Genomic DNA, 51,535 nt, shown 5'->3' with positions numbered 1-51,535 from the left:
TCCACCCAGGGACGCCATAAATGTTGGAAAAATTATTAAAAATTACTAATTGCTAATTAAATAACAACAATTAATGTTGCATAATTATGAATTTTTGCCAACTGTACTCTGCCCACCCAGGGACGCCATTAATGTTGTGCCATAATGCATCAAACGTGATACCATAAAACGGTGTGCCTTTTGGCATTCAATAAATTTGGTTATCAAGATAAAATATTAAATATTCATATTTTATTATTAATATTAAATAATAACTTTAATTGATTAAAGTTACCTCGGGGCACCACCCTTCAAAGGAAGGGAAAAGATAGCCAATTTATTGATTAAGTCTCATAAAGGTTCTAACTACAAATTTGGAACTCTGATTAACAATTAAATTAATAACTATAACCAAAATTACCATATAGATAGTTAGCTAAGTTGAAGGATATGGGGTTCTTGACAGTGTAGAGGTTGGCGAAATTCACTTATGCAACATTAATGAAAAAACATTTGTGAAAGAAAAACATTTATTATGAATATAATAAAGTATAAAAACACAAATTACTAACGGTCTAATTGCTAAACAAAGATAGGTATGTGCGTGTGTCTGTGTGAGTCAGCGTGCTTTCAAGATGGTCACTGGCCAAAGAGATAACACCCGTCCCCCACCTATTGGAATGTTTACGACCTGTAGAGATAATGAGGTGAAGAGTTATGCGTGTGTCTGTGTGTGTGCCAAATTAGAGGAAGTTACTAGATTGGATGCAACGAAAGACTGTGAAGAGCATAACAGACTAACATTACTTTCTCAATAACTTGTACCCAAAATATCACAACACCACAAATCAAACTTATAAACCTCACACAGAATCGAATAAACAGTCTTGCTTAGCCTAGTATAATTATTAAGCCCAGTTGTGTTACCAGTCCGTGGAAAGGGGAAAAAGGAAGTTGCTGTGCAGTTCGCAGTTTTGTGTCGTCTTGCTGGTTTCGGTTGAGCGGTGTAGCTCAGTTGTTGGCTGAAGTTTGCAAGCAGGACATCGAGTCGCTGCTAGGACGTTGGTAGAGCTTGGAGGGCGAGGAGGTTTCCTTGGTGAGATGAGCTGGAAGCTGCACCTTTGTGCTCCTCTCGAAGAGTTGGATGGGAAGAGAAGATGTGAGCTGGAGAAGAGGCTCCACAGCCTTCCCTCCTGTGGAAGGATCGTAGGAAGAGGCAGGGCTCGACCGCCTTCTCTCCTTGGAGAGAGTGTAGAAAGAGAGATCGAAGCTGGAGAACCTAGCTTATATTGGCCCGGTGACCTCACAGGTCATGGGGTCCAGAGTGACCAATGGGAGTTGAAACCTGTGTCCCTGGGGGGGGTTTCCACCCCTCTGTGTGAAGTTGATGCCCTCTGGGACATTGAGTTCCTTGCTCTGGTTTTTAATGGCCCCTGGGAGACGGAGTCCTGGAGGGACATGCTGCTTCAGGCTTTGATGGCACATGTAGGCCGAAGTGTGGTTTCACACAAAACCATGGCCCAACACTACGCAGATGTTAATTCTGTGTGCACAACCAATCACTTATTTGATGCTATAAAAACGGGGGAAACATCAAGATAGACAACTTGAGACTCTCAACTGAGCATTACTGCACAGACTACAGGCCCCAAATGACATCACCAGGGCAGGATGGTAGCACCCCTGTCTAGTATATTTTGGCCTCAGTTTTGTAAAGTGAGAGGACAAGGGGCACATCAAAACCCCTATTAACTCACAAAACATACACGCAACAAATCAAATAGATTAAAATTATTTCTGCCAGTCCTGGATATTTTGTGACTCAACCATGGCCGATTTGTAATCGTCAAACCAAATGGTCGACTGGAAAGTCAACAAAACTACAAACAAGATGGTGGAATCAAAGATGGCTGTGCAGCTGTGTGTCTCTCAGTTAAGGCCACCTCATGTAAATGAAACTGGATATGGGCGGAACAAACAGCAAATACCCTACAAACAGACATAACAATTATATTCAGAAAATACACTCAATCAAATCTAATACACTGACAAAGTCCTATAACCGTGTTGTGCTATTCTATGACAGGCCAAGTTAGGTAACCAAGTCCATGGAGGAGAATACCTTCTGATGTCAGGAGTCCAGTGAGCTAATGTCGTGCTGGCTGTGTAATGAAGGGCGACGCTGTGTGCCCAACAACAAGAAGCAGAAAGACAGTATGGAGACGGGCGCTGGGGATTTATTTGCTAGGTGACATCATCGGGACACACAGTGACCAATGTAGCTGGTGACCTGGTCCAGGGGCAAACTTCACAACCAGATGTGAAAGGCTGTGTGTGGAACAAAGGAGCACTGTGGTCTCATCCTCCATTCTGAGAGGCTGAGGCCACAGCAACAAAAGCAAAACTTTAACACGATAAGACACACTGACTACGATTTCATGGACCCCAACATTCCAATATTAACCCAATCAGGACAATAGGCAGAATAAGACACTGCCATGTGAACAGTATTTTCTGAATACCTTAACCTAAATAAGTTCAAAATCAGAACAAGCAATTAAGACATGTGGAGTATTCTGACCTTACTGTCTTAATTACATTACATTACGCATGTTGTTCAATTGGGATTTTCACTGCATTTTTCGGCATGAATGGCAGCTACAACTGCTTGACGTCATAATCAGACGATGATCTGTAACCATAGACTGTATAATGAAGTCTGTAACATGTAAACAGGATTATAAATGTAATATTCCATTAGCAACTCATGGAAACATCATCCAAATAATGTCTTATTCTCATTAAGGTCAACAGTTTGAATGCGGCTGTCTAGGAAAAGTATTAAATAATGAGGGTGATGTTAGTTGGGCTGAGGTGGTCTCTCACAGTTCACTGCCCCAGTGTACCACCTTAAAGGGAAACTGTGTCCATGTTTATCCTGTTTTACATCAGTATTTGAAGAGGATCAATGTTTGATTTCCCTTAATGTTGCTTGCACCATGAACTACAATTATACAAGTATGAGGCCCAATTTAAGTAAAAAAGAAAAACAAGTTAAGGAGAGTAAGGTTGTAATACTAAGAGAATAAAAGGAATATAAGGAATGGGCAGCAACATGTTATGACATACTTCAGGTTTCACCAAAAATGTAATACTTTTGGCAAATCAGTACCACATCATCATAAGTACATGGGTTCTCCCTGTTGCTTATTTCCTAAAAAAAGTTCTCAAAATATATCATATAATGTTTTCTTATTAAATTGTGAGGTTCTTCTCGCATTATTATAGCTTTTGTTCTAGTTAGATTACATTATTCTGGTAAGTACTTTTTTTGTCAAAAGATGTCAATTGAATTACGACTATATTCTTGTAATATTATAATTCTCTTCTTAATTGTTTTCTTCAACGGGGCCCTAATACTCCTTCCTACTGAACTTCACTCACATGTTAGCTCATTGCTGTCTAAAGCAAATACCTTTAAGCTATGCGTTAGACTTTGCCAGGGCTGAAACAACCAGGGTTACGATTATGAACCAGCACACCTTTTAGAGGAGAAGCCTCTACAGCCCACCAGCAGGGGGCAGAGCTGCGTGACTTCAACCTCACTAAAAGGAACAGGAACAAACAACCGACACCAGCGTGGCGAAGAAGTTACAATAACTTCAAATGCGACAGTGTTTTATTGCTAACACAGCAACGTTACATGATTAAAGTATATAATAACACAATACACGTTATTTTATTATGCCCATTAATGGGTTAAATCAGGTTGGTATATATAATGCAATATCTTAAATATATATGTAGACTATACAGTGTACCGTCTTCTGTACACCGTATCTGTCTGTATTTATATCCATTATACAATTTTTTTATTATACCATGCAATATTATCCTTAACTTGCAATCATTCTGTGCCACTGAACTTTGTTCTCATACTTTCTCTCTCTATAATGTCTGTGTGAAGTTAAAGGTATTAGCCTATATTATATTAATATCTCCATATGTATTATATTGTAATTTATAATTTGTTGGGATACTATATATTTGTACTAATTTTATTGCCTTTTTCATTTTGTACTTTCACTTGCTAATTACACAACTACATTGTGTTATCAGTGTATTTTCTCAGTCTATTGTACTGTTTTGTCCATGACAAGTACATATGAATACTATGTATCAACATGATGCTGTTACTGCAGGGTAACCCACCCACTATAAATAGTCCCATTACCCAAAATAAAACACAGACAAAATACATTCCCACTCATTTTTAAAGACAACAGGTGACAGATTAAATTAAAACTTGGTTGAGAAATAGCTCTTTTGTAGATTAAAGCTGATTGACTATTTTATGCAATCCAGCTGTTGCATTATGTAAAATTTGTTAATTTGACCTGACATACCATAGGTATCTTTATTCCTCACACAGACCATCAGATCTAGGACTTCGCAATTTTTTCTACACTGATATGAAGACTCAATTGTGTGTCAAAGGCACAGTTGTGAGCAGGAAGCGGACAATTTGTTTCGCAGCTGTTATTGAAATTTATGCAACAAAGCAGGAACTGTAATTTCCTTCTGCAACCACTAGATGGTCTCTGTACATAAGTTTTTAAAAGGTCAATAGAGCCTGTGTCAGAACTGAAATGACTGCATGTGGTCCTATTTGCACCAAACACACAACATCCACAATTTGACTCTGCACCTAATGTTTTCTTTATTAAAAAAATACAAAACTTCTAAATGTTTCCACAGGAAAGCTCAATGAAATTGCAATCCCATCTCTTTTGTGTCTATGCCATGTGTGGTTAAACATGTTATTAATATCACAAATAGATTTCTTGCCTTTTAAAAGTTACAAAACATAAAAAGAGAATAATAGGAGAAGAGAAGGGGTGCAGTCTGCTTCTTGAGTCCCTGTGTTTTAAGTGTTAATCTTGAAGATTTGTGTGGCACCCGTTGTGTCCACTAATCAGGAAAAATATGAGGATATGGGGGGCTGAGATGCCAATTAAGTGTAAGTATCTGTATTGTTGCTTGACAAATTGTTTCATTTGCTGCAGCCATTTTAGATCAGTCATACCATATGGTGTTTTTACATACAGAACAGGATTCATGCACATATTTACAGGTATTTCCTGTGAGCATACACATTTAAACTTTGCATTTGAAATGGTTCTGGCGATGAGCAGCAGAGAAAAATTTACGAGACACACATTAAATACTTAATGAAATGTAGAACGACATTAAAATAATATGGTGTTTCTTGATGCGTTAACATCTTAAGGATTAACACTTGTGGAGTTCTGTACAAAAGTGGAGATCATGGAAAAGATAAATATTAACATAGCAGCCATTTAAGGAATTAAATCACCCCTCCAATCACCTCTTTGCGAGTTACTAGCAAGGGATGTGACTTCAGCTGTTAAGCAATTTGCCATTATATTTTAACATTATAAATTAAAAGCACCGGTAACCCTTGAAAAAAGATTTTGTCCAAATGTTGAGACCAATGGTGATGAGGAACCTTCATCAAAGTGGTTTTGTGATATATTTAGCAATCGACTTTCTATTCAGCAGATTCTTCAAGATCTAATTCCCACAGTCATTTCCCCTGACTAGGGCAAGAAGGCTGCACTAACACATTCAAGTGCAGTGTTGCCTTTTTTACACCCATAGAGACACTCAGAGTGTGATTTAGCCTCATTACATTGAGGGTTGATCTCCAGCTTCCATACAGAACAGAGAAATTGTGTACAACAACATGCCCCTCTCATTCTCCTGTCAAGTAACTGGCCTTAAACGTTCACATACATTTGGGGAGAAAGCAGGGGAAAACCCCCCAAAAGAATCTTGTCCAATATTTGAAAACAAAGGATGCTAGATATGTTTAAACAACACGGGCCTGGCAAGGCTTGGTAGGCATCTCCAAGCTGCTCTCTTGGCCACAGCCTGCAGACACCTCGAACAAGCGAGACTCCTCCGCAGGGGCTGGCATGCCCTGCAGACAGATCTGCTGCACGTGTTGCCTGCAGAAGAAAATGCAGATGAAAGTTAGAATTCTATAACACAAGAAGCACTTCAAACTTGTAAATGTTCCTCAAGTAATACAATAACAAACTCATTTGGCTACAGTGACATCACTCACCAAGCAGGACGGGAAATGACATAGTGAAGGTCAGGTCTTTGGAAACCATTGAAGGTGGAGGAGGCAGCCACGGTGTAGGCACCCATGTTTTCGAAGACCAGCCAGTCGCCCACTTGCATGTCAGGCAGGTAACACTGCTCAACAATGCGATCAAGACCATCACAAGTTGGGCCCCAGATGCTGCAGGGGTACATGATCTCATCTGGCTTTGGCTTCTGTTAGTCGTAAGAGGTGGGGAGGAGAAAGAGAGAATACATTTATCATGACAATGCATTTCACCTTTCATGGACCACCATGAATGATGAGTATCTTGTTGGTGTCTTGTGTTACCTTGTGCAGTATTGGCAAACAATGAGCGTGGTCATAGAGTATACAGTTGAAAGATCCGTACACTCCATCGTTGACATAGTACATCAGAGTCCTGTCATTGGTCCCTTCGTCTTCATCTAAAAGAGAAAAAAAATAACTTTACTACTGAGCAACGGAACAAAACTGCTCCCAGAATAAACAGTTTTAGCAAATCATGGTAATTTTTCTAAATTAAGGCTTTTACCATCAGAGACTGAATCCTCATCCATTATGACCTTCTTGGCAATGATGTTGACAACTAGCGTGTAAGCAGAAGCTACATAAAAGCGTCCTGGCTCAGCGATGACCTTAACACCACAGTCAGCAGGGAAATACTTGTCCAGGGCAGAGTTGATTACAGCTGTGATCTAGAAAGAACAAAAATGTCCATATGTAAATAAGACTGGAAGAGAACTTGTCTTATGTTAGTACTACTGATGCTCCAGCTAAATTCATGCTGTACTTTTTTGTCCAATATAATAAACTCAAACAATCAGTTTGACCCTGTTATATAGCAGCCAATTTATATATTTGAAAAAGATTAATTTAATTTTACCTCCTCAAATTTGAGTTCAACATTGTCGGAACCAGGGAACCCACCACCAATGTCCAAGAGATCCATGTTGAAGCCGAGCTCATCCTAGAGGGAACAAGATTCAGTCCTTATTGACTTTGGTGGAAGAAAACCCTCATAAAATCAGCTGTATATGTATTTAAGTCACAACTCACGCCCATATGGAAAACACAGCGAGCATCAGCGATGGCCTGCATGTAGGTCTTGGAATCAGTACAGCCACTGCCAACATGGAAGCTGACACCGATCACGTTCAGTCCCAGTTCTTTAGCCCGCTCCAGAAGACCTCGACAAGATTTGAGCTGGGCCCCAAACTTCACACTCAGACGACACACTGCCTTTGAGTCATCTGTGGCAATACGCAGCACCAGCCTGGGCAAACAACAAAATCAAGTTATTCAAAAGGACAAACATTCAGAGAATATTGCAGACACACAATAATAATAAAAATACCAAAGCCTTTTGTTTCATGGATGATAGTCTTACTTGGCATTGTCATGACAACGGGCCACTTTCATGAGTTCCACTTCGCTATCAAAGGTCATCATCTGGACCCCATGGGCAGACGCATACTTGATCTGCGAAACTTGCTTACAGGGGTTGGCATAGATGATTCTGCTTGGATCCACTCCCAGAGACTGAACCATCGCAATTTCCGTCTAGATAACAACATTCAACAAAGAAAATACTCGTTCAAAAACTAAATTTGCAAAAGTTATCAATTGATCTTTGTATTCTAGTGCTTTGCATTTTGTGCTATGGACACTTTTCCAAAACCCACCTTGCTCGCACAGTCAAATCCAGTTCCCAGGGATGCCAGTGTTGTTACGACTGTCCGACTGTCATTGCATTTGACAGCATAGAAAGGAGTGATGCGAGGCAGGGCCCTCATCCAGCGCAGGTGTTTCTTAAGCACATCCCCCAAGTCACAGACGTAGAAGGCATCTCTCTCATCCTGTAGAAGAAAGGAACATGTGCATTAAATGGAAGCAGTCCTTTCCATCCATCACTTAACAAATGGGGCACTGGGTGTCCCCTGAACAAAACCAGCACCAGACCCTTACCGTCATGGATGATTCATTGATCTTCTGCTCAACAACATCCCGGGCAGTGAAACCCTCCTCCAGGAAAGGGAATTCAAACTCAGTGGGAGTTGCAGTGTTCATGGTAACAACAAGTCCTTTTGTTTACTCACAAGTAAACTAGAAGAGGGAGGGAGAGGCGTATTGAGATTACATTCAACTTTGACAACAGTTTCTTTTGTGTCCTTGATTACACTCTCATGGGAAAGTCTCAAACTTTGTGAGTAACACTCAAAACACTGTAACTGAATGGAAATGGATTTGATTGTATACATAGAAGATAAGAGAATGATTCACTTACTTTAATACAAAAGAGATGGAATTTAGTGCTGCTGTTCCTCAGGTGCAGAGAAGCCAAGGTGGTTCACCAGTGAAGTTAAACCCCTTCAGATAAGACTCAAGGCCAGGGCCTGCTGAGTAGCCAGTGTGTGATCTCCTAGAGTTATGATTCTGTGGACAAGACAAAATGTTAACACAAACAGTTTTTAAAATGCGTCTTCCTCTGGTGGCAAAAAGCAGTTAATAAGTCAGACAACTATTTATAGACCCTACTTTAGTGAGTTCGAGTTGTCGTCATTTTTAGTCACAAGTTACAGATTATTCTATCAAAACCACCACAGCCCACGAAAGTTCATGTATGTTAAGAGACACAAAATTGTTAAGACATTGTTAATTCAGTCCTCAGCAACGCTCCATTTTATAACTGTCAGGACAACTTGACACCATATGCAGAAATTCAATGAGACGACTGGACGTTTAAGCCCCGCCCCATATATCCTCCAATCACAGAGAGGTCCGCCTTTCAACGTAAAAGACCGGCACGAAGGCGGACCAATCAGCGACCTGCAAATGACACCGACGTAGATATGCCGGTTCCGCTTGGAGCGCTTCTTGCCATGAGGCAGTTTGACGTTGGGACATTTCTCTTATCGTGATTCATCCGAAATGAACACGAGCCAATCAAACCCGTAGCAAATGTCACCACATCAAAGTCCGAGGTCCTGGAGACTTACGTGCGCAGTTAACAGAAATAAGATCGTTTATAGCCAACCAGCGGTCCTACAAAACGGCCACGTCGAGACGTTCAGAAACACTCTCTCCAGCTTTGAATGAAACTGACGTTACTGGCCCACTCGTAACCCCCCTTCATTGTTCTTTTTCAGCCGCCATAACTGAACCGGCCCTTTAGCCGACCTCTGCTAATATTACGTGACTAGCAATGAAGCTAAAACGTGCCGCCTTTCGCGTAATGGCGTCGAGAAGAAACGTCCCCTCTTACCTTAAAAAGCATTTACAAAGAGTTTGTCCATTAGACACAACCGCCGGGATTAAAAAGAAGCAGTTGTCCCTCTGAATGAAGTCCGCTGCTGGAGGAGTGGCTTCTCAGACCCGAACTGAAAGATGAGTAAGGGCTGGCGAGGGATCCCGGCAGTATTTATAGAGAACTCGTTACCACGGCAACGCAGCCAGCTGAAACCGGCCCCCCATCCACGTAGGAACCGGTTTAGTCTCGTCACCTCATCCACATGGTGGGAAAGACAGAGGAGGCTTCCACCGCCGTGGATTACTAATGGTAACACAGCTCCTGTCTGTGTCAACGCTAACATGGTCAGGACACCAGACAGAGACTAGTCACATTACTGTTCGGGTTCCATCCAGACTTCACACAAGAACAAACACCGTATCTGTAATGTCTCTTTTCTCCGACTGTTCTCACTTCACGGTGTATTTAATCATTTAAAAATCCAAATCTAAGTTCTTTAAGTTTGATTCTCACCAGATTCGTGAATTGAAATGAACCTGTCCACAGACATGCCCGGAGAGGCACTCCTTGCCAGACTGTGTAGGAAACTAGTAAAACATTCAATAATAATAAAAAAAACTTTATTTATAGACATTAAGAGCTGTTGAATAAACTCATATGGGCCTCAAATGTGAGGATCTGATGCCTTTCTTTTTCACACTGTTTATGAAAGTAAGTTAAAACCCTTTTCTTGGTTTTTCACTGTTTTTTTTGTTTTTTTAAAGATTCATTTTAAGAAATCACAGACAATTCAATTTCATAGACCATTAGCCATTAAGGAAAAAAGAACTGGTTATATTTGATAATGAGGGGAATCATTAGTTGCAGTCCCCATGAGCGTGTTTTGTGCTTTAATCTGACTTCATGATGATGATCAAAACATTTATACAAGGCCAGCTGCGATGGAAGAAGCCTGTGCTGCCTTTGTGTTAATCCCAGAGAGGCTCTGTCACGCTGGCAGACCGCAGACAACACTGTGCTGGCCATGGCACGGCCTGACCTGACATTTTTGACCTGCCTGATGAGATTAAAGAGGATTGCAATGACACGAGAGCGTCAACACGAGCACATATGTCACAATAGCTCAGCAAGATAAATGCAATGAATGTACTCACAAATATTTGTTCAGGAAGTGACACAGTAGCTTAACTTATTAAGTTTCTAAAAACAACTGTTTTCCGTGAATACAAAATCTAAAAGCCTGTCATGGTGTGAATACTTTTAGTCAGAAACTAGTTCTCTCTCCTGTGGTGTGCCTCAGGGTTCTGTATTGCTTCCAAGTTTGATTTCCTCTGTTCATATTTTCCTTGGGTCATATTATTGGTCAATATAAATGTATCGCTTATCATTAATATGCTGATGATATCCAATTGTATATCTCATTCAAGCCGGATGAAACTAACAAACCTAGTGTCTTGCTCAACTGTCTGACTGCCATTAAGGACTGGATGGCAGGCACATTTTTTACATTTAGACAGAACTGTGGTTCTTATCATTGCTCCAGAAAATATCATTTCAAAGGTTTCTCAGTGTATTGGGTCTCTTTCTTAGAAATCTTTGACTCATTTTTAATCAGATTGTGCACTAACCCTGTGCAACACATCAAATCCTTAACCCGTTCTTGTCTATTCCATTTAAGAAATATTGAAAAACTGAGGCCTATCGTATCAAAAACCTGAACTGGAGTTAATGCAGTAATTCACACTCATATTTCCTGGAGTCAAGTGTAATTCCCTTTTCACCTGCCTCAGCAAATCATCTCTGGACCACCTACAAACAGCCCAAAACGCTGCTGCAAGGCTAGTGACTGGATCCAGTGAGATGAATCACAACCCAACCATTCTATATTCTTGAAAAAAAGGTTCAGGCTCTTAGCCTAAGATTCCAAGCACTCCATGACCAGGGACCTATGTACATCTCTGACCTTTTGCTACTCTACATCACCAACAGGTCACTTAGGTCAACTAGTTGTCCCTTGCAAACGATTAAAAGTAAATGGTGATCATGCATCTGAAGCCATGGCTCCGACACTATGGACCGCCCTTCCTATTAGCATAATATCTGCTGTCTCTGTGGACAGCCGAATCAGAAGCTAAAAACTAATTTATTCTAATGGCCTGAGCCTGGTTTTACTTCTGTTTTTTATATTGTGTGTGCAAATGCTTTGTCTGACTCCTTTATTGGACTTTTGTGAAGCACTTTGCAACTTGCTTTGAGAAAGGTGCTATATCAATTAAACTTTTCTTACTTAAGAGATCATTAAATTCCTGATGCCGATACCTTCCACCCTTACTGCACAGACTAATCAGTCCAAATGCTGCTTTGTTAGACATTTGGTTTGCAAGCAGACATTACCAAATGGAGGAAAATGAAGAATCTGGTCAATACGGCCCAGCAGTACATGTGGAAATGTTGCACAGGCATCAGTTCCAGGACACTAACAGGAAACTTTTGGGCGTCGTGAGGACCACATATCTGTGGGCTTAGCTTAATATCTTTTCCAGGTCTCGAGGCCACCATCAACATGGCATTTTACTTTTTGCACAAAAGTTTCCAGTAAGATCTTCTGCAGGGTTAGTGAATTAAGTCACTTTTTTCCAAGCAGTTCTGATTCATTAAAAAAAGTATTAAAAAAAAAACTTGTGTCTTTCTGAATTGATTGAAGAGTTAAAATGAGGATGAGTGTCTTTCTTGTTTGATGACAGAATCTGCAATCACTCTTATACATTCCAGCTTTCCCTATAGCCCTGCCCTGGATCTGAACTTGTTCTAGCAGGCCTCCTGTGCCTCTGAGGCAGGAAGTGGGCTCACACACTTGGGGCCTAACTCGTTTTCAAAGTTCAAAATCACAAGATCACGAAACGCTTAAAATATATTACAGCGGAAACGAAATAAACAGTTTCTCCTCCCTCCAGTCATTTCCCTTTGTTTCTGTTTTCGTCTCTCTTCCTCTAAACGTCTGTTTCCACCATCTCCTTCACCTCCTCTTGTTATGTCTGTCTCTTGCTCTGTGTGGACTTTCCGTTATCATTACTGTGACCACATTTACAAGGCTTCACAAAATACAAGGATGATGTGTTCTAGCGGCCGACCAAAACATACAGTGCAGTCTATGGGCCTCTGTGACCCTTGTTGTGACTTGTGTATCTGCCGCACATGGCATTGTGTTTCTCTTCACTTCTTTTTTCACCATTTTATCAACTTTATGTTCCTGCACTATCAAGCTCAGTGTGAATAACATATCTTGTAACAATAAGCAAATGAAACAAACCAACATTTTCCTTGACATTTCTCAAGAGGTTAAACTGAACTTTATTTCATTTGTATCAAGATGAAGAAAAAAATAACTGATGTTTGGAACAAATAACTTCAACACTCAAGGGAGATTCTTCTAAACACATTGGTTCTGCTTCATGCTGTGTTTTGGTGAGACATCATGATTTAAATGGTTCCATTTACCGAGCTATGATAACCGTTTTAGTGACAACCATTAGTTACCATGTGATGATATATACTGCTTGTAAACAGTGCCTGGCAGTTACATAACACAGTAACACAGTCACACACATAAAGTATAACCTGTTGCCCACAACAGCAGCCGATTCTCTCATTCATGTTCACACACTCTTTGATTCAAAGAGCTACATTTCTATGGGCTCAGCACTGCGGGATTGCAAGTGTTTAGTCTTCACAAGAAGGCTTGACATCAATATACCTTAGTATGTCTGTCTGGCCCAGACAGCTACTTATGACCCCGTCAATCTCATTGTTTCTCTGCATGGCCTCAGGCCCATATGAGCACACCACAATACCTTCAAGAAAAAGTCAACTTGGCTGACTGGGCTCATCCATAGTTAATTCATTCATAAGGAGGATGCCACACTACACCTACTCCTTCACATTGTGTCGAGGGAATCCATTTTTAGAAGCATGTACTCACTGTCTGAACCACACATACAGACATTGCTCTGTTTGAACTGTACTCTTAACTTTGCACAATGCAGAAATTTATAGGCCTGAAGGGTTCATCACCACCAATATAGGAAACACTCTTTAAGGCTTGCCATTGTATCCTTCTTTTAACAGTGTCAAGCGAAGCCACAAGTGGTAATTTGGGGTTAATGATGAGTTATTAATGAACTCAATTTGTAAAAGGAAGCACGTGTTACTTCTTATGTAAAAAGTCTCAGTCCCCAGTGGCAGCTGTGGCCCATGTAAACCACAGTGTTAAGACTAGGGTCTGCACTTTAAATAACTCTGAAACTTAAAGCGCTTGTTCCAGCTGTTGGCCGGCTCAGACACAAAGTCAGAAATGTCAGCTAAAGAAACAAGTTGATAATTTTTTCAATAAAGTTAACAAATAAATTAAAATTACATTTGGAGTACTGTCCTTTTGTGGTGTGATACAATAAATCCCACTCTGTTCCATTTGTAAACTGCAATACGATGATTTCAGACCATACACAAAACGATGCACATGGCAACGATGTGGTGCTAATATGCCAAATGCAGGAAACACCATCTCACCTGTGCAACAATCTGCACACGCTCAAAAACAAGAGATGGAACAACAAATACATTTTACAGGTGTTGCCAACAACCTGTAGTAGCAAGAAAGTATGAAAGCCTGTAGTGTTGCTTTGAAGTTTAACACACAGACATTTGCACAAAAATGCTAAAATATTATGACATTTGCTAACTAAATGATGAATGCTATATAACTGCGTTAAAATAGATTATTTAAATTAAGCCTAATCACAATCCAAATGATAGCAAAAAAAGTCTTCATAATGAAATTAGCCTTTGACTGTGTAGCTACTCCACTTGACAACTCTGTCCCTGAAGTGATGAGAACAGGGTTTGTTTAATCTGGCTCTGCGCTGACTCATCACTTCTTCTTCTTTCAAGGTTGAGTTGCCCAGAGTTAGTCCAGAGACCTCGGCAAAAAAAGAAAAAGAAAAAAAGTGTGATCATATTTTCACTAGAAGTTCTTTTGTGCTTTCCTGGATTGGCCTGAAGCAGGACAGGGCTGCATCAGCACATTTCACTCTTTTGATCCTTTTGGAGGAAAAAAAAAAAAGGCTGAAGAGGAGGCTTCGCCGCTTCACGTGTGTTAGGTGTCATGGTTCCAGCGTTCACACGATCGTATTTGATCTATGAAATTTAGAATGAAAGGAGTAGAAGCGAAAGGGCATGCCACTGTTTATATCTATATCTATATCTTCCCATGATGCACAGTGGCAGCAAGTTTGCATGCAAAAAAAAGTCCAAAAAAAGTTGTTGACCTAATCAAAGTCGGAGAGCTTGATGACCTCTAAAATCTGAGTTTTATGCTCTGAAGCCTTTAACACACACAAGTTATCTCCCAGGAGTTCAGATAATGTGCAAGCACATTCATATAAACAACATTGTTGGGCATGTATTATTTAAAGTAGACGTCACAGTCTTGTTAGCCAGGCTCTTTGTGGCTGGATTTGTATGTATTTGAATGCTAAAACCAGCAAATGAACCGAAAATGCAGGTATAACAGTTAACAGTAGTAAGGAACAGATTGGAGGTCATAGATAATGTACAAGCACATTCATATAAACATCCAAATTAAAATTAAAATTATTTGTCCAATATGGTTTTTAAGTAGACTTAGCAAGGCTCTACTGTGGCTGGATTTTTTAGGTATTTAAATGTGAAAACCAGCCCATTAACAAGCTAGCGTATAATTAGCATGTTAATATTTACTCAAGGAACAGAGTGGAGTTCATAGTGTTCAGGCACATTCATATAAGCATCCAAAATAAGTTCAACAATTTCTTTGGCCTCTAAATTTTACAGTAGACCTCACAGCCATGCTGGCCAGGCTGAGCAGCTGGATTTTTATGCATTTAAATGCTAAAACAAGCACGTAATGTTAATATTTGGTCATTAGTGTTAACCCAAAACCCAGCTGCAAGTATAACAGGAAACCAAAGTACAAGACAGAAATAATTTAGTTGAGCACTTTTGCTGAGACAATGTGCTGGTAGCTCTTGATAATCCTCACTATGAAGAGTTTCCAATGGAGCCACTTTCTTACTATAGGAAATAGCTATAACGTGGAAGCACAAAGCTTCATCACATACTTTGATTCAGTCACATTAAAGGATGCTAGTTTCTGACTCTTTGTTTATACTTCAATATGAACCAGTACGATTTTCAATTATGCTCTGTCCTGGTGTCCCACTGTGACCGTGTTCCGATTTGCACTAATTATAGTAAACCATAACTTAGACGGTTTTATTTCAGGTGAAAACATGTGTTGATAAAGTCCAAAAGGCAGAAATTTACCACGAGGCATACCGTGGGCCTACCCAATGGTTCGTCTTACAAGGTATATCAAATAGCGCGTCCTTGTGCCTGTGGAAATTCAGTTTCTTTCCTTATTCTTTGTGACGGCCCTGGTTGACCCACTTCCTGTGGCCTGATTGCCAGTTGTCATGGTGAAGTCAAAGCACTGAGAGGAAAAGGGGCCAAATTGCCTGGAACCAGGATTAAACAACTATACCAGATGACACTTTGCTAAATGATGTTTTTCTTCTTACAGTGGGACTGCGTCACTGGTTTCTCAACACAAAGGACTAAACTAGGATAGAGCTCTGTCGTCGAGCCTCAGCAACACAGTTTCTTCCGATAGAAATCACTCTTTAGATACTTGGGTAAAAAGCTCCCTTTTCATACCAGTTAGGCTTTGTACCGATGGATTTCCTCTTTGAAACAATGACCCTGATCTATTGAGTACAAAGTGAAAGGGTCAGATGAGGTAAAGCCAATTAATAAACAAGGTTTAAGTTTGTGGAATTGCATGAATTTGCTTTAACATTTAGATAAGATAAATAATATCACCTCTTATATCTGTACAATAAATGGGTAAATATGCAGCTGGAGGCTAGCTAGCAGATGGTTCGCTTATAGCTTAGCTTAAAAATTAGCACACGAACAAAGATCATTGTGATAAGAAGTATTTCAAATAAGAAACAATCTTTGGGGGAAATCCTTTGGACATTTTGACAACTTCCCATCCACAAACATGGAGGAGGCAAGATTTATGATGCATACTGCAGCCAGCGACCAGATGGCTTCACTTATGGGAAGCAGTCATGTTGTCCACCTTTATATACAGTCCCTGATAAGAACTGAATGAGGCTAGCTTAATTCCCGTTTCCAGTTTTAATGCTAAGCCAAGAGGCTGCTAGCTCGAGCTTCAAATTTACCATACAGATATCAGAGTTTTATGAACCATCTAACTCTCTGCACGGAAGAAAATAAGCCTTTTTCCCATAACACTGAACTTTCATTTTAAGGCTTACAGTGCTGATAGCATGCTAGACTCTTGCAGCAAAGCATAACAAAGATATTTGTGTCTAATATGTTAAACCCCTCTTCAGAGATGTGTTGTTCATACTGTCACAAAAACCAACTGATGGGTCACGCTGGAATAGCAAGGGGACATCATATTAGCTCAAATGAGCCTGGGGCCCGGTTTGGCATGCTGAGCGCCGAAACGCACCTCCCTCCCATTTGAAACGGGCCAATGCAGGAGCAGAGGGGGTTTGCACACCATCAGCACATTGGGGGATGGGAAGGACACCCAAGCAGTCCCACTTCCAAGAACTGCAGTTGTTGGCTTGGGACAGGAAAAAAAAACTTAACTCGTTCACATTTTTTTCCTCCTCTCCCTTTACTTCTGACGCAAGTCGGTTGTAATCTGCTGCAAAGGAAACATTCTCTACTGAGACTGAGTAGTAAAACATTTTACATCATTCTAGCACTTAGTAAAGATTGCCACATTTTGATTTTCAACAATTAAAAAAGCAGAAGATCAATGTGCCAATTGCAAATACATTGTTGGCTCAACAAAATACAATAATAAGAAAATTATAATTTGAGACATCTTTTCTCCAATCCATTAAATGATATAATAGGCTCCACTGAGGAGCACTAGTAAGAAACTAGATGCCTGAAACAAGGCAGGTCAAGTCAAGTCCTTTCAGCTCTTTGTGTCTTTGACTCCTCCTGGGTCCACCCTGCTCAAAAAATATGCAGTCAAGGTACTTTTGGATAATGGCATAAGAATTATATGTGCAAAGACAGACACATCGCTAATCTTTTTAAATGTGCTGTGAATTTGCAGAGAGCAGCTAAACACATGGCTCAGACCACCCAGGAGCAGGACAACCTCACCCGTTCATCATTGTCTGTCTCAGCTTTGTGCACAATGTCTCCTATATGTCCATAGAGCATAAACGCAGTTTTCTTTAACACTTGAACACAACTCAGAGCTGAAACTACTAAACTTTGATTTGAATGTGAGGACTTTTGCAAGGAATGCCTCTGTTGTCCATCCAGGATGAAGCCTCTGACAGTGGACTATGTTTCCCTCCTCAGTAGTGGCCTCTTCCTCTCTCCCCTCCTCTCCCCCTCTTCCCCTCCTCTCCCCCTCCTCTTCCTCTGCCGCCGCCCCAGCCTCTTCCCCGGCCGCTGCTCAGGTGTCCTGCTGAGCGCCGCAGCTTCTTCCTCTCCTCGTGGTGCTCCCGCTCTGCCTGCAGCTGCTTCCTCTGCTGCTCCGACTGCAGAGGAGGACAAAATTATTTATACTCATTGTTACATCTGCTGTAGACTGATGACTTCCAGACAAGATCAGAGGAAGAGGCACATTCAGGTGGATAAGCAATAACGTACTGAAATCAACAGTTGTTAAATACAACATTTACAAAAATGTAATTTCATTCAAATATAATTGAAGTAAAAGCAATAGGGTCCTCGCACCGTCAGGGTTCGGGCCCTAATTGGAGGTTTTTATACTGACAAGTGTACTGAAAGTTCACTTAGACCTATATATTTATATTTTCAAACATAATATTCGCATATTGTGTGTTCAGTGCAGATTTAAGATTTGTAAAGGTATTTAGAGGTTTTATGCTCTTTACTATTCCGTCTCTAAACTGTAGTGAGAGCTTATCCCCTACACTTGAATTTAGATTGTTGTGCCTATATATTACGGCAGTTGCTGTAATCATATTCTGCTCTTCCTTGGGAATTGCTGACATGACTCCACCTTGGAATATTATTATCATGCTATGTTACACTGGCTTGTTATGGGAACGCAGGATAAAGGCCACTTTGGCCAAGGCTTAACTTTTTATTGAATTTATCATGGATGACAAATAGAGTTGCCTTGGACAATTGTGGCATCAGTTGGTTTACAGCAGATAGTGACCTGACTTGTTTTTGTTCTTCATTGCTTTGGAGAAAAGGAGAAAATCCATCTGTTAAGGGATTTATTTGACTTCCTCAGGATGAGTCTGAGGAAGAGCCTTGGGCTCGAAATGTCACTACGGGAAATAATTCCTTTAACAGGAGCTAATATTGGTGCAGATTTTCTTTTGTTGATCCGTCACCGATGAAACATTTCTTTACTGGATGTGAGCGTGTTGTTCACATATTTTGTCTTTTGCTTCGTACAATCAAGCGACAGTACATCGGACAGTACATCACGTGAGCAGTTTACCTTTTTGAGAGTGAAGGTTAACTGTTTGCTGCCAACTGCAGCGTCGGTCACGTTGCTAGTTCCAGAATTTTCCTCCAGCTTCAGACGGTCCTCCAGTGAAGCCCTGCAAGAACATGCACATGTTAATGCCACAAAACGCACAGTATACATCCAGGAACACAGTCAGAATTAGGTTCTATAATGTGCTTACCTACAGCTGTTAAAATTGCTATGAGTATTATTTCTATAAGTTTGTAAATGTATTCATTCAGAAAAACCTGCAGCTCAATGCTTCTGCTATCACGATACAAAATAAAGTGAACATCGGCCATCAACAGCTGCAAACCCTAAAGTAAACAATAAACCAGCACTTGTGTAAGAGTTCCATTTAATACATTTCCAAAAACGTACTTCTGTAGTTTCTGCTTGCGGGCCATGTCGTTAAAACTTCTGAACTCCTCCCCGGCTTTGATTTGATAAAACTGAGGCTGACTTGTCTTCTTGCTCTCGGCCATGTTTGAGGTTTTCTCTCCCCCTTTCTCCAGCAAGACGGTGTTGCGGTCAGCATCCTTCCTCTCCTGCCGCCGGCGGTCTCGGCCCTCCTGCCACAGCAACCTCCGCTGCTCCCTCACCTCCTCCACCCAGCTCTTGTCATCGTCTGAGCTCTCCTCCTCGGAGCTTGCTCGCCCCTCAGGCTCCTCCTCGTTGTCAGCCGCCTGGACAAAGACATTGAAAAGTTTTAAAACATTTATTGAGATATTGTAATATTCTTTCAGGGCTCTGGACACAGGCCTGACCTTTCATCCCAAATCGTGTCTAGAAAACACAGTATGACTAAACATAGCACGCTCCCAGAGGCTTGTGAACAAGACAGAAACAGATGACCGTGTCTGGAAGGATTATGGAGCACCGCAAGCTGGTATCACACTTAATACTCTACTTCCAGTAGAAGAAGTGAATGTGGAAAGCCACGATTTAGTTATTATGCCACTTCCCTCTGGCTCAAACTAATTAAAACCCCTCACAAGACTTCCTTCCTTTGTTACATAGAAGCAGTTCAAAAAGTGTTCTTTACTCATACCTCTCATTTCTAAAAATCCTGGAGTCAAACATCAGGAGTCATAACTGTGCTGAGAATATTACCTGTTCGGAAGCTGCAGCCTGCTGAGCCAGTAGATGCAGCTTCTTCTTCCTCTTCAGTCCGACCTTGGAGACGATGGGGTTGAGCAGGCGGAACTCCTCGCTCTGCTCGTCTACCTGGTACTCAGGGTTTTCGAACATCATCTTGAAGCGGTCGTCGCCCAGGATGCTGGGGATAGTCTGCAGTTTTGAAAAGTTGAAATGGTGGAACTGGTTAGGAACAATGCATTAGAAGAAAAGATACCGAATTTTCAAAGTTTTTTTTAATAGATGCTGTGGTAGGAAATACATCCAGCTCATGAGGTACACCAAATAATCTTAATTTCATTAAATTTGTTTGATAAAAGTTCCAACTGAGTCCCATTTTATAAAACACAAAGATCACACTTTTATGAAGGTGACAAACTGTGCACGATAAACATAAATGCATTACAGTATTATTGTGATGGCGACAGCATCTTAACAATTAAGCACAAACAGACACAAACACAGAAACACCTTTATTTCTGTGGTTGCAACCTCAGTTATCTTACCTTGCCCTTCTTTTTCCTAGAAGCCAGCTCTGCTTGGTCATCACCCTCCTCCATCAGCTTGAGAGCCAGATCCTTGTTCACCTTGGGCAGCTTCTGTTTCGGTCAGAGACAGTCGAATATTTCATTAAAAACACACAGGAAGCAGGAAACACGATCGAACAGTTTTTACGGACATCAAACAGTCACGAGAGGTTATTTGTTTTTCACTTTTGAAATGAAAAATACACTCACCGTAACCTGCACTCTCTGAGTCCTGGACTCCTCAATCTTCTGGCGGATCTTATCCTTGCGATACTCCTCGTATGCAAAAGGATTAGCCATGCTTTTGACCTGCGGCCAAACCAAACAGCAAAACTGTGAAATCTGAACATTCCGCTTCCACAATAACAACAACAACACTTTTACAGTAAGTTTTGTCTGTTCAGCCTGAACTCAGCAACTCATCTAAATAGTCAAGATATGTAAAAGAAACGTTGACACAGCAGTAACACCATACCTTGTGATAAAGCCTTATGTCCATGAAATAGCCGTGCATGTAGGCTCTCAGGAGAGATGATCCCACCAGATGAGACAAACCTGACACAAAGTAATAAACAGGAAGATGAGTAAATTAATATGAAGCAGAGATAGATCAGTTTGAATTGTGTTAGCAGCAAAGCTCTATGGAGGCAATGATGGTCTGTAAAGCCCATTTACCGCTGGTCAATGAATCGACTATCACCCACTAACATCTGGCTTTTTTCTGCAGTGGGAATGAATACATCCGACATTCACTCTCGGGTCAAATGACTCGGCAGTAGACACAGGTTTTTATCGACCTCAGCTCCAATTGGCAGTGATGGAAACATGATACCCCGGTGAATGAGACAGCGAGGTGAGAGAGCTCCTCAGTTTTCGGTGCGTTTGTGACTTGATGCTGAACATGATGCACCGGGGGGGGAAAACTAAAAGGCAAACTCCTCTACTGGAAATAGGAAAGGAGTCCATTGCCTCTTTTTTCTAGATTTGAAAGAAAACCTGCATATAACCGCTAATTTTTGTGTAAAAAAGGTATTAGTCTACAGGTCCAGATTGATATTTCAGAGTTTTTTTTACAGACGTTCATGGTCCCAGAGGATGAATCCCACTGGCAAAGAAACTTAATTCTTGGGTGATCTTTTTTTTTTTAGGTTTTCAGGCAAAGTCTATTGATGTTCTGATCATGTTCTTCATTCTTAACCAGTGGTTCCCAGCTTATGTTGAACACTTTATATTTGCATTTATAAAGGTGTCTCCAGATTGCATTTGCTGACAGTGATACTCTGACCATGTTGGGATTGTTTTATTCACAAAGAATTTGGCAATCATTATCTTTAGTCGTCTTACATGCTCTTCCAGGCCTTTTGTTTCTGCTGAGCATGGCAGTGCTTTATGTATTTTTAAGAATGTATGAAATTGTTGCACACTTGAGTCTCTGCAATTTGTCTTTTTTCAGTCTAACGAGGCACCATTCATTTGCATCTACGAGTTCCCATTACCAGCTACTGAAAGTAACAGCTGTTGTTAAATTAGCTGTTGTAATGCAAATCTAACAACAGCTAATCAAGTCCCGAGCTTTTATTTGCTTGAATTAAGATAAAATGATGAGAGAAGAGTTCAAACGTGGCCAAGAAACTGAACCAATTGTCCAATTGCTAGTGAGCCTCTGAAAATTGAGGGATTGTGTACAATAATGGCTGTAATTCCTAAACATAAGTGCAATCTTTGTGTTCAACCCCCTTGAATCAAAGTTGAATCTCAACTTCAACCACATCTACAACTAAATCCATTGTGGTGGTGCAATGAGGCGACATTAAAAAAAATTGTGTGACTGTCCAAATACTTATGGCCCCAACTAGTATTAGTGTAATCAATGAGGAGCTACCCCTTGTGAAATATTTCAGCAGTATTTTGTCTATGACTGTAAATGAGAGAGGAAAATCAGTTTCATTGACCTATAGTCTAGATAATATACAAATCAGTTCAGAAAGTACCAAGAAAAACTAGGTTACTGAGGTCACACACTGTGTACTGGAACTGCAGGATTCAGTTGTAGTGACTATAAAAAAAAAAAATCTGCCAGCGTGTAGGTGCATGAAGTTGAACGGGGTGCAGGGAATGTGGAGTAAATTACTCTTCCCAGGAACTTACACCAGTCAGACTGGGCTGACTCCGGGTTACATAACAGGGCCACGATACGCAGCTCCTGTAAATCAACACCGCTGTTCCCCCCCCCCTGCCTGCCCCCTCCTCTCCATTTATTCCACATTAGCCAACCACCTTTCTGCTTCTTGTCATTTGATCTCTTTACTGCTGAGCCTGCATTCCAATGTTCATTCAACCCTTCAAGTGTCCACTCCCCGACCCTTCTTTCGCCCACCCCCACAAGCCTCTCAGTCGTTCCCTAGAGCCCTGTCTACGCCTGTTTTTTATATACGTGTCCTGATCTGATCACAAGTCGACAGCTTTCAGTTCAGGTATGAACGCACCAGAGACACATTGAGGAAACGTTTGAGATTCGATCAAACATTTGGAGGTGGTCTGCGACACATGTGGCCAAATTCTTTTAGCCGTCTGTGTCGGGGCCACATTGAAGGGCCGCCTACTCAAATGACGTCTGACCTGCTACAATTACATAACGAACCAAAAATATTTCACACTTCTTGGTGTTTCCAATCCATTTATTTATTTCATATGAAAACTGCGCCACATGTTCATTTTCTACTTTTATTTTCACGAGTAAAAAAAAATCTTATTCTATCACAGAGCTGGCCAGCTCCTGCTGTCTTTCTCTCACACACGGACAACAGACCTGTCCATCAGAGTCAAGAAGAATATGGACTTTCTCCTTATCTTTAGAGTATTTATGGACTTTCATTTTGAGAGCAGTACTTCTTTTCACTTTCAGATTTTGTAAATCTGTCCCTTAAACCACTCCCCTCCCTCTTAAACAGTCTATGCTCACGTACACATTTTCTCAGTTCCTTTTCAGAACTTTGTCTGCAATCAGATATATATTTTTTAGCACAAATGTCTTGTGCTTCAGTAAGAGTTCGTCTCCTCGTGCCCTGACTGCTTCTGTGCGGATGTGAAACTTCAGCTCTCAGATTTCTGTGCTCGCTCTTAGACTCAATGGAGCCTGATGAACCTGATTATAAAGGACTGGGTGCCAAAGAAATGATTTTTTCAAACTAAATGCAAATTAGACTTAAGTCCTCATTATTGATTCAGACAGCTTCCCCAGTTACTCAATATATTGGTTGACTTTCTTCTCCTGTAGAGTCTAATCTTAGAAATCCTGGTGATACACAAAATCAGTGATGGTCTTTGACCATTATATCAAATCATTGACCTGTAGTGGATTTTTCCATTTAAAAAATACTGCCAAACTCAGGACCTTTGTTTCACAAACGGGGCTACAGACGATTATTCAGGGCTTTGTTTTATCCCATTTGGCCGACTGCAATTAACTTTATTACCTGTCTCAGGCTACCTCCATACTACGGCGTTTTCATCCAAACTAAAGCGATCTCCGTCCACACCAGAGTTTTGGCTCTGTATCAGTTTTAATCCCTGTCCATGCTATCAAACCGGAAAACACATATCAAATGGACAATTATGTACACTAAGCATGCACGTGCCTGTGTAAACAGGAACCTTTTGTTTGTTAGTTGCAGAAAGAGCTAAGTGAGATGCTCCGCAGTCTCTGCAGACTTTCTCCCCCTGGCCTCCTAGTATTAAGTCAGTAGACATCCAGGGGGATCCCCCACTGGATTCACCACGAGTGAGTAAAAAAGCAGTGAAACACAGACGAAGACTGCGGTGTCTGTGTGTTGTAAAAACAAAATCATGTGATCTCCGCATCAGAGTTAAAATGCCACTTCGTGCCTCTGTTTGCTGCACCACCTCTCGCCTGAATAATGGGGAGGATTTGTTGCTGTTGTGAACACGTGTGTGAAGAGAACCTCCCGCTGTGCTGTGCATGTGTGAAAGCGAGACTGCAGGTAAACTCTGTAACCAATTCTCCGGATTTTACATTGTCTGCATGCATTGCCTTTAGAAAAGACTAAACTGATACTGTAAAACTGTTTGTTCAAATTGATTTGCAGATGCAGTGATGAGAAATGGAGGCAGCAAGGTCTCACCCAGATTGTCCAGGTCCTTGCGGGTGACAAACTTGTAGTCATCGTACACTGTGCTCTCTGGACTCTCCTCCAGCTCCTCTGTCAGGTTGTCGAGGAAGGAGCACCACCGAGGTGCAGGGCCCAGAGCCTAAACACACACACACACACACACACACACACGGTTCAGATTTAGAATACTGAGTAAGTACTAAACCTGTCATGTATTTAGGGAAACAAAAATAGTCTTTACTGTACAAGATTCAGTTTCAGTTAGAAATGACTCAGCTGCTTCTGTGGGCTTGTGCTGAGCCAACACTGGTGATAGAGCAGAAGCATCAGCAAAGTACCGACTGCAATCATTGATGAGCAGTCGTTTTCACAGTGTGCACATTAACAGTTTGATTCTACTCGCTTTACACTGTGTGCTTGAAATCCGCATATGCTCATGTTTAGAAACACGTATATAAGCACCAAGCCAGGAATTTCATTATGTCTCTGTCACAATCTCATACAGAGCGATAAACAGGAAATTATAGTTAACATTCTGAGAACTGATTAATCATTAAACTTGTTTAAACAAAATTCCAGACAGTCTCTCATTCCAGCTTGTCCACTGTGACTATCTGCTTCTATTCTTTGTACTAAGCGATAGTAAAGTTAATATCTTTGGATTTTTGACTCTCTGTTTGGATCAAATAAGCTATTATCAACTTTCTGATATTTGAAACAGTTCATTGATAAACCAAGACCGATTAATCAATAATGAAAAGGATTGTTTGTCACAGCCCTAAAACCAACTCTCCGCAGGTTTTATTATGTCTGAAAACAGATCAGGCGAGAGGTGGAGCAGCCGGGGCGAAGCAGGCAGAGGCAGGGAGTGACGCATTACCTCCACTGTGGAGATCACGTGGGGTTCTAATAAGATCAGCACGATAACACACAGCAGAAAATAAAAATACAGAGCGCTATACAACTCTGTGTCTCTTAGGGATCTGTGTAAATTACTGGATAATTTCACATTTAAAATCAATTATTAAATCATTCAAATGAAAAATACTGATGAGGTATAATCAGTTTGTTGTTGAGGTGGTTAAAACCATAGACTCTATATAAAGAGGTTAAAACCCATGGACACATCAGGTGTGGCGAGGGGTTGCCAGTGGCTTTGTGGTAATCGAAGTCTGTCTTCATACAACACTATCAGTAGCTTTTTACATGATTTTTCTTTATAATATTATAATAGAGATTCATTCTCTTGGATTGAGATATTGCGTTTGAGAGGTTTTAGTTAGATTTTGGTTGTTATGTGTTGAAATAGACATTTATTAGTATAAATGATATGGATTTGTTTTGCTGTATCTGTAACTGAAGCATTCTCTAAAAACCTGTGGGGACCCCAGGTGGAGTAAGCACTGTTACAATAAAGTGACCCACATACCATGAGTACCATGTGTTATTTGTCCCTTATCGGGATGTCTGAGATTAATCACTTCAATTATCTCCTATCTAATTCCAAAAGATCTCCGTCTGTCTGGATGTGGAACGTGCAACTCGCAAACCGTTCTATTATTCAGGGCTCAAAGAATTGCAGTGTTGAATTTGGTGCGATTCGGACACGGACCACATTTAATATTGATGAAATTTGAATAGACAGGTGACCGGCGCTCTGTAGAAGCAGCGGCAGGGAATCATCAACATAAGTGATGTTGTCGATCACGACAACAGCAACAACAAATTATTTGATCTAGTTCGTGGTTTTGCAAACCGAGTGGAGCTTCACCAAACTTTGAGCCAACAGGTGAGGTCACTTTAACATTTTTGGATTCTCAAGAGCAAGCTGAACTGCCATTAACAAAAATGAGGATGATGATAATAAATGTTAACAGCAGATACTTTATATTTAATAGAATATGATCTCTGGAAATAATCCTCCTAAAAAAACTCCTAATCAGGATGTACATTCAGACATGTTTGCAGGAACCTGCCATTTATGTTGATATTCCTGTGTCTAACGTCCTACGCTCAGACGTCACCTCCTGACACAACACAGACTATCTGCGTAGGAAAGCTTAGAGGTATCAGGTATCGGCTCATTGATGAAGCTAAACAGTGACAAGGTGCTGGAGGCCGGATTCTTTTGACTTTGTCCTCAGTGTGTGACACAGCGTGACATCATCATCTCTGTGGACTGAGTAGATTGCACAGAACAGGCTGAAATACTGAGTTCAAAGTCGGAGCACAAAATGCTGATGACAACAGCCTTTACCCATCATGCAGCAGCTTTGACAACATGGACAACAGACCTGTCCATCAGAGTCAAGAAGAATATGGACTTTCTCCTTATCTTTAGAGTATTTATGGACTTTCATTTTGAGAGCAGTAATTCTTTTCACTTTCAGATTTAGTAAATCTGTCCCTTAAACCACTCCCCTCCCTCTTAAACAGCCTCTGCTCATGTACACAGTTCCATGTTCCTTTTCAGAACTTTGTCTGCAATCAGATATATATTTTTCAGCACAAATGTCTTGTGCTTCAGTTTGAGTCTGTCTCCTCGTGCCCTGACTGCTTCTGTGCGGATGTGAAACTTCAGCTCTCAGACTTAATGAGCTGGACAGGCTGAGTTCAAAGTTGAGGCACAAAATGCTGATGACAACAGCCTTTATATATCATGCAGCAGCTTTGACCGTATCAGATAACTGACAGAGAAACTTGACGGCCCACACCCTGTTTTGTTAACTCCCAGTGTCCATAAAGATCGGCTGAGTCAAAGGGGCTTGTTAACACACCAAATATTCTTTATTGCTCCATATCGCTTTTTTCTCAGATATGAGCCTGAGATAAGAGCACCTGGTGATGTCATGGTTAGGGAATGTAAAAGCCTGCGTACTCACCGGGATGTAGAAAGTGTTCATCTTGGGATCTTCATTGGCAGTGAAGAGCATACCTGTCAATGACATGGAGGATAAATGCAAAAAAAAGAGCAAAGAGAAAATATTAATGGAGCTGATATCTGGTGTAAACCAGAACCACCAACTTTTGCAACTCATGGACCCTTTAACTGACACAAATTAGACCCTGGACCCCCATTTGACAAGATATTTGTTTTTTTTATGTTTTATTTAAGGAAGTGTATGAAATTTACGACCAAAATAGTAATACATTCTCTCAATGTGTTTCTTGTGGATGAAATTATACTGAAAATAAATCATTCCCCTTTTTGCCTTTTTCCCTTGGAAACCCCCAAGTACTCGACTTTAAGAACCCCAGGTGTAAATATTGAATTTAGTACGAGTCAAGTATTTTAAGGTCCTACAACAGGGACTGGTATTTAAAACAGTAAAAGTTCCAGGTTAAGATTTGAATTTTGACAGGCAACAGAAGAGGATTTTTTATAAATTAGCCGTGAGGCAACTGAAAGGTAGAAAAGGAAAAAACAAGATGATTGGTAATTTCAGGAATTGTCTTTACTTCATTCCTCTATAACAGACTAAAGGATGAAAACGCATTAAAAAATCCCTCATCTAAAACTAAACAATGACTTTAATGTGAATGTCACCCTCAGTTTTTTATCTTGTGTATACTGACTGGCATGAAGTGACCTACAAGATTAAACAGCACAGTCAAACACGTGTGCGAACCCGACTGTGGGACAGCGCCACCCGTTGGTAGGAGAGAGCTGCAGGAAAGCTAGAGGTTGTGTCAAGGATGCAAATCTGAAATAGTTCTCAATGACCATATTTTTACCATCTTGTGTTTCTTTAAAGCAATGATTTGAATGAAATTTTTTAAATTCTCATGCTATGAAATTTAATAATTTACCGAGCGGAGATTGTAACTTTACAAAAAGCTCCAAAATGTGTTCTGTGTCTATTGTTGAGGTGAAATTGTGTAAAATTGCCAATATAAACTTATGAAAAAAAGAAAACTGATTTACAACACCATTTTAAGGGGCTCCAAGTGTGAATGGTTTTTTTCATTGAATATTTCTCGAGAGTAGCTTCATTCTTTTGTTTTGTCACAGAATATATAAGCATTTGCTCCTGCCTGAACCTTTTCAGTCGTTATATAAGATTGTTTAGACTTTGTTTATACTTATTGCACATTGTGTAATGATGACCGAAAAAATGAATAAATCGTTACTTTTTGAATTGATCTTTTGTATCTAAATATAATTTATATAATGTTTTAGTATTATTATCTAATTATTTTACTTTGTTTTCATTTTAAAGTAACATTTTGATGAACCTGTTATGTTTTTGCTGCTGCGACACTGGTAGTTTCTCTACATCAGGACCAATTAGCTGTATCTTATCCTGTGATGTTGCTGAAGTCATTCTCACCTGAATTAGGGTACATGCACACATCATTAATGTTGGCCTGAGGCTGTATGGAGGAGAACACCTTGCCCTGTGGAGGACAGATAGAATAGGTAAGAGATGATGAATGGTGTCAGAAAGAGTCAAGACAGATAATGAGACAGTCCGGTTCTGTTTGTGTTGTACTTTTGAAAATACACATAAGCAAAGCCTGCATGATGAAGAATCTCTGATGGGTGACAACATAGTTCAATATTGCGATTTGATGTACAAACAGATACTGAAGTGTGCATATACAGTCCCTATGTCTTCCTCGGTGATGATGCTAATTAATCTAAAACCTTTGCTTTCTGTGATGAAGGAAATCACAGCGTAGCATCATGTGGAGTTCAACTTCGGTGAACTTTGACCTGCGATACTCACATGTCATAGTTATGGCAAAAAACCCTAGAACAAGAACTGATTTTATATATTATCATATTAGTGGAAGGATGTTAAAAGCTGCTAATATTTAAACATGAAAACAAAACGTCATACACTTCATCATCATTCATGTGCAGCACAAGTCAGGTCTTACGTTGTCTTTGTTCCAGAATTTTATAATCTTGGAGTCAGCAGACACAACCAGGTCGAGCTGATCGTGGAAGTTGAGCGCCTTGATTGGCAGGTTGTAGAAGTGGTCTTTAACCAGCAGCGGTTGGTTGGAGCGCAGGTCGTACAGCAGAACCTTCAGAACACAGCACAGGGGGGATAACACCAACGACATTCAGAAATGTATTGTATTCCAAGAGAATAAAAGATTCCACCAAACTCTAAATCAATAATTAAAAGTTAAAGCTAAATTACACCAACAGAGTCAACGTCACCTGGCTGAACATTTTCACTCCAAAAAGCGTCAAATTTTAGGGGAGTCCGCCTCACTTCAGTCAATTCATAACAAGTTAACAAATTGCGGGGAAGAAGTGGAATTTCACACCAGGCAGGCAGCTGAGTGTTTACAATGACATCAAACAGAGAGGAAGAAAACAATGTAGCCACAGATCTCTGATACTGAGGTTACATCCATACAAATATGTCTTCAGTTTAAAATAGCCTTTAAATCTAAAACGATCTCCGTCCAGACAAGCTTTTAATCAGGAGCAAACTCCGTCCATACCAACATACATAGAGAAAATTGTGCGAATGAGAAAGAGCATTTGTGAAAAGTTAAGAGCAGGGAATTCCTTTCTTGGACCGAAGATGAGGTGGAACTCTTACTGACATTAAACTCTGGAGTTTGTGCCTGTCACATATGAAGAACGCAGCAGGAGATGGTTTCGTGTCCACTCGCTCGCAGTGAATGCTCCAGAGGATCTCCTGCTGTGTTCTCACATGGACTCATTCGGACATTATCGGAAGTTTTTACTAAGAGGGCTGGCAGGAAAAACTCTGGAGAAAGTCTGGAGCCTCTGACTCGGCCATTTGCGTCCGGATAATTGGAGGAGATTTGGAGTTCAGTTCTTGTCTGAAAGCATTTTAAGTGTTAGTAGTGCTTTGCATTCTCCACTGGTGGTTCAGTCTGCTGGTGACTGTTTCATTGTTCCCAAACATCTGAGATTCTGCCTGTTCAGACTTAACGCAGTCCTGGAGTTTTCAAACTCAAATGTTATCAGCAGCATTTCCAAACTTCTCCGTTAGGCACCCGAAATAGTGGCGTGAAAGACAAGCGTAAACGTAGAAACAGATAGTTAAAGAGCCTGAGACTGATGTTTGCCATCATGAAAATCTTGTGTTGTACACTCATTTGAATTTTGAACACAAAAAAAAGTGGATGGAGTAAAAAGCAGAATATCATAAGAGTGTTTCAGCTCACCTGTCCTGTGCTGGTGCCGACTGCCATGGTGAGGGAGCCATTAAACTTCAGAGCACTGATTGAAGGCAAACCTTGAACTCTGTTGAGAAAAACATCATCAGAATAATAAAAGTCAAAGTGAGACACAGCAGCAAACATAAGTCATAATGACAGAGACACTGTAGCTTTTCTGAGACAGGATAGAAAACCGACTGGGATCAGAGAAGAGCTGGATATTTCCACACTGCACCAAAATGATGCAGAGCTTGCACTTAGTGTTTTCATGCAGCTCAGATACAGCAGGGCTCCAGACTAACTATTTTTACTAGGAGAACTGTAGCCTCTTACTGAAAATTTCAGGAGCGCAAGCAGAACATTTAGGTGCACACCTTAAATCGACCTGCAAAGCAATTATTCAGATCTTCCCACATAAATAGAAAACTTACAGAAATGACAATGTCAGGGCTCCAGACAAACTTTTTCCACTAGTAGCACTGGTTTTGTAGGTGCTCCACTTACAAAGACATACAACGCAATACATTCATATTTTTTCCCATCTTAACTGTTTTACTGATAAATGTTTCAGTAATAAATATAAATATTACAAAATAACAACCACAACAAAACAAGTAAGTGAGGAACTTCCTCTGACAGAATGCCTCTCCCTCCCCTCCCTTTAGAGCACATCCCCCTGAGGCACCTATGAAGGCCAAGCCTCATATTTGGGCCTTTTAGCTCTTTTGCCCTGACTGAACCTCATCTGTTCAGCCTACTTGGCATCAACCTCCTCCAAGCTAGTTCCCTCAAGACTTATTCTAATCAGGTGCTCCACTGTCTCCACATGAGGGGAGCCTCTGACATCACATTTAATCCTCTCTTGTGCCAAGAATCCTGTCATATTATTCTGAAATTGGCCATTTTGCACTTTTACTTTAAGTACATGCTGATTAGGGCTGGTTATCGCCACCGATTTCCCAAATCAATTTGATTACGACTCACGAGGTCTCGATTCGATTCAGTTAGGGATATTTCACTACCAATTTTTCTTGGATATGAAAGAAATTCTCAGAGAACTTAAGCTGTAAACTGTGAAAGGAAAGAAGAAATTATTGTGATAAATAATATTATTTTCATACCACTGAAAAAATAAAAATATTAGATCATAATCCTGCAAGTACACCCTTTCAAAGAGCAATGAACTTTCAATTCTTATGAATATTGTGTCTGACATTTGAATTAGAATTAAAAATATTATAATATCCTCAATAAATAAACCATGAATAAAATAGACCACACAGACAACTAATATAATAAATGATATTAACTCTCTGGCTCTGTTAACAAAAATTGCGACTATTTATAAAATTTTGTCTCCGAAAATAGTCACAAAAAGTGACGAAATGGTCGCAGTGTGGTGCCCTGTATAGACAGTGGAGATGTGGCCATGTGGCTTCATATGAAACCATTCGACATGTCAATGCGACAGATTGGCACTTACTCTGTTCCCTCAGTGAGGCTGCTTAGGGCACAGTCCAGTATGCCCACTCTGTTCCGCACACGAGGGTCCCAGCATTCCACCCTTCCCTGGAGACCCAACAGATGAACCAGTCAATAAATACAGGGACTGTGGTTTTTTTAACATACACCTCAAGGCTTCCCAAAACTGACTGAGACAGAATTCTAAGCAACACTTGGTAGATTTAATCACTTAAAATAACAATTTCAAAATGACTTTGATGGTGCACAAAGTTATATTAGGGAGACTGACAGGTCTTTAATTGCCAAAGTGCCCCCTGGAGGCCTAGAAGCGCACTATGTAACAGCTGGAACATTACGAGCTGCTTTCCTGATGAAAAGTGCCAGGTAATGGTTCGAAATAGTTGAACTTAATATGAAATTTATAGTATATATATAGAAAAAATGGAATTCTAAAGTTTTTACAGAGGCAGGCTGTCAGACCATAGACTATATATACAGATGAAGAATGTGACTGCTCCCTAAAATGAAGCCAAGACATCTTGATCGTGTCCTGAAAATGTAAATGAAAATCTGGCAAAACCATGGCACGTACCTCTGAGGTCCCTGTGGCAAGCAAATGATGGACGGAGTTTATGTCACACACATTGTTCTCCCTGGTGGAGAAGTCAAGAAAAAGGCATCGTGAGCATCAGAGAGCGATCACAGCAGAAATATTTATGTCCAACTGCACCAGTGGTAGAGTGGAACAACAATTTCAATATTTACACTTGAATGAATTTAGAGTTAACAACTGCTATTATTGGATCATATGCATATCATTGCACACATCAACAGTCACATACTACCAATGGTAATACTTACACAGCATCAGTCTGGAGTGAGTTGAGAAAGCGCCCTTGTTCCAGATTCAGCCTGAAAACCTCTGAACTGTAAAAGAAGATTCCGGTGTCACCAACAAGCTTGTTTAAAGGACATGCTCAGGATACATTTTGAATGAAGAATGACAGAGGCCCTCATCATCCACCATTCAATCACTTATTCACCTTGTCCCCACAAAGAAGAGGTCACAGGAAGGGTAGTGGTAAGAAAAGTCTCGTCCGAACTTTGGAATACGCGTCTTGTAGTATTGTCCGTGCTGAGAGTGGATCTCTACGTAGCGGTCAGAATGCAAGAACACCAACTGCACAGACACAAAGCAAACATCACAGAATGACTTTCAAAGCAAGGTTCATCAAAAATGCTGAAGAACACAGAAATAAAAATATATTCACATAACAGGATAAATAAGTAAATTAAAGCTGTGACTGTGCTGTAAATGATGACACTACAAGGATTTCACAGATTTTTCAAGAATATCCCTAAAAGAGAACTTTTTATATTTCTAATATGTGGATAAATCTGGTCGTTGATTGTAAACAGTGCTCACTGAAGTGTGCTGTGGAATCATAGTAAGCAGGGACTGTTTTCTCTGTGGAAGTGAATATAGCTGGACTGGGAACATTGTTAAGATTAACATCCGATTTACTTGGTAAACGTATATTCTGTTGCCAGGAAGTCCATGAATATGACGTCTATGATGTTAGTTTTATATTGTATGATTTAGCATTGATGTCATAGATAGTGGTGGTGATGTGAGGATCTGCTGTTTTCTCACATCTGCCTTTTCTGACATTCTCCTGTTTTTACAAGTGGATTTGGCAGAGAAACTCCGCAGAAAGTCTGGAGGCTCTCACTTGGTCATTTACCCTCTTACATAGAGCCCCTCTGGAGAATGTCCGGGGATCAGTGCATGTCTGAAAGCAGCTATACACAGATCAGGTATAAAAAAAGCATTGTGGGGCAGCAGGCCACTGATGTCTTACCTTAGAGTAGTCATCAGACAGGATGTCAAAGGCCAAAACTTTGAGGGAGAAAAAAGAACCTTGTTAAATTTAGTCATTAGTGACATGAAGGACAGTGAACAAGTGGGCGACTTACCATCGGAATCCAGACAGCGTTCAAACTTCAGGGACAGATGATAGGTGTCGTAACAGCGAACCCTGGGCTTGTAAGTGCCTGATATCAACAGATACAAAAGTCAAAAATCTAAAAAAATTAAATGACCAGCATGATTGGGGCATTGGAACATTTTATCCACAGCTCATCTCACCAACTGCCAGGATGAACTGCCCGTCTCTCGACACTTTGATGGAGTTGCACACTGTGGGCATCTCAAAGTCCTGGATGAGCTCGATCCTGCGCTGGATGTCTGGAAAAAGAAACAATGAACACAAAAATAAGTCAAAAATAATGATGTGCATTTTGGGGAAAGAAAATGAGCCCGTGTGTAATGCTGAACTCACCTGCATCGTTCTTTTGAAGCTGTCTTTTCTTACGATCTGACAGCCACTGCATTAAAGAAGATACTCTGTTAAGCTCGTAAAGAAGCATCAGTTAACAAAGGTAATAAATAAGTAAACATACCATATAAACATCAGAGAAATGTGGGACATAGCAAGAGCGATATTATTTAAAATTTAAAGATGATTGCACATAGAAAGATAAGGAAATTCAGATAAGATCATCCATATTACACAATGGGGACATTTGCCATGTCAGCAAAGGGTTTAGAAAAAATAAGATGCAACAGGTACAATATAGAACTAAATAAGTAAACATAAACATATAACAAATATAAAAACAGGAGAGCTTTAAATAGAAGAAATACACAATCCAATGTGAAGAGGATTGCGCAAAGAAAGGTATTGAAATTACACAAAGTATCAGGATAAGACGGAGATATTATTTGTAGAGAAATGAGTAAAGAGCAGTGGCACATGGTGATTGCACAAGGATGTATACTGTATATGTGCATGAGTATAAAGAGATATTGATAGTTTTTGTATGAAATGACACCTGTGTGAACAATGAGGTGATCCATAATAAAACAGTTGTTGGTTACAGCAATGCTCTCATCTCTAACATGTGTGTCGTTTATTCTAGTTAAGGTCAATTCTATTACTGGTCCAGCATTTTGTGATATGAATGTACAGAATGAGGGATGGAGGCTGAACTGAAGAATCTCAAACGATGATCAAACACATATACAAGTTCCTACAGTTACATGACATGTTACATTAGCGTGGTGAGTTAATGTTAAAAGTGTTTTTTCCTCCATACGGAATGTTAGGGCTGCTCTTGACACGTTCGCCGGGCTCGTTAGCGCTGTTAGCGTGTTAGCTAAAGTTAAACTTCATGCATTGAGTCACGTTGTTCTTACCTCAGGAAGAGACTTCCCGTGACTCAAGTTATAAATCTTCACGTCGTTCACACTTGATATCTGCATGATGGCCGGTGACAGAGGCTCCGGACTCACTCACTCACACTCACTCACACTCTCACTACACCGTGGTGAACCGGAGTGAATCCACGTTGTTACCACGGCGTAAAAACAGGAAGTGGAGGTGTGTTTTGGGAGACGTGTCCGGGTGGAAACAACACTCACCGCACACGGTCCTCTTCCTCTTCGCAGTTATTTTTTTAGCTTAAACGTTAAATAAATTATTTCTAAAATAATCAGTCAATAATTAAAACAATATATCTACAAAATGTAAAGCTACAAGTGAATAGTATCGCCTTATTATGTTTCTATATTGCCAGGTCAACCGAGTTGCCTAGCTACTTTTTTTTTTAATTGTACAATACAATATGGAAGTTCAATAGTGTCATAAGCTCGAAATAGAACAGAGAACACAACAATATAACTTAAATACACACACGAAGATAAATTAAATAAGATAACATTGTCATAGTTAAGGGGCTTGTTGTAATTCAAAGGTTATTTTGGCCTTTTTCTTCTTCATATACATCAAGGATTTGTTGTACAGTGCAAACTCTCTCATCAAGACTGTAAATAGAGTCTGTGTTTTTTTATACAGTTATACAAATGGATTAAAATCTGTGTGTTTAAAGTGTTTAACAGCAAATCATAATGTTGATCCTCCATCGTGATTCTAAATTTGACTTTATTGGAGTTTAGGTTCCACCCAATCGTACATATCACACCAATGTGTGTTGCTGTAAGGCCCGATTTAATACATGAGAACCGTAGTGTCGATTTCTTCATCAGATAAAAAACCTATTTAAAAAAACGTATTATTGTTATTATTAAAGTTAAATCTTTGTCCGAGGAGTTCTCTTGAAGTTTTTGTCTCAGTAAATATTTTTGAAATGAAGCTCTTATGCTTTTTGGAAAATTATAAGAAATTAGTCATTAAGAAATTAATAATTAATTTATAACTAGCTAAAGCTATTTCTGTTGCTGTTTGAGTTTTACAAAACACCACTTTAATCTCATGGGTCAAATCACTGAGAATGGTAATAATACATTCATCAAGACCACACCTCTATAAAAACTACAAAATATAAACACAAATAAATGCATAGAAACAACCCAAAAGGAGTTGACATCATGCTCTCGTGTTGTTTCTTGACTCTCCAAAGTGTGGCAGTATGAACGTTATTTAAATTGATGATCACCTTACTTTTATGCACATGTGTTCAAAAGTACAATTGAAATTATAGCATTAGTGAAATTAGTGTTGATAACTTGACTATAACACCTGTACCTGTTCAAATGACTTGGAGTGATGTACCAGCTTGGTGTCATCCTCTGATGACAGTGTCTGTCAGTCAGTCAGTCTCTGGTGGAGCTGCTGCTCGCATTCTCACAGAGGGACTAACACAGGACAGTCATGAGGATGACCTAACGGTAAGAAGCTTTAATACCTTATTCATCTTCCATTTTAAAACTTTTGTTTAACTGTATGTTGCCATAACCAAAGAGAAATGTTAATACGATAACAGGACATTCAATAATTCAATAATCTAGTGGAAAAAGTGATCAAATATGAAATTTTACATCTATAAAGAGGTGTAAAATCGTTGCATGTAATCTTAGCATGAGACACTGTATGATTTTAATGTTATTCTGTGTTTGTTTTTTCTGGGTCACAGACTGTTTGTTGCCAAATCCTGTTCACGTGGGGAGGATTTTGACTGAGGGTCTCTATGTGAAACACCGGGGGAGTCATGACAGACTTGTGGTTGATTTCTGTCCCACTGGACAAGACCAGTTTAAACAGCGTAGAGCAACTCAAGCGCACCATTGCCAAAACCAGCCGGGCCTCCTGCTGCAAGTTCTCCATCCCAGATCTCAAGGTGAGGCGGTTTGTCATCTGCCTGACGGAGTCAGATACATTATACAGAACAAATAAACAGACATGAAAGTTGTTGGAACTAAAGAGAAGAATAATTGCAAGTGTGTATTAGTTCTGTGTTTATTCCAGTACAGTAGTGCTCTGCTGAGGAGGATGATGGTGTTTGGTGTCCTTCTCAGGTGATGGGATGAAGGCTCAGGTTGCTCTCTACAGTTTGAGGCAAAAATTCCATCTGACCTATTTAACTTAGCGAGATCACTGTTCACCTCAGCTGACAGGGGTCACGTTTGAACTGCAGTTCAAACCAGTTCAAAAATACAAAACCCTTATAATCTTCTAAAAGAACATATTACTCTGATTTTAGCTTATTTTTATTGGCTTCAAGTAAAATTTGGATTTTGAGATTTTATTGCTGACTTCTAGGGCCCATTCTGGACATGGACCTGATTACATTTCAGATCTTTTGACACCATATGTGTCTGGTCACAACCTGAGGTCCTCAGTGAAGGCCTTGTTCGCCATTCCACAGTTCCAGCTGAGGACCAGAGGTGACAGGGTCTTTTCTGTCAGGGCTCCCACTCTTTCAAACAATCTCCCTGAGGAGATCTGTGTGGCAAACTCTTTATCCTCTTTTAATTCTCTCTTAAAGACACATTTTTATAGGTGTGTTTATCTTAGCAACTATTTTAATCATTTTATAATGTTTTAATTTATTTAGTTTTACTCTGTTCTAATCTGTAACATTTTGTATTTCTGTTCTCTATTCCTGTGTGATCTTCAAATTGTTTTTTAAATGTTTCCTAGCCTTTCATTTTTAATATCACTTGTTAAAGGTTCAGTGTGTAGAATTTAGTGACATCTAGCAGTGAAGTTGCATGTTGCAGCTGAATACCCCTCACCTCACCCTCCCCCTCCAAACATGAAAGAGAACCTGTGGCAGCCTTCAGTTGTCATAAAAACTCAAAAGCTGTTAAGTTCGTCCAGTTTGGACGACTGTAAAAAACATGGCGGCCTCTCTAGGGAATATAAAGGGCTTCATATAATGGCCCCATTCTAGGATAAAGAAAAAAACTATTCTTACAATTTAGATGAAACACACACATCACTAGGATTATTGAATATTCTGCCAATAGATCCCTTTCACCTAAATCGTACACACTGATCGCTTGTGTTTAGTGATTTGAGCTCTGGATGATGTCAGATGGATGATGCGTCAGCCCGTGTAACACTACCACCACTAACTGTGCTGTCTATGCTGTGGCCGCAGGTGGGAATACTGGACAGTCTGCTCACTATGTCAGATGATCTTTCCAAACTGGACACACTGACTGAGAGGTGAAAAACCTGTTAAAGCATGAACCAAACTCTACATGTTTCCCATGCATGTGTCCTGTTGTTCCCCAGTGGTCATTGCACGTTTGCAGCTTAATGTGCAGCTTTGTCCTTAATCAAGACCAGTAACTCTAAGCTTGCGTGCGGTCTGCGCCATGATTAATTGATGGTCAGGGGCAGCTGACGGTTAGTTTTCCCTCCTGATTTTAAATTCATTGTTGCTGAGCGGACGCAGTGTAAGTGGGGAGGCCTATTTACGACATCAAAATGTGGCCTTACGAGATCAAACCACATAGATTTATTTATTAGTTTACTGGAAATACCTTGAAATAAGTTTGACTCATTGTTTTCTGTCTCTGTCCTCAGTTGTCCACTTTTTTATTTCAAAAGGTATGTTAGCCTGCTAACATTGCCAGATAGGGTGATTTTCCGACATTTCGAGAGGAAATAATTAATGCTTCTTTGGATTCACAGATATCTGTGAGTGTGTGAAATTTGGTGCAGCTTGACTGAATTCAAGGAGACTATTGGTCCTGAGTGCCATTCTTGTTAAAATTGTATATTTTATAATATCATATGATATATGATATATTGTATATTCTTCCCTTTGTCTGCTCAGTGTGATCAAAAAAACATGTCAGTGTATGAGGGAGGTTATGGAGCATTCTACTGACAAAGTGCTGGAAAACGCCTTAGCCAATGGAGGTGAGTCTCTCTCTCTCTCTCTCTCTCTCTCTCTCACACACACACACACACAAACAAACACTGAGGGTGTTGATTACATTGTTTACAAACTCATCAAGTAAGTGCATAGTAACCACAGGTTGCATGTATATTGCAAATGAAACTAAGAGCTGCTTAAATCATGCTCCATATGCAAACTCACAGAAGCAGCAGGAAAACATAAACCAGGCTAACCGCTGTCTCTGGTCACGTTCCTCCCTCAGACCACAGCGTGCCTCAGAGAGCCGTCCTGTCGCCCCTGAAAGCTTACCTCAAGTCTCTGAGGGGTATTTTATCTGCTCTTTGAGCTGCAGTGCAATGATGTGTGAGCCTTCTTGTGCAAAGTGTGTGTTTTTAAAGCGCTTTTGCCCCTTTTTTTCCTGAATGACAAATTTCCCTGTGTGGTGGTGTGATTTTTTTTTACAACTGTGCAAATGTTTGGTCAGGTCACGACTTATGACTGTGTGTGTGTATGTTTCTCAGTGGACCTGATGAGCTATGTGACAAAGTTTCAGTGGGACAAAGCCAAGTATCCCACAGCTCTGCCTCTCTCCAGCCTGGCAGATATCATCAACAAGGTACAGACTGATGAAAATGAGGATTTAATAAGTGTTATATTATTAAATCTGACTGTAATATATTTATTACAGTCAGAACCAGCAGCAGGAGATCTCCAGCAATGAATAACTGCACTTTCACAAAGTTACAAGACCCAAAAGAAACATTGAAAGTCAATGAAATAGAAATCACATTGTCTTTAGTTTCAGTCAGGGAGCAAATTACTTGGTGAAACAGTTACGTTTCTTGTGGAATTTATTTATAGTCTTCAAATTAGTTTGGACCACTCAAAAGTGGGCTAAGCTCCAGTGATAGAACCGTTCACTTTGGCTCACAACTTCCTCACCTTATATCTGCATGTGTGCCAGGAAGTTTCTCAGGTGGAGACGGAATTGAAATGTCGAGCTGCGACGTACAACAGTGTGAAAACAAGCTTGCAGAGCCTTGAGCACAAACTCGAGTGAGTAACATCCATTCAAGATGAAGTAACACACATAATGATGTTTATAATCTAAATGTTAAAGTTGCTGTCTTTCCAGGGGGAATTTGCAAACTCGCAGTCTGAATGACATTGTGAGGAGAGAAGACCTGGTGGTCTCAGAGTACCTCACCACTCTACTGGTAGTGGTGCCCAGGTCAGTGCTATAACAGGAGTGTTCGTGTGTAAATGTATATTGTGATATTCCTGATGTGTTTGAATGTGTTTTGGTCCCAGAGGGAGCTTCCTGCAGTGGGAGAGGACCTATGAGTCTTTGTCACAGTTTGTGGTTCCCCGGTCGAGCAGGTGAGTCGTCTGTATACACCGTTGACCTTGAGAGAAAACCACTCCACTTGATCGAGGCGCAGGTGCACTGGCTGAGCTCAACATCCACAGGGTCAGGCTCAGTAACCACTGGTGTTCTATTACCTGCAGAAAGGGAGAGTTCTGCGTGCCGAGTCTTGTTACTTAAACCAGGGGCTTTTCCTAATGCAAAGTGTGAAAATGCCCTCCATAAAAAACACTTGTTAGTAAATGACCAAAATCATGCAATGCCACCATCATCGCTCATCTCCCCCTGACGAGAGGACAAACAAGGGCCTTTAAAGGTTCAGAGTGTAGGATTTAATGACATCTAGTGGTAAAGATGCACATTAGAAACAACTGAACCAACAGAGCCTAAATTGTTCATTAAAATGGACGTAGACTCGGAAGTGCCTCAAACCCATATTGTATCGAATGACCACTTGAGTTATAACATCATGGTTCATGTCTTCTTCAATACAGCATTAGGTCCATTTTGTAAATTTTTATCCCATTTAGAGTAGAACAAACAAGATGATGATTTGCATTGGGGCATGGATACTATGTGATTGACAGATGATACTGTCCAATGGGTGCAGGTGTAGGTGGGCGCGCAGTTCCCTTGAGCTCTGACCGAAATGCCAAACCTGAGGCTTCAAAGCAGCAGCTCACAAACCAATGAATGACGTCACGGCTGGTTTCTGCCAAGGCAATAGGAAACCAGGCAATAACATGTTAGAGTATTACTGCAGAGTGGTTCCCATCACTACAACAAACAAATAAATACAATATTAAATTACTTACTTTTTTATATTGTATATATGTATGCAGCCCTCTTCCATGGTGCACCCACCTCTCTGCCAATATCAGCTGGGATTGACTTCAGCCTCCCTACAACCCTCAAAGGATAAACACTACAGCTGATTGATGAATGAATGGTTTGTGAAATACAAGAAAATAAATGTATTGCTTGTCAGGGTTGCCCAGCAGAGGGCAGTCTAGTCCACAGGAAACTGTAACGTGAGAAGTCATCATTATTCCTTTCAGCCTGTCAGTGATGGTGAAGCCCGACACAAGTTGTGATGACAGTTGATTGTTTTTCAGTCTGTCTCCATCTCGCTAAAAGAAAAAAAAAGATGCATCACACAAACTCATGAAAACTAAAGAAACACTGTTATGGATTTAATGTTGGTAGGTCTCTGCTGCCCTCTGCTGAACCAACTTGGAAAACCAAGAAACCTCTCCTCACTGAGTTTACTGGGCATGAAAAACTAATTTCACCATGAAAAACAATCCATTCACCTTTCAGACAAAAAGTGAAATAATTATCCATTTAAGATTTTTTAATCATAAAGAAATAAAAAGGTCGTTCATTTTTCAGTATCGTACAAATTGATTTTTTATTATTGTGTCATGCACTTTATGAGCCCAACCTAAAACAAGCTAACAAGACGTTCCACTGTTTAGAAAAATAAAAAGTAGAACAAAGGAAAGGAAGAAAGTAAAGTTGCAGCACCTGTCATCATCTGCACACCAGAACATTTCAGGATTTTGATTTAATATAGATTATTCTTAACTCTTCTTAATAAGGGCAATACAGTAGAAAATGTGATTCATCCTCAACCTCTCAAACAACCTGTTGTCCTCAAGGATGTTTTTACATCAACAAACTTGGAGGGGTAGAGGAAGGATTTCCAAATCAACAGATCACCAACATTATTCCAATTCATCCAGAGGGAAACAACAGTAAATGTCAGTTAGCTGGTATATAGCCAAAAACATGCATCACTAATACAAAAATGATGGTTATTCCCCTTATTATACAGAAAATAAAACAATATAAGCTTCACAATGCTTGATATAAGTATAGTTATTACAGTGCATCAGTATCACCCGGCTTTGTTCATTCTATTTCTCATGGTCATGGTTTTGTGTGACCATCAGGAAGCTGCATGAGGACGGAGAGGGGGGAGTTTTCTCAGTCACACTTTTCAAAAGGGCCGTGAGTGAATTTAAAGCCAGAGCCCAGGAGAGCAAGTAAGCAGGAGGGATTTCCAGAAAAACAATCCGTCATCAGGTCAAAGACGTGTTGTCTGTGTCAGTTACCACAGCGTAGCCTCTGATCCACAGGTTCACTGTGCGTGAGTACCGCTTTGATCAGGAGGAGGAGAAGCAGCAGGAGAGGAAGCAGCTGAGCGTTCACAAGAAGGAACAATGCGTGAGTCCAACATCACGTATTCTCTCTGTAGAGTTGAATTCTGGTGTGTGTGTGTTGTGTAGATATTTGTGCTCTGCTCCTCCACAGGGAATCTTTGTGCGCTGGCTGAAGGTTAATTTCAGTGAGGTGTTTACAGCCTGGATCCACTTGAAAGCCTTGAGGGTGTTTGTGGAATCAGTCCTCAGGTCAGTGCTGATATCATGTACTCTCAACTTTAGTAAACCATTGACATGTGGAGCATGTGCGAGTAGACTCATGATGATATCCCACTCCCAGGTATGGACTACCTGTAAACTATCAGGCTCTTCTGCTGCTGACCGACAGCAAGTGCTCGAAGAAACTCAGAGGAGAACTCGCCTCACTCTTCATGCACCTGGATCCCACCGCCACTTCCAGCAAGACAGACGTAAGAGGTCCCATTAACCTTCACTTATTCTAATGCTGCTTGTAACTACACCACTGTTACATTCATATTTCATCCAAAGCCACATCGAGTCAAGCTGCATGAAACACGGTCGCAACCTCCCCTTCTGCTGCTACATAGTGTTAGATAACAGCCAGTAAACTGTTTTTGCAGAACATCATGACGTCACTGTGAAGTTGACCTTTGACCCTTTGGATATAAAGTGTCAGCACTACTACATAATTTGATCCTTTCAGACATGTGCATGCAATTTTTATTGTAGGAGTGGCAGAGTTCACAACATTTTACATTTACTTGCATAATATGAATTATACATAAAGCAGTCTTACAATATTTATGTATTTTTGGTGAAGGAAAAAAAAGGAATCGTGCCGAAGAACAAAATACATAAAATAATAAATAAAAGGCAGAAAGGAATAGAAGACAAAATAAAAACAGTTTACAGTGTACAGCATGCAGTACCTATCAGACCTACTTCGACCCTACACCCCTTCCAGGAATCTGCGATCCTTCGACTACTCACCATCAACACCTGATTGGTGACTTTTGGGTACAGAGCTTTCAGCGTGGCGGCCCCCATCCTCTGGACTGCTCTGCCAACGGAGATTCACAATGCCATATCCCTGTGAATCCATTTAATTAAACTATGGGAGTGAGGAGGCCTGGCCAGAAAGAACAAAAAGATGGAGTAGATGTGAACCAACCACGAAGTTTACCCAGTTCAAATCCAGAAACTCTTATTCCCTGACTAACTAAAATCTCTAAAAGTGTTTAGACCCTTAATTCAGTACTTTTTGGGCTTTGTCAGCAGCTACAGCTCTGAGTCTTTATCACTTTGTTCAGGTGGATTCAGGCAGTTTATCTCAGTCTTCCTGGCAGATCCTCTCAAACTCTGGGGCTTTGGCTGAGCCACTTATTGACAGTCAGAGACTTGTCTCTGGGCCAGTCCAGTGCTGTCTGTCACTGTGATAGTGAAAAGTGACCCTGTCACCCCAACTCAGGTCACATGCACTCTGGAGTGCATGGTTTTCTTCTGTCAGCTCCTCTGATCAAGATGACCACATTTTTCAGTTTGTGTCAGTTGACAATTGTTTGTTTCCTCCAAAACGTGAGAGAAAATCTAGTCATTTAGATTAAGTAATTTTTTAACTATTTAAATTTAACATCCAATGGAGCATTTAAATACCTATGCGCTGCTGACAACCAGCCCAAGGCATTGTGTTTTCAGGTTATCCGTCTGTCCCGTTCTTGTGAACATAATATCTCAAGAACACTTAGAGGGAATTTCTTCATATTTGGTACAAATGTTCACTTGGACTCAAAAAAGAACTGATTAGATTTCGATGGTCAACAGTCAAAGGTCAAGATCACAGTGGCCTCCAAACTATTTGGCCTCATATACATGATATCTCAAATCTGCCTTTAGGAAATATTTTAAGATTTTGACCAGTTGTCACATTGATTCAAAGATTAACTGATAAGATTTCAGTGGTCAAAGGTCATGGTGACCTCATATGAGTCTGGAAAAAATATGTATGTAGACTGAGACTGCAGTGGTTGGTGAAGGAATACAACTGCAGTGCTGTATTTCTAGTTAGAGAGGAGCACTGTCAGCCATCTGCTGTCCGGCCTACATGAAATGACATCTGTCTCATGCAAATGTATCCATGGTCTTGCCAGACTGCAGGGAGGAAAGTGAATTAGTGTGGGCTGCTGCACTACACACACATTCACTGCAGGCAAATAAGGACAGTGGAACTATGGTGCACAACATACAAGACAGAACAGCCTGTGAAATGAACATCATTTGCATGGTGCACAGACGCTCCAGTACAGGACAATAATGGGGTTTAATTGGTACTAGATAAGTGTAACGCTGCAGGGTTTTCTTTTGTGTGTTTTCTATGTCTATCTCTGCCAAACAGGTGAACTGTGACATCCCAGGACTCTGTCAGCAGGAGTACTTCTCGTACATCTGCTTTGACATCAACACCTGCATGCTGGAGATCAGCTAGCAGTTGGCAAAGAGGGGACCCACACAGTGACCAAGCAGTGAGGGGCCCCGTCGCTCGTGGAGGGAGGGGCCCCGAGCGCGACATCAACACGGACAGAAAAGAGAGGACCCATGATGAGAAATGAGAGACCCTGTGGCTCCTGCACTTGTTCCAGACCAGTCACTCACACTCAGAGCCAGGAGTGTGAAAGCCCTCAACACTAAAAGAAACCTAATCTGGTAAAGAGTGTATCCAAGAATGTCTTTTCAATACTTCTTCTGAGGCAGAAGGAAGTGGCTGCTTCAGACAGAGATGTAAATAATCCAGTCAGGTTAACCGTGGATGGATTTGGCCTCTCTTCACTACAGTGTCGTCTACACACAGAGAAAACTGTGTGATGTGCTGCTCATGGAATTATAGAACAATTAAAAAATGTCAGTCAGTGTTTTCCTTTGACAAACATGTACTGTAAGCGCACAAGAACTTTTTGAACCATCACAGTAATAAAGTGGATTTCTGCATGCACTGTTGTACATCATTAAAAAAGATGGGATGGTATCAATGGGGAAAGAGGAACTTTTACTTAAATAACTCAAATAAGAGTAGAGAGCAGTCAAACTGAAGTGTGGGCAGTGGAGTTGCACTGTGGGAAATATGCTCCAGCCAGGTTCAGGAAGAAGCCTATATTTCTGGTTTTGCCGCATGGACGTTGTTCCTTTATTAAATCTGTTTATTGTCAGTACAACAATGATAAAACCAGTGGAGCACACTTTAAACTTAAGTTTTGCTTAGTCCAGTGGGTTCTTACCTTGGTATTTTTCTTTTTAAGGACTCTTTGACATTTGAAACATGACAAGGGCCCCAAGAACACAACGTAAAAAGTACCATGCTTTCCTCTAAAATGTAGTGGAGTATAAGTAAATAGCCCAAGTAAATTGCACTTGGGTAAAGCCCTTGATCTTCATGTGATGCCACATTACATGATCACCAAAGAGTGCACTGTCTCTGTTCTGTGGAACAACCAGCATCATAACATGTGTCACTGCTGTTTTTATTTTGGAAGGTTTCCTTTAGATATTAGCAGCTCAGAGAGAGAGAGAGAGAGAGAGAGAGAGAGAGAGAGAGAGAGAGGTGGGAAGTGTTAAGAAAAGCTGGCCACTCAAACTGTGGCATTCAGCGCATGGCACAATCTGAGGAGGAAACATTTTACGCACGGAAATAATGGACATTCATTCTGGTTAAAAACTAACGCTTTTTAATTTTTTTTTAATTAAATGACTGATATTGACACAGGGAAACATTAAATACAATGTGGACAATCCCGAAGCCCAACTACAGGAGGGGTTTCTGCGCAGAGGGGGAGATTGCTGTTAACATCGGCGGAGTCCGGGTGGTGCTTTTCGGGGATGTTTTGAACCGCTACCCGGAGAGCAGACTGGCGGAGTTAGTGAACTGTCCAACTCAAAATCACGAAGTTATCTCCTCGCTGTGTGATGACTTCGATCCGAGTAGAAAGGAGTTCTACTTTGACCGAGACCCCGATGCCTTCAAGTGCATCATCGACGTTTACTACTTCGATGAAATCCACATCAAAAACGGCATCTGCCCCATCTGCTTCATCAAGGAGATGGAGTTCTGGAAGATAGACAAAAGCGTTTTAGATGAGTGTTGTAAAAGTTACCTGAGTGAGAAGGAGGATGAGCTGACGGAGATTTCAAACAAGGTGAAGGTAATATTGGAGGATATGGAGGTGGACCAGTGCTTTACGCGCGCCCAGCGGTGCCAGAGGTTCCTGTGGCGGCTGATGGAGAAGCCGGGTTCCTCCCTGGCGGCGCGCGTCATCGCCATCGCATCCTTCCTCTCCATCCTGGTGTCGGCGGTGGTGATGTGCGTGGGAACCATCCCGGAGCTGCAGGTGACGGACTCCGAGGGGAAACTCGTGGAGCACCCGATATTGGAGGGGATCGAGACCGTGTGCATGCTGTGGTTCACGGCGGAGTACCTCCTGCGTCTCGCCTCCTCTCCGAACAAGCTGCACTTCGCATTCTCCTTCATGAACGTCATCGACTTCATGGCCATTATACCCTTCTACGTGGTCCTGTCCCTCACCTACCTCGGCACCTCATCCATGATGGAGCTTGGGAACGTGCAGCAGGCTGTGCAGGCGCTCCGCATCATGCGTATCGCGCGTATTTTCAAGCTGGCGCGCCACTCCTCCGGACTGCAGACTCTGACCTACGCGCTGAAGCGGAGCCTCAAAGAGCTGGGGCTGCTCCTCATGTACATGAGCGTGGGGATCTTCGTGTTCTCTGCGCTGGCCTACACCATGGAGCAAAGCCACCCGGAGACTCTTTTCAAGAGCATCCCTCAGTCCTTCTGGTGGGCCATCATCACCATGACCACCGTGGGCTATGGAGACATCTACCCCAAGACCACGCTCGGCAAGTGCAACGCGGCCGTGAGCTTTCTGTGCGGGGTGATAGCCATCGCTCTGCCCATCCACCCCATCATTAATAACTTTGTGGTTTTCTATAATAAGCAGAAAGTGCTGGAGACCGCAGCAAAACACGAGGTGGAGTTGATGGAGCTGAAGTCTGGCAGGGAGGCGCGCAGGGAGAGTAGGGATTAACAGTTTGAACAAGCTGAGACTTTCTGTAACTTTTTATTGTAAGAGCAAGTTAAAATCCATGGTAAACGCTGAAAATCACTGTCAATCATCAAATCCACCAAATTTGAAACTTGTAAAGATAACGTTTACACGTAAAAATTGAAGAGAAGACTTTGGGACCTGCGAGCACATTGACGTCTGTACATAGAGCCATGATAAAAATGTTGTATTTACTCTGCTGTTGCTTTCATTTGGAAATATGTGATGTTCTGCTTCTGCCTCTGTTCCAGTTACCTCTAACTCTTGTCATTGTGAAGACTGTTGTTATTATGGGAGTAAAACTTGTGCATGAAAAAAGAAATGTGCATATAGAGTCGTTACATATGAGGGAAAAGGTAAAAATACGAACTGAAATTGATTTACAGTATTTACAGGTAAAGGATGGATTCATAAACTTTTAGAGCTTTTCCAAAGCTACAGTATGTTGAGTAAAATGTTCTCTCTGTGTTCACAGACATGTTTTCTTGTTGAACTTAAAATAGAGGGATAGGAGTAAAGAGAAACAGAATTTCTGACTCGGGGGATTTCAGCAAACAAAATCTATTTCACTGTTTATATGGCCACATGCCACAAATTGGGAAAAAAAAAATTCTGAAAACAGCCTTACAATGCAGCCCCCAGAAAAAGCTATGTAAATAAAAGTGATTCATTTCTTTAATCAGATTACTCCAGAATTGATTGTAGGGGAAAGTTACACTTATCCGAATGATGAGTCGTGTGGAGCAGACAGTGAAAAATAGTGTGTGCCACAACAACAAAAATCAAGCTAAATAAACCAAGACCATGACAACACATGTGCTTTCATTATACTTTCTCAACTTGATTTAAAAGGGGAAGCTATTCTAATTTATATTGGCCCTGGAGACATCTAACCCAGCCAGACCATAACCACAGGTGGCTGAAGACTTCCATCCACTCCTCCACTCCTAGTGATGTGACTAGGATGTCAAAATTATTTCTTTGAGGCATCTGTGCAAGTTGTGTTTGGCTCAGAACCGTGTGTGTGTGTGTGTGTGTGTGTGTGTGTGTGTGTGTGTGTGTGTGTGTGTGTGTGTGTGTGTGTGTGTGTGTGTGTGTATGTTGTACTTCTACCTTTGTGAGGACCAGCTTGACTTACAGACCTTGTGGAGACCTCACTTTTTGTGAAACAGCTTCAACTGGCTTTTCGTTCATTAAAACTTGGTTTGAAACTTCAGGATAAATTAGGTTTACGTATGAGTTAGAGCTGAGGTTGAGTTGAGGGATTTATTTGTGAAGGTTAGGGTGAGGGTTATAGGGCTAGAGACTGCATTATGTCAATATGTGTCCTCCAAAAGACAGGAGCAACAGTTGCTGTGTATGTGTGTGTAATAGTGAGTGTTGGATCCTTTTCAACAGTTAAAATGTACTAGATATTGGTGAATTAAATAGACACTTTGTGTGCTTTTCCTTATAATTACTTTGAGAATTACCTTCGAACTTGATTATAGACTGACATAGGACAAGATAGAGAATTCCCCTTGTATGTTTTACATCTTGTCCTTTGTTCTAGGACATGTCCTTGTCTGTGCATGTCCGTGAAAAACTATTATTTGTTTAATAGCTATTCTCATTTCCATATCTTGTCACCTCGATCAAATGTCCATGACACTGCACAGTTCAATGGTTAAGAAAAGGAAAATTCATATTCAAAGATTTTTAAAATGGTTTTGCATTTATCATCTCTATACATGCACCATCTTTGGTACTCAACCAAATAATTGGATGTAATGCAAATTTCAACAAAATTCAAGGATTCAATAAGGTTCTGACTTTTTCTATTAACATTTGACCACTTAAAGGTCTGGGGTGAGTTAAACCTTGAGACTCAAGAGGCTGTGTGCCTTTTGTTGACGCAGTATTGATTTGTGTACCACAACTGTATTTGAAAAAAAGTTATTCAGTATTTCATGTTTTGGTTTTTCAGCCATTTTATAGAACTAACACAAGGTTAGGTTTAGCTTTAGGTTCAGGTAAGGGTTAGGTGTGTATGTGTGTGTGTGTGGTCCAGGTATAATGTTGTAGGGATCTTACACTGTTTACACAGTCACATTATGGGGACTTGTCTTCCTTATGGGGACAAAAAGTCCACATAATGTAAATAATTAAATCATGACATTTTAAGGTGAAGATGTGTTTTAAGGTGATGTTAGGTTAGGTTACGGTTAACCTTTAGATTAAGGTTAAGGTAAGGCAAGTAGTATCTATGGTCAAGGTTAGTGTAAGTTTCTAGGAAATCAATGTAAAACAATCTGTGATGCAGACACAACTGAGTGTGTGTGTGTTTGTCCACCATATTTGTGTATATACCTTTATCTGCATGTTGCCGTATGAGTTTCTGTTTTCTCCAGCCTGTGAATCATGTGTGTGACATGATCCGAGTTGGTGGTCTGTGAGAAGTGGAGCTGTCCCCCTTCGGGAAAACACTTCAAAGTGAGGCTATGTACACACCCACACACGCTGAACACTCAGAGAACACTGGCTCCCTCACCTCCATCTCTCTCCCACCACCACCACCCCACCCGCTGTTTCTCCCCGTCTCAATTCTCACTCCCTCGTCTCTCCCCCTCCTCGGCCCCCCCAGACTCGGATGATGATCTGCCAGCTTCACCGTCTGAGAGAGAAGCAATCAAATGCAACGACATGTAAAGCACTGGCACTGTCATGTTTATTTCAAGGGTGGGTCGTGATGCAACACTTCACATATAAATATTCAAATGTGAAAACTGTGTTTGCACCCTGAATGTTAAGAAAAATGAAAGAGAGGGGGATCTGTGTGAGGATGAGGAGGGGATTGAGAGACATTATCTGACATTGACTTCAACCAAATATAGCACATCATATGTTACAGATGACTCAATCTCACTCCTGTGGCAAACACACAGGTTGAAATAACATGTGTCTGACCACAGACTGTACTGACCTTCAAAAGCCAAACAGACCCACTGACCTCGGCTCAGAATGGGCGGCTACTGTATGAACAGGTCAACGCTCTAAAGTACAATTCACTTCTCTCTGTGGCTCTCCTGCTAATGTTTGATCAATGACAACCTGTAAACCGATGCATCAAAGACGTTAAGAGGCTCTTTGTCAATACCTGGCTTCCACACGTGTGCTTTGATGCTTCACACGAGACGTCTCCCACAATCCTTTTAGTCCCAGAGTGCACATCAGCATCCGGAAGAGGATTTGACAGTAAATAGCTTTTGTTTGAAGGAAGATT

At 40.8% G+C, this 51,535-nt stretch overlaps 4 protein-coding genes across 4 annotated transcripts; 2 read left to right on the top strand and 2 right to left on the bottom strand.

The window, feature by feature from the left end:
• Positions 1-4,674: 4,674 nt before the first annotated feature.
• Positions 4,675-9,574, bottom strand: LOC118116740 (ornithine decarboxylase 1). The gene is made up of 11 exons (XM_035168574.2): positions 9,414-9,574; positions 8,436-8,584; positions 8,117-8,254; positions 7,834-8,007; positions 7,539-7,711; positions 7,208-7,424; positions 7,035-7,118; positions 6,684-6,846; positions 6,461-6,576; positions 6,131-6,345; positions 4,675-6,011 (listed from the first exon to the last, which is right to left on the bottom strand). Exons 3-11 carry the CDS (start codon positions 8,216-8,218, stop codon positions 5,873-5,875), a joined length of 1,383 nt encoding a protein of 460 aa, XP_035024465.1. The 5' UTR covers positions 8,219-8,254; positions 8,436-8,584; positions 9,414-9,574; the 3' UTR covers positions 4,675-5,872.
• A 6,137-nt stretch (positions 9,575-15,711) lies between these two features.
• nol10 (nucleolar protein 10) lies at positions 15,712-35,849 on the bottom strand. Its single transcript, XM_035168601.2, has 21 exons — positions 35,658-35,849; positions 34,741-34,786; positions 34,548-34,646; positions 34,376-34,453; positions 34,261-34,298; positions 33,442-33,578; positions 33,260-33,325; positions 32,991-33,051; positions 32,418-32,503; positions 30,941-31,019; positions 29,666-29,815; positions 29,113-29,179; positions 27,664-27,716; positions 24,794-24,920; positions 21,127-21,206; positions 20,862-20,960; positions 20,631-20,723; positions 20,101-20,277; positions 19,369-19,673; positions 18,979-19,081; positions 15,712-18,037 (listed from the first exon to the last, which is right to left on the bottom strand). Exons 1-21 carry the CDS (start codon positions 35,721-35,723, stop codon positions 17,852-17,854), a joined length of 2,196 nt encoding a protein of 731 aa, XP_035024492.2. The 5' UTR covers positions 35,724-35,849; the 3' UTR covers positions 15,712-17,851.
• Positions 35,850-37,468: 1,619 nt separating this feature from the next.
• atp6v1c2 (ATPase H+ transporting V1 subunit C2) lies at positions 37,469-45,647 on the top strand. The gene is made up of 12 exons (XM_047341716.1): positions 37,469-37,597; positions 38,864-38,931; positions 39,548-39,633; positions 40,135-40,229; positions 40,578-40,669; positions 40,749-40,844; positions 40,925-40,993; positions 42,935-43,027; positions 43,121-43,208; positions 43,296-43,393; positions 43,485-43,614; positions 45,558-45,647. Exons 1-12 carry the CDS (start codon positions 37,469-37,471, stop codon positions 45,645-45,647), a joined length of 1,134 nt encoding a protein of 377 aa, XP_047197672.1.
• Positions 45,648-46,814: 1,167 nt separating this feature from the next.
• Positions 46,815-49,207, top strand: kcnf1b (potassium voltage-gated channel, subfamily F, member 1b). Its single transcript, XM_035168374.2, has one exon. It carries the CDS (start codon positions 46,936-46,938, stop codon positions 48,253-48,255), a length of 1,320 nt encoding a protein of 439 aa, XP_035024265.1. The 5' UTR covers positions 46,815-46,935; the 3' UTR covers positions 48,256-49,207.
• The last annotated feature ends 2,328 nt before the right edge of the window (positions 49,208-51,535 follow it).

This window comes from Hippoglossus stenolepis, chromosome 10, assembly GCF_022539355.2.
Source record: "Hippoglossus stenolepis isolate QCI-W04-F060 chromosome 10, HSTE1.2, whole genome shotgun sequence".
Classification (NCBI taxonomy): domain Eukaryota; kingdom Metazoa; phylum Chordata; class Actinopteri; order Pleuronectiformes; family Pleuronectidae; genus Hippoglossus; species Hippoglossus stenolepis.
Note: the sequence above shows the minus strand (reverse complement) of the source record. Positions and strands in the feature narration are given on the sequence as shown.

Coding starts and splice junctions, on each gene's coding strand:
- kcnf1b (XM_035168374.2), top strand. CDS start 46,936: ATGTGGACAATCCCGAAGCCCAACTACAGGAGGGGTTTCTGCGCAGAG.
- nol10 (XM_035168601.2), bottom strand. CDS start 35,723: ATGCAGATATCAAGTGTGAACGACGTGAAGATTTATAACTTGAGTCAC. Junction 20,961..21,126: donor ACATAAGGCTTTATCACAAG/GTATGGTGTTAC, acceptor GTTTGGCCGCAG/GTCAAAAGCATGGCTAATCC. Junction 20,724..20,861: donor CTCAGAGAGTGCAGGTTACG/GTGAGTGTATTT, acceptor TGACCGAAACAG/AAGCTGCCCAAGGTGAACAA.
- atp6v1c2 (XM_047341716.1), top strand. CDS start 37,469: ATGACAGACTTGTGGTTGATTTCTGTCCCACTGGACAAGACCAGTTTA. Junction 40,845..40,924: donor CTACTGGTAGTGGTGCCCAG/GTCAGTGCTATA, acceptor TTTTGGTCCCAG/AGGGAGCTTCCTGCAGTGGG. Junction 43,028..43,120: donor GCCAGAGCCCAGGAGAGCAA/GTAAGCAGGAGG, acceptor TCTGATCCACAG/GTTCACTGTGCGTGAGTACC.
- LOC118116740 (XM_035168574.2), bottom strand. CDS start 8,218: ATGAACACTGCAACTCCCACTGAGTTTGAATTCCCTTTCCTGGAGGAG. Junction 7,712..7,833: donor GATTTGACTGTGCGAGCAAG/GTGGGTTTTGGA, acceptor GTTGTTATCTAG/ACGGAAATTGCGATGGTTCA. Junction 7,119..7,207: donor GCTGTGTTTTCCATATGGGC/GTGAGTTGTGAC, acceptor TGTTCCCTCTAG/GATGAGCTCGGCTTCAACAT.